Source organism: Bos taurus, chromosome 6 (genome assembly GCF_002263795.3).
Source record: "Bos taurus isolate L1 Dominette 01449 registration number 42190680 breed Hereford chromosome 6, ARS-UCD2.0, whole genome shotgun sequence".
NCBI lineage: Eukaryota > Metazoa > Chordata > Mammalia > Artiodactyla > Bovidae > Bos > Bos taurus.
This window is the reverse complement of record NC_037333.1, coordinates 45,364,791-45,425,738: the sequence shown is the minus strand read 5'-3', so window position 1 is coordinate 45,425,738 and position 60,948 is coordinate 45,364,791. Positions and strand designations below refer to the sequence as shown.

At 44.3% G+C, this 60,948-nt stretch overlaps 1 protein-coding gene and 3 long non-coding RNA genes across 5 annotated transcripts in view; 2 read left to right on the top strand and 2 right to left on the bottom strand.

The window, feature by feature from the left end:
* Positions 1–9,503: 9,503 nt before the first annotated feature.
* SMIM20 (small integral membrane protein 20) lies at positions 9,504–22,257 on the bottom strand. Of its 2 annotated transcripts, XR_009494799.1 has the most exons (4): positions 22,041–22,257; positions 14,547–14,630; positions 14,279–14,465; positions 10,923–10,980 (listed from the first exon to the last, which is right to left on the bottom strand). XR_009494799.1 is itself a non-coding variant. In NM_001145428.1 (3 exons), the coding sequence occupies exons 1-3, from the start codon at positions 22,147–22,149 to the stop codon at positions 10,134–10,136; spliced, it is 204 nt and encodes a 67-aa protein (NP_001138900.1). In that variant the 5' UTR covers positions 22,150–22,257; the 3' UTR covers positions 9,504–10,133. The 2 variants fall into 2 exon arrangements, 1 of the variants encoding a protein (NP_001138900.1); NM_001145428.1 differs by lacking the exons at positions 14,279–14,465; positions 14,547–14,630 and adding an exon at positions 9,504–10,171 and having other exon boundaries at positions 10,924–10,980.
* A 74-nt stretch (positions 22,258–22,331) lies between these two features.
* On the top strand, positions 22,332–24,685 carry LOC112447060 (uncharacterized). The gene is made up of 2 exons (XR_003035118.2): positions 22,332–22,460; positions 24,379–24,685. It is a non-coding gene; the product is annotated as an uncharacterized lncRNA (long non-coding RNA).
* Positions 24,686–32,687: 8,002 nt separating this feature from the next.
* Positions 32,688–35,451, bottom strand: LOC132345579 (uncharacterized). The gene is made up of 2 exons (XR_009495031.1): positions 35,229–35,451; positions 32,688–33,069 (listed from the first exon to the last, which is right to left on the bottom strand). It is a non-coding gene; the product is annotated as an uncharacterized lncRNA (long non-coding RNA).
* A 21,852-nt stretch (positions 35,452–57,303) lies between these two features.
* LOC112447153 (uncharacterized) overlaps positions 57,304–60,948 on the top strand; it is a 3,854-nt gene continuing 209 nt past the window's right edge. Inside the window, exons 1-3 of the long non-coding RNA XR_003035263.2 lie at positions 57,304–57,405; positions 60,015–60,174; positions 60,941–60,948. The exon at positions 60,941–60,948 is cut by the window's right edge and continues 209 nt beyond it. This is a non-coding gene — a long non-coding RNA (uncharacterized lncRNA). The remainder of the gene's footprint in view (positions 57,406–60,014; positions 60,175–60,940) is intronic.

Sequence of the window (60,948 nt, the reverse complement as noted above, 5' to 3'; positions counted from 1 at the left end):
AAGCACTGCTGCACTCAGTGCCCTCAACCCTACACAGGCCACCACCGACCCACACCTCCACCAGAGACTCCTGGACACTCATGGGCAAGTCTGGGTCAGCTTCTTGTGGGGTCACTGCTCCTTTCTCCTGGGTCCAAGGTTGTGTTTGTGCCCTCCAAGAGTCTGTTAATCCAGTCCTGTGTAAGTTCTAGTGGCTTTATGGTGGGGTTAATGGCGACCTCCTCCAAGAGGGCTTATGCCATACCCAGGTATACTGCACCCAGAGCCCCTGCCCCTATAGCAGTCCATTGCTGACCTGTACCTCCACAGGAGACACTCGAGCACAGTTCTGTTTCAGTCTCTGTGGGGTCACTGGGTCCTGGTGCACAAGGTTTGTTTGAGCCCTCTAAACATCTCTGGTGGGTATGGAGAGATCAGTGGAAAAATAACTCCAGAATGAATAAAGAGATGGAGCCAAAGAAAAACAACACCCAGTTGTGGATGCGACTGGTGATGGAAGTAAAGTCTGATGCTAAAGAGCAATATTGCATAGGAATCTGGACTGTTAGGTCCATGAATCAAGGAAATTGGAAGTGGTCAAACAGGAGATGGCAACGGTGAACACTGACATTATAGGAATCAGCAAACAAAAATGGACTGGAATAGGTGAATTTAACTCAGATGACCATTATATCTACTACAGTGGGCAAGAATCCCTTAGAAGAATTGGAGTAGCCATCATAGTCAACAAAAGAGTCTGAAATGCAATACTTGGATGCAATCTCAAAAATGATAGAATGATCTCTGATCATTTCCAAGGCAAACCATCCAATATCACATAATCCAAGTCTATGGCCCGACCAGTAATGCTGAAGAAGTTGAAGTTGAATGGGTTTATGAAAACCTACAAGGCCTTCTAGAACTAACACCCAAAAAGATGTCCTTTTCATTACAGGGGACTGGAATGCAAAAGTAGGAAGTCAAGAAATACCTGGAGTAACAGGCAAATTTGGACTTGGAGTACAGAATGAAGCAGGGAAAAATCTAATAGAGTTTTGCCAAGAGGACACACTGGTCATAGCAAACACCCTCTTCCAACAACGCAAGAGAAGACTCTACACGTGGACATCACCAGATGGTCAATACCGAAATCAGACTGGTTATATTCTTTGCACCAAAGATGGAGAAACTCTATACAGTCAGTAAAAACAAGACTGGGAGCTGACTGTGGCTCAGATCATGAACTCCTTATTGCAAAATTCAGACTTAAATCAAAGAAAGTAGGGAAAACCGCTAGACCATTCAGGTATGACCTAAATCAAGTCCCTTAGGAGTATACAGTGGAAGTGACAAATAGATTCAAGGGATTAGGTCTGATAGACAGAGTGCCTGAAGAACTATGAATGGAGGTTCCTGACATTGTACAGGAGGCAGTAATCAAGACCATCCCCAAGAAAAAGAAATGCAAAAAGGAAAAATGGTTGTCTGAGGAGACCTTACAAATAACTGAGAAAAGAAGAGAAGTGAAAGGCAAAGGAGAAAAGGAAAGATATACCCATTTGAATGCAGAGTTCCAAAGAATAGCAAGGAGAGATAAGAAAGCCTTCCTCAGTGATCAATGCAAAGAAATAGATGAAAACAATAGAATGGGAAAGACTAGAGATCTCTTCAAGAAAATTAGAGATACTAAGGGAACTTTTCATGCAAAAATGGGCACAATAAAGGACAGAAATGGTATGGACGTAACAGAAGCAGAAGATATTAAGAAGAGGTGACAAGAATAAACAGAAGAGCTATACAAAAAAATCTTCACGACCCAGATAATCACGATGGTGTGATCAATTACCTAGAGCCAGACATTCTGGAGTACAAAGTCAAGTGGGCTTTAGGAAGTATCACTATGAACAAAGCTAGTGGAGGTGATGGAATTCCAGTTGAGCTATTTCAAATCCTAAAAAATGATGCCATGAAAGTGTTGCACTCAATATGCCAGCAAATTTGGAAAACTCAGCAGTGGCCACAGGACTGGAAAAGGTCAGTTTTCATTCCAATCCCAAAGAAAGGCAATGCCAAAGAATGCTCAAACTACCACACAATTGCACTCATCTCACACACTAGCAAAGTAATGTTCAAAATTCTCCAAGCCAGGCTTCAACAGTATGTGAACCATGAACTTACAGATGTTCAAGCTGGATTTAGAAAAGGCAGAGGAACCAGAGGTCAAATTGCCAACATCTTCTGGACCATTGAAAAAGGAGGAGAGTTTCAGAAAAACACCTACTTCTGCTTTATTGACTATGCCAAAGCCTTTGACCATGCCAAAGCCTTTGGCTGTGTGGATCACAACAAACTGTGGAAAATTCTTAAAGAGATGGGAATACCAGAACATCTGACTTGCCTCTTAAGAAATCTGTATGCAGGCCAGAAGCAACAGTTAGAATGGGTCGTGGAAAAACAGACTGGTTCCAAATCGGGAAAGAAGTACGTCAAGGGTGTATATTGTCACCTTACTTATTTATCTTATATGCAGAATACATCATGAAAAATGTTGGACTGGATGAAGCACAAGCTGGAATCAAGATTGCCAGGAGAAATATGAATAACCTCAGATAAGCAGATGATACCACACTTACAGAAAGCAAAGAAGAACTAAAGACCCTGGAGGCCAGGGCCTTGGGGACTGGCTATGCCGCATCCTCTGACACTCACTCCCTGCAGTGTCTCTCATCATCACTGAAAATGACTGTGTTTCGCACGAGCTGGTGCAAATATTAATGGGGAGCCCCAACAGACCGAGGAATCACATGTTGAGTCAGTGAAGGACAGGAGTCACCCTCTGGGATTCTCAAGCTGCTGCCTAACAACAAATTGTTCTCCAAAGCCGCAGACCAGACATTCGAAAGGCAGGAACCGGCAAAAACCAAGTGAACCGGCAAAAACCAAGTCCTTCTCTCTTCATTACGAAAACCAAATAATGGTTTTGTGCTTGGGCATTTTATGTCTGTAATGTGAGTCCACATCAAATGGGAGCACAAATAAAAATAAAAAGTAGCCATTTTAGAAAGCAGATTTTGCTTATTCCACAAGATAAATCACCAGAGCTGCTGTTTTCCTAGTAATTTCAAAACCAGACATGGGTTATATTTTTTCTGAAAACAATTGTCTTCATTTGAACTTCTCTGAGGGAGTGTGTCCCTTTGGTTTTTCACTCAACTTAGCAAGGGCAGTGAGCTCCGTGCCCCCTACACGTGTTTATCCTGTATTCCAGCTCCACATTTATGGGGCTTAAGTGGCTCCGATGTATTCCAGGGCACATGTACTTAGCAGGGAAGTTCAGAATTGGCAACTCACAGTTGCCCAAATTGATTGCACTTCTGCCTTAAGTAAACCTGCTCCCTCTGATGCAAACATGTTTTGTTTTTTTTTTTCTCCTCCCCTTGCAAGTCAGTGTATGCTATTAGAGGTTGAAAATAAAAGGGCTATTTTAGAAAAGAAGAAAAACAAGTTAAAAATCAGCCGGAGGTTCAGAATACTGCTGTGGGTTACTGTGCCTTCTTTGAAGAAACTAAATAACTTTGCTAAATTATAAGACATTTCAGCCCTACCTAATTTGCTCACATGGCACAATTTTTAATGTGAAAATTTTGTTATGGTAAAATTCTCAGCCAGCAGGAACATCTAGAAAACTCATCTATCCAGAACAACGCAGAAACAGAAATCAAATACCATTTTAAAAAAAGAAGAAAGGAAGAAAAGAAAAACAAAAACACTTCAGGGAGCCAAAATGTCACAAAGCCCTTGCACTTTATCCTCACCAGTGCTTCTAAATCCACATTAAAGGCGTTTACTTTCATTCAATGCCAAATTCCAGAATTTTGGCTAATGCTTCCCAACCTCACTGCACACTAGAAGCAGTAAATCCGAGATGAAGCCAGAGCCTGCTCCTTGTAACTATGAGGCAGGGCAGAGATAAGAAAAAGAGTAAAGCCAGAAATCTCACAAGCACAGCAGGTAAACGTCTAACCCACCCCAAATAGTCCCTTAGGGACAACTGTATAATAATAATAAGCCCAAGTCATGAAGGAGGGCTGAATTATGTTCAACATCTTTTATGTAAGGTGAAAATAACATGTGGAATACATTTTAGAAAAAAAATGATTAAAATAAAAAGTTGAGATGCCTTGTCAAGACTCTCTTGGTTGCATGTGACAAAACCCAATCTAAATTGGTGCAGAAAGGAAATTTATTAACACTATTTATTAATCCAGAGATAGCCTTGCTTCAGACACAAACGAACCCAAGAGATGTGAACAACATTATCAAAACCTGGCTTCCATCTCCTGTTGTTTTGTTTAAAAACAATTTTTTTTTTTTTTTTTAATTTTTGGGCTGTGCTGTGTAGCATGTGGGGTCTTAGTTCCCTGACCAGGATCAAACCCAAGCCCCCTGCACTGGAAGGTCGGGATCTTAACCACTGGACCACTGGGAGGTCCCTTCTGTTATTTCCTTCCAGGATGTGTTAGTCTTAGACCAGCTCTACCCTAATGGTGGCAAGATGGCTGCAAAATCTGGTGAGTAAGAGATTCTCCTCTAGTTTGACCACACAAGCCAACAGGCAAGACTAACTCTAGCTAGACCTGCCTTACCTGGTTTGTGCTCCACGTTCATCCCAGATCCAATTTCTGCTGGCCAGGAGTTTGCACAGAGGTTCTGACTGGCCAAATTTGTGCCATATGCCTGCTCCTGTGCATGGGGTGAAGTCAACTCTACCCAAAGCAGGGAGACAGAGTGGGAGAAAGATGAACAAAAGACTTAGAGGTGGGAGTAGATGACCCCAAGAGAGAGAGAGAGAGTAAGATGTTGGGCAAAGAGAGTAAGAGCACCTATGTCAACCAGGAGAGAAAACTTGTACCCACTTAGGATATCCAGCATGGCTCTTTCTTGAGGATGCTGGATATAATTACTCTTTACATTCATAAATGATTGTCAGTTACTGATTTTTATAGTTCAAGATATGATCATGACAGTAGGAAATGACTGTGACTCTGGAGTTTTCAATTATATGACCAAATTATCTTTTTTGCACTATTTGGAGTTTGATTTTCTGTCACTTGCCACGAAAAAGCTCTGGACAAACATCCCCCCCTCCCTTTTTTTTTTTTTGCATTTATTTTAATCATGTTTGGTTAGATAGAGAAACCCAGGCAGATACGGTGCACGGTGTCCTGACTCTTGTAAGAAGCCGTGACAGTTCATTTCTCTGCATCGTATTCAGAAGATCAGAGTTTGGGAAATACCACTTAGCCCACTTAGCGGAAGCATAAGAGTGAAACCCCGCCCCGCTTCCGCTGCTGCCAATCTGCTGGGGGATTTTAGGGGAGGGCGACCTCCCGTCACTGCCTGGCTTACCTACTCCAGGAAAGAGCGCGGTGGAGTCAATGTTCCCCTTCAGACCACATTCAGTGGAGCAGTGCAGCAGGGCCCTCAGTGCTCCTGCTTCCTTCCCCGACACGGGGGCTGCCAATGAGCTGTGTATTTTGTTATCAACAGGCAGAATAAACTGCAGAGGGCATGCTACACTCAGCAGGTGCGAGGGAAGTCTGGGAGAATGAATTCACTGTCCGCGGAGACCCGCTCAGGGCTAAGAAACCTGGATGTTTCATCTGCTGATGCTTGGGAACCCCGGGTCACCAGCAGCTGAGCCCAGGAACCCAGACCTGAGAGCATATCAGATCCATCCTCCTGTCAGTGCTTTTCAGACTGCTGCTGCTGCTGCTAAGTCACTTCAGTCGTGTCCGACTCTGTGCGACCCCATAGACGGCAGCCCACCAGGCTCCCCCGTCCCTAGGATTCTCCAGGCAAGAACACTGGAGTGGGTTGCCATTTCCTTCTCCAATGCATGAAAGGGAAAAGTGAAAGTGAAATCGCTCAGTCGCCGAACACCTATAACATATAATAAATTTAATTTTATTAAAAAATTTTAAAAAGCAAAAAAGTACAAAAAGAAAGCCCAACCTTTTAGAAAATTGAAGTATAGTTGATTTACAATATTGTGTTAGTTTCAGGTGTACAGCAAAGTGATCCAGTTATACACACACATATATTTTATATATATACTCTTTTCTTTGAATTTTTATCCATTGTAGGATATAAGACACAGTAAATCCTTGTTAAGGAAAGCCCAGTTTTTAAAAATTGGATTCAAAAGATAAAAACTGCGATTGACGCTTCTCACTGTTTGTTCTTTGTTTCTGCGCTTTGTTCACATGGACGGGTAACCTTCTCACAGTGCTCTGGGGAAAGCACTCTCTCCCTTTGTTTGAAAGTTTTCAGACCACTTCCTGCTTCCAGTAGGTGTCTGAAAATTAAGTAAAGCTTGTCAGTGGACATTGGAGAGTGTTCACCACATGGTTGTAAACACCATTCCCTTCATTTGTTTCCTCACTCATTCTTTCCATTTCTCATTCTATCCATCCGAAATCCTGACGAGTTCCCACTGGATGTCAAGCCCAGGCTGCTGGGGTGGGCTCCGCCCACAGCCCTGCATCCCAGTCAGACCATCTCTCAAATGTATGCTCAGCTTTGCTGACTCTGCACCTGTGTCTGAATCCCAGGCATTTTTCACAGCTCTCTTGAAATGTCAGCTATTCCATCAATGAAAGTTGTCATTATTCTGACCTCTGCCAGTTTCCGGCATTCACTAGGTACCTCGCATACTGTATTCCTATCCTCCCCAACAACAACAAAGGGAAGTTTTATCATCCTTCCTGAAACCTGTGCTCCTCCTCCTGGACAGTGTGGTTCTCTGGAAAGTTTCCTGCACAGCATACGTTTAGGAAAGTATGTGAAATTGTGCAGCTCAAGGAAGTATTAAAAATCTCACTACACCCATGTAACTTGCACCCCCCCCCCAAAAAAAATATATATATATAGAACATAGCTCCTTGAAGACCTCCTGTATCTCTTTCCCGTCACTACCCCACTGCTTCTTCCTAAGAGCAGTCTCTACCCTGAATCCTGATTCCATGGCTTAATTTACCCTGTTTCTATTCATCTAAATGGAATCTCAAAGTACTCTTGCAGCTTGCTTTTGTTCATTCTGCATCGCTTGCGAGATCATTGCATTGTTGTTCATTCTCACTGCTGTATTGTATTCTATTGTGTGAATGTATCAGTTTACTCTTTGTACTGTGGATGGGCATTTGGGGAGTTTCCAGAGCTGCTGCGTTTTAGTCCATGCCTCTTGGTGGCTTTACAGATTCATTTCTACTGCATAAATAGTAGAAATGCAGGGACACGGGGTTTACATGTACCCAGTGTCAGTAGATACCCTGAACCTTGTTTAAGGCCCTTTTAATATTCCACATTATTTTATCTGTGAATTTACATCATTTTTCCTTAATAGATTATACATGTGTTTTCAATTAAATAAACCCTATGCTCCGGCTCATTTTAAAATGACCGATCTAACATACAATATAAAATGGAAAACTAAGTGAGAAAGAAGAAATGAAAATAATTTCAAAGGAAAAAAGAATAAAGGGAATGTAATGGCTCGAATACATTCCACAAGGTACTTTTCAAAAAGTTGGACCATAAATGTGGTGGAGCCTCCTATTAGCCAATACAAAGAGAGAAACAAGTTACACAAATCAATGTTCACAGGATAAATGTACCAACTGTTCAGCAGTGTGGCTATTTCTGGTGCTGAAATTTTGAAAAAGTCAACCAGAGTCTTCCTCAAGAGGATACTGTCTGGCATTGAAAATGAAGGATCCAACAACTTCAATCGGCAACAACAAAGGAAATTTTATGTTACTCCCCTCCGGTTATAATCTCCCTCAACAGGCAACTCTGAAAGAACTAATGCAATCAGATACATATTTCTCCAAAAGTATAAGACCAAGAGAAAGAATAAACTAGACTCAAAGTGTGGTTCAGGTACCTGGAGGGGTCTCTAGGATCTTTCTAGGGGTACTGCATGATCAAAAATATTTTTACAATCCTACCAAAGGCTTTTTGCCTTTTTTACTTTCATCTTATGAGGGTGTAGTTTTCCAGAGGTCACATGCAATAGATCAGATGCAGAAGTAGACATGAGAATCTGAAATCTCCTATTAAGCCAGGCATTAAAGATATTTGCAAATTATTTTGGAAAATAAAATTTTCCAAAAATGTCATATACTTTAGGTCTCCTATGGATATTTTTAAATATTAAAAAAATTGTTTTAATTTCTAATACATTAAGCATCTATAGATACAATCCAGTTAAGAAAAAACACTTGGGAGTTCTCAAAAATTTTTGAGTGATAAAGGGTCATGAGACTATTTGGCGAATTCCCCAGAAGTCCCAAGGCCCAGAAGATAACTGGTAAAAAATGTTCTCTGATCAAATACACTTGGGAAATGTTATGTCTGTCTTGGAAATTGTGAAATGAGAAGCAAATGAACTTAATGACTCTGCTTCCTAACTGTATGTGACTGTGACTAAGATCCCCTCTTTCGAGTGCTTTCCTTGTTACCCTGAAGGCACACCTGGGAGTGGCACGGGTGCACTACCAGGCCCCATTCAACCCGCATTAAGCAGCATCTCTAACAACCTGGGCTTCTGTCAAGTGTGGGCAGCACAGTCTGACACTACACCTCTGATAACATCAAGAGCGATCCTTTTATAAACATCAAGGCAGCTGAGCAGGACAGAAAGCCTCTTTATCTCTGCAAAGAGGTAGACCAAGGGCAGGGTCAAGGCCAGGACAAAGAGCCCATTCAGACTAAACCGAGTCTGTTGCAGCCAACCAACAGGCCATTGAGGCCCCTCTCATCTATGATGCTCAGACGCAGTCATTTCAGCTGGATGTCTTCCAAACCAGATGGTACAGGCACTGGCCTCGGTCACAGAGAAATCTCAATTAAGCACCCACAGGATGTGTGACTCTTAAGTCACACCTCCTGGTGCCCCCTCCAAGGAAAAGAGTGGTTAAATGTACCCCGAATGAGTCAACTTCTTTTACTGGGTTGTTAACTATGAGTCAATTAAATGTTAAGGAATACTGACCAGAAACGATGACTTTGGAACTATCAACCTTATTTCTTTCTGACAGTAATTAACATAATTATGCTAGTTTTCTATTAGGCCTACTCCCAGTTCACAATAATAAAATTATGTCATCAGGCAGCTCATCTAAAAGAGAGCATACAGCAATGTGCAAGACACTCTGGGGAATCAAAAAATGAAAAAGATGTGTCTTTTTGAAAGCACACAATCTAGGTAACAGGTCAGACAGAGACCAGAGAAGGAAACAAGTATTCTCATGCTCATCTCTGCAGCACCTGGCGAGGTATCTGGTAGAGAATTGCATTCAATAAACATTTGTCTCAACATATTTGCTATTTACCTCTAAGATTTTTACTTGACAAATACCACACAGTCAAATGTCTGGTCAAATATAATTCAGTCAAACAGTACTTCTTGGTATAATTAATGAGCCTTAATAAAGGATTTACAAAAAAAACTTAAACCATTATAAAGTAAGAGAAATCATTTTAATATATATATTTTCATTTCAGTCAATTCAACAATGATTTCTAATAGGCATGCAGACCCATTTAGTTTGCTTCAAATTTGTTTATATCCCAACATGCAGCAACCTTCCTAATGAGAGAGTTGAGTTGAACTATTTATTCTTAAAGAGTACAATGTACCTTGTCCTCAAAGAGTTTTATCAACTTTAACATTTTCAAAGAGCCCTATGAGGCTGCTCAATATGGTAGTTTCCCCCTGAAATTTCCTATTTGGAGGATGGCAAAACAGTCTAGAATCTTCCCCAGGCTACTAGTTGTTTGTATTCATATCACAGCTTGGCTGGCTAAGAGGTAGAGACTGAATAATATGTAGATAGCCTTCAAGTCCAGCTGAGTGAGACAGCTTCATTTTTAGAAAGGAAACCAAATCATGAAAACCCTCCTACAGTATGATTTGTTCCAGGGTCCTTTTAAGGAGGGACGTACTCCTCATGCATAGGACTTTTTATGGCTTTCTAGAGTTTTCTGCTCCAGCCAGCGTTCTCTAGCCAGGTGACTTATTGAACTTGCTGCAGAACTGAAAGCATGAAGTCTCTTGTCTACTTTCATAATTAGAGGTGGTGTTAGTCTTCTCATTTCCGGCCAAATGGATCCGACCACACTTTCAACCCTATAGAAAGAAACATGAATTAAAAACAGGATTCATTTTTAAATTTCCTATCACTTCCCTCAACCCCAAACAAAGAAGATGACATCAGAATGGAGCTGTGCGATTTCCACGGAGTTTGAGGTAGTCCGGGCAAGCTGCCGGAACCCTGGTATGGAACGGCTGGGCAGCCGTGGCAGCCAAGAAAGATTTTTAAATGGCTCAGAAACTACCCCACAGTAGGGAGATATGTATCTGGCCTAGTTAAAAAATAAATTAAAAAAAGACCACTGCCACAAGAGTTTTGGCTAATAAGCTAGAAACCTCTCATTCTCAGCCAACTTGGATTGTCTCAAAGTAACTAACCATTCAGCCATAAAGGGAACTTCTGAGCTTCTGTACAAAGCAGAATCCTGCATCAATTAAAATAGCTCACAAGTAAACAGTATTTTCCCATGAGGGTAGTGTTTAAATAGGTGCTTGGTAAATAAGTCTGCAAAACAGCTATTTATGCTTCATAGTTAATTGCACACTTGTTACATCTTTATGCCCACTTATCAAACTCAAAAGTAACATGCAAACTTGCAAAAACTATTCCGGAGTGAAATATTAAGAGGAAGTCTTAGGGTGGCAACCTCTAAAATGGCAACTGCTGAAAAATAATAACACAATCACAATCTAGCCTCAAAGTGGAAAAGATTTCTCTGCAAAGCACATACCTCCCCCCAACAATGAAGCATTTCACATGAGATTTTTGTCTTGATTTTTAAGTTTACCTGGTGGCTGCACGTCTTCTTGAACAATACCAGCTCGATTTATGGCTTGTTCCTTCTCTGAGAAACATAACAGAAAAATTACTCTTTAGAGAGGGGGTCGGGGGCAGAGTGGTGGAACTCTTTGTATCTACATGGGACAATAAGAGAACAATATATCTGAGTGCTATTAAATTCAGAGCTGCCACTGCCCAGAGCTTTTAGGTAATGGAAGTTGGATCCTATCAAGCAAAAAGACTGGATATTTTCAGTGAAAGAAAGCAAGCCATACTTCAGAAGAAAAACTCCCAATGAACATCTTTTCTCGGTGATATCAGCAGTTTGGAAAGGCAACAAAAACAACAGAAAAAGAACAATTTTGAAAGAACTAGTGGGTGTGATGCGATGAGAGCAGGGCTGTTGAATTGATGGAACAAGTACAATTAACAAGAAAACGATGCAGTTTGTGCCTAAAATGTACTCCACTGAAGGCCTAGACCCAGAGCTAAATATGCTATGTTTTTGATAGGAAATAGAGCAGAAAATTAATCTTTGGGTGGGTGGCTTTGGTTTGGATAATTGAAGCTTCCCTAATTGACTGCAGGTGCTGCACCAATTAGTAAGCACGTTCTAGTGACAGCAGCTTAGCTGATCTCTTCAGAGATGTCCAACAGGCGAGGGCCAAGAGAAATTGGGCATTTTATGTCTGTGGGCTTCAAGCACTCTGACACATCTTTCTAAGTGGTTTCAAATAAACCCAAGGGCTGTAAAAACAAAGACTTATTATTTTAAGTATCTTGACAAACAAATCGTGGCTTTTCAGCAGAAAGACTTGGAGCCAAAGGATGTTTACTAGTATATTATAGTAATTAAGTGCTGTAATCAAACTTTTGTTTTAATCAGGCTAAAAGTGTTTCTTTTAAATCCATATTTAACTCTTCTTTAATATTAGGCCATTTTCTTTATTCTGGCCTCTGGATTCTCATAAAGTTAAAAGAAACAGGGCTTTGCCAAATCGAATATTCATCGAACTTGCTTCTCTGGTGATACGACGGAAAGTCAATCCTGAGTGACCTATCTGAGGTTTTATCAATGCTAAGTTTTGCTTTGGCAACTAAAACACTGGGCAGTAGGGATCATCTGAATCTTGACATCCAATTCTAAGTGAGACAGAGAAGATACAGCCCTAAGAAGCCTCTTATAGATAATGGTGAGTTTCACTGGGCCTCTCTGAAATAGCAGATAAATGACAACCAAGTCCCTACGGACCAAGAGATGCCAAAGGATGTCTTCCATCTAGAGCAGGTGATAATGGAGCCTCTAAGGTGTCAGACTTTCTAAAATAACTCAACACAAAAGACGATCTTATTTCCTAAGAAGTTGAATTCCTATAGGATTGAGCCCCACCATGCTGTCACCATGTAAGTCTCCAAGTATAGATGTGTCTCAAACATGCTCTTAGAAAATGCCAACTAGTAGAAGACTACACTGTCATCAGTAGTGCCAGGAACAAAAATAGGTATCATTTTTCATACCTAAAAGGTCCATTCTCCAGTATTACGGAAGAAGGAAGAGATGAGTTTTTTAAAAAACACTTGATTGCCTGAAAGCGTTCTAGATGTCCAGATTTAAGAGAATCAGATAGCCTGGTGTACCAGAACGCGTTCTACAAGAGGCAGGTTGTACAAAGCCAAAGAAACTGGCAGTCTGCCAAGCATCAAAGGAAGTTGACTTCCTGTGACAACAGAATACCTAATTGTGTTCTCACCTCTTAAAATGCAATAGAGAACCAAGAGAAGAGAAAGGAATCCCTGTCTTTACACTTCCTTGCTAATTGCTAATGAGGTTGGAGAGAGGCTGAGGATTTATTTTAAATAGACCATAATCTCTTTATAATCCTTGTCCTTATGCAACCACCTCTTTTTTTGGCTTGGATGGGCAATTTAAACTGATTTGCAGAACTAGTTCTTACTGAGTGATAACTGGTATTAGCATCCTATCTACATCCCCTGGTTCTTTTATCCATTAATGTTCCATAGTGCTTGAAGACCAAAACAGTCTTATAAATTCACAGTGTGACACAAAGACACTTTATTTGTGAATGTGGAATATGCTTAAAGGCAAACAAACTGGCCCCTCGGGACTCAGCAAATACGTCTTGATGAAGCTGACAGTAGGTGTCTATTTCGCTGTCATGAGAGAAATAGCAGATGTCTCTGGGCCTCGGGAAAAGGGCAACACGGAAGTCAGGGGTTTAACTATGTGGGCAAATCAGGATAAGCTAATTACTGACTTTTCGGTAGTGAGCATATTTCTATCAGGAGTGAAATGATTAAAATGCAAATACGCAACACTGGGCTGGGAGCTTTGCAATGTCAGTTAGACAAGTCCCCTCTCCAGTGTCTCAGCAAGCCCAACTCTGCCCCCTGGTGCTAAGGCAGCGAGCTGATTTGCAGTTTTAATCGAGGATCCTTAGGTATATTATTCAAAACTTAGTAATACACGCAGATGGGCTCATTTTTGTACGGTAGCAAAAGAGTCTTAAACCCATTTTTTAAGACTTTTTTAAGTTTTAAAGTTTAAGACTTTTAAAGTCTTAAACCCATCCTTATATTAAATGCCCATACTGTGAAATCTGTGTGACTTATTACTTTATTCAACGTTCACAGCAAACGGAGGCTGCACACCCACGCACCCGCCCCTCAGCGGTCTCATTAGGGACGGTGTTCTTGGGGAGCACTAGCAGACAAAAACCTAAAAGCAGGTGCAGCATCTCACCTCGGGACCCTCTGCAGTGAGACCACCACCTCAAGAATACCCCCTCCATCTCCTCCTGCCAATGAACCAGTTAAAATACAAGCAACTCACCACCTGAGGTAATTGGCCAGATGTCAGCATCTGAATATGGACTGTATATTACATAATAGCATTGTGTCAATATTAAATTTCCTGGATTGGATAACTGTGATTATGTAAGAGAATGTCCCTGTGCTCAGGAAATACATGCTGATGTTTTAGGTATCAAAGCTCACAAGGCCTGCTACCTAACTCTCAAATGGTTCAGCAAAATAATAGTAACAGTAATATGTGTATAATCTGTGAACATACACATATCTCTATGTATGTATGTGTGTATAGACATGTCACATACATATCAGGAGAGAAAGCAAATGTGGCAAAATGTTAACAACTGCTAAATCTAGGTGAAGGACATAAAGGGATTCATTCTACTATTCTCAGATTTTCTCTGTCAGTTGCCTTTTTTTAACAACAAAAAAACACAACTGCGAAACAAGTATAAGGAAGTCCAACAACACTATTTCATGATGATTAATTCAAAGTCTCTTTTAAAAATAGCAAATATAAAATGAAAAAGTACTTTTCTAGTGCTCCCAGTTTGCTGCAGCCTGCGGAGTTACCCAGGATGGATGTGTGCCATGGGAGGGAGTGTGAGCCAGTGGCTGAGGGCACCAAGGGGCCACCAGAAGTACGGGCTCCTCCCAACGCTGGGAACACCTCTGTTTCTCACCAAGGTGTGTGATGAAACCCATGCAGCTTTGTAAGGCCTGTTAGAAAAAAAGACTTTAGTCTGTGCAATTCATTTTACTCAAGGTGAAAGGAATAAAAAGCATATTCTGAGCACTTGCCATGAAATAGGGAAAACGCCCTTTTAAGGTGAGAGGTATTCCTCATCAAGTGACTTCTCACAGGCCTGCTCCAACTATCACACACTGTGGATGGGGGCACAAGGAAAGAGGAAAAATTGAGGGGTCATGGTTCTTCCACCTTGGCTTTGCTGGCAGGTGAAATGCAGCAAATGCAGGTGAAACTGGGCTTCATTAAGCAGCAGACAAGGCTGAGGAGTTCGGGTCTAGTATTTACCCAGCAATAAATGTGCTGCTGCTGCTGCTGCTAAGTCACTTCAGTCGTGTCCGACTCTGTGAGACCCCATAGATGGCAGCCCACCAGGCTCCCCCGTCCCTGGGATTCTCCAGGCAAGAACACTGGAGTGGGTTGCCATTTCCTTCTCCAATGCATGAAAGTGAAAAGTGAAAGTGAAGTTGCTCAGTCGTGTCCAACTCTTAGCGACCCCATGGACTGCAGACTACAAGGCTCCTCCATCCATGGGATTTTCCGGGCAAGAGTACCGGAGTGGGTTGCATTGCCTTCTCTGAATGAATGTGCTAAGTGACCCTGATCGAGTCACCTAAACGTGGGGGCTGAATAAGCACAAGTTTCCTGGCAAAACCCTATGGTTTTATGCTTCTCCACATCTAACTAAAGTTAGTTAAAAATGTACAGGATCACAGGAAATGATCTTATTTTGTCTCATTTCATAGGTTGCCTTGAAATGCTGGTATTTTTAAAAGGCTACATTCAGGATCCCTGACTGGTTCTAAGACAAAAGGCAATCAGGCTTTAAGCTGTATCACTTGCGCGCTTCCCTAAACATGGGCTCTTCCCACAAACCAGGTTGGGCCGACAGGCTGAAAGCTAGAAAGTAACATCCGGACTCCCCTGCAGAAGGACTGCAGAACTAACTGAATACTCTGGTTTTGGACTGACAATTGCCATCTTCCCGGGGCTCATTTCAGTATCAGGTATCACGAGTCGAACTGACCTTGTATGCTACCTAACACTTGGTAAAGTCTGGCTGAGTTAGTGAAAGAGCTGAAGATCACACTGAATGTCAAGATGAAATTCAAGATGGCAGTCTTGCAATAGTGGTCTGTCTGCTTTTAAATCACAGAAGATCTTGGATTTATTTTACATAAGGGGCCTTCTGCCTCTTTTCTACTGCCTTGAGGCTTATTTCACCAGGGGCTCGGGAACCTACCTACCCCTATCCAGGCCAGCCAGCATCAGTCAAGCTGGCCCAGCTGAAAGGTCCCGCAGTGACTCGGCTCTTGGGCCCTACATGGCCTGGATTCCTTGCCAGCCTCTGGCTCCCCTTGTCAAGGACTGGGTGTCTGCCCAGGCCTTCCAAGGACTGTGGGCTTCCCCTTGGTCTGCCCAGAATTCTGGGGACCACAGAGGTATGAAGGAAGCTCAGAAGAAAAACAGCCAACAAGAGAGGCTAAGAAGGAGTGGATGAAAGGCAGGAACAAAAGAGCAAAGCCAGGAGTGCTGGTGGAGGTAGGCCACCAAGCCCGAGGAAGAATGCGTCCCGAGGAGGGAGTCTGCCTGGGGGTCATGCCTCTCACGTGTAGTCACCCAACCTCCTGAGTCACAAAGAGAGCAGAAGCCAAGGTGACCAAGTCACACCGCCGTCTAGCTGTATCCATGCCCACCCTTCCTCCTCAGCTGGTAGAAGAAGTGTCCCACCTTGGGTCCAAGGCTCCTCCTCCATCTGATGTCGAGATTCCCCCACCTCCTCCAGCAGCCTTCTTTATCCAGAGACCCTCTTGGCTCCCTGATGCTCCCAGACGAAACAGAACCACCACCCCCCTAGCCTCCTTGACCAGCTGCAAATACAATTCCTCATTCTCTTCTTCAGATAGCCCAACATCTTTATATAGTCAACCTAATATCCCATTTACTCTTCATCTGCTGCAATCTGCCTTCTGCCCACTGTCAAACCACTGAAAGCACTCTTAACAAAATAGCCACTGAGCTTCACCTTCTTTTTGCTAAATCCAATGGATATTTTCAGTTTTTATCTTCCTTACTGTCTCTAAGCAGCCAAGCCCTGCTGATCACACCCTTTGCCATGAAGAGCTATCTTCCTGGGGCTTATGACTGCAGCCTCTTCCGGTTTTAATGCCCTCACTCTGGCCATCCTTGTCAGTCTCCTTAGAAGGTCCCTCCTCCTCTGACCGCTTGCTCTTCAGACCTTCAAGTGCCAGTGTTCACCTGCATTCTGTCCTGGACCAGCATGTCGCTTTCAATCTCGGAATGCTGCCTGGAGCCCCACCTGCTGCAGTGACTCCGCTTCCCATCTGATGCTGAAGATGGGCCATCTCTAGCTCCAGCTCAGATCCTGTGGCTTGGCTCCAGATTGGCACATCCCACCACCTAGGGGAAATCTCCAGGAGCACATCCAGGTACCTAACACTCAATACATCCCAAACTGAACCAGCCTGTCCCCTCATCCCCCAAACAGACTCCATGTATTCCTTAAAGCCTAGTACCACATCTCTTCAACTGCTGGAGCCAAAAAGCTGGGGGCCAGTCTCCTTCCTCTCCCTTGCTTGCCCTTGAGCTAATCAGTCACAAATCCCTGTAGAGGATTTATTTCTTAAACCTGGCTCCTGAATTCAGTCCTTCTGCCCTGTCCCATAACCACCGGCACTCTGGTGCAGGCTATTGTCATCTCTCCTGGAAGCACAGCCTGCCTGGGTCTTGGCCTTCTTACCTTCAACCGTGGCCCTTCCGGCCCCTCCGTCAGATACAGTCAGAGATGCCTGGAAAGGCTGAATCTGATCACCTTGCTCTCCTGATTAAAACATTTCAATGATTTTCCACCCTCTGAGGACAGCAGAGAGTTATTCAAGTGTTTTAAAATAAGCAAATGAGATGATCAAATTCCAAGTGCAAACGGCACAACGATAGGCTTTTCAACAGGCACAGTGGAAAACCTGGAGTTCTATACATTTTCTGACACACACACATGTATTTTCCCAGTTACAAATTCTCACCAAAGAGACACAAAGATGTATTTCAGAATGAAGACAACTGAAACTAGAAAGGTGTGAGACAGACAGATCAGTGAATAAAGAACCTGAGTCAAGAGAGACAATCAGTGACTGTAAAACGTTGATGGTCCTAACCATCAACCTAACCTAATTGGTTAGGTTGGTCCAACCTAACCAACGTTAGGTCCCAACCTAACGTTGATGGTTCTTGCTCCTGGGGAGCAAGAAACACAAGGCAGGAGGGGTGGGGAGTGTGGGACAAGAGCTAAGGCCTTCTAAGGTCTTTGTTTATTTCATAGGAGGTAAAGATATTGACTAGCTCTCAGTTGTCAAAACAAAAGAAGAAAAACAGAATGTAAAACTTTCAAACTAGTAGAGGGCAAGAAAATTAAATAAAGAAGCCTTGAAGCAGAAAAGGAGAGAAAAAAAAAAAGAGACAGGATTAAATAGAAAACATAAGATAGGGAAAATAATTCAACATTTTAAAGATTATCAGACTGGACTTTAAAAAAAAAAAATCCCAGTTTGGGTTGCTTATAAGACTTAAGGACAAATAAAGGCTAAATATAAGAGAATATATATACCAGGAGAACACTAACCCAAAGAAAGCTGGTAACTATGATGATATTAGACAAAACAGAATTGGGGAGGAATGTTAGGGGGTAAAGAGGACTCTTACATGATGATAATTGAAAAAAAAAATTCTTCAGAACATTCTAGATTGGGAGCAACAACTAATATGGCCTCAAGATATATAAGTAAGAGAATTAAGAATGATTTGGAACCATCATACACAGAACTCTGTACCCCCAAAGAAGAGAACATACCTCATTCCAAGCATGCAGGGAACATTCACAAAAACTGACCTGTATCAAGTCACGAAGCAAATCCTGACCAGCATCAGAGAATCAAAATCACATGGTCTGAATTCTTTGACCACAAATGCAAAGAAGGTAGATAAGCAACAATAACGTAACCAGAAAGACCAGAGTGGCTGCAGGGTAGAGAACGGGGTGGTTGTGGTGCTGGTGGAGCAGGGAGACCAACTCAGAGCACAAGGAGTGGGTGGCGGGAGAGGGGCTGGACATGCGTGGGGCAGTGACATGAGAGAAGAGCTCTGACTTGTCCAGCCACATATATCCAGCACCTAATACAGTGCCAGGCACACTGCTGTTAGAACAGCAGGTTTTTAAAAAATAAAAAGAAGGCTAAATAAATGTTAGCTGAATGTGCTGAAATGAATCGAAGCTCCGTCCTCACAGTGCATCTCCATGACCTGGTCACTAACGCCTCACCTGGGTCTGAGCATCTGCTTAAATCTCCTTGTTTCACTTCCCTGCCTCTGTAGCTCCTTATTTTTGAAATGTTTTTATGGGATTCCTAATGTAAAAATATGAGCTTCCCTGGTGGCTCAGCGGCAAAGAATCCATCTGTGAATGCAGGAGACACAGTTTTGATCCCTGGGTCAGGAAGATCCCCTGGAGAAGGAAACGGAAACCCACTCCAGTATTCTTGCCTGGCAAATTGCATGGACAGAGGAGCCTGGAGGGCTACAGTCCATGGGTTGCAAAGAGTTGGACACAACTGAGCAACCAAACGGAGAAGGCCCTGGCACCCCACTCCAGTACTCTTGCCTGGAAACTCCCATGGACGGAGGAGCCTGGTGGGCTACAGTCCATGGGGTCGCTGGGAGTCGGACACAACTGAGCGACTTCACTTTCACTTTTCACTTTCATGCATTGGAGAAGGAAATGGCAACCCACTCCAGTGTTCTTGCCTGGAGAATCCCAGGGATGGCGGAGCCTAGTGGGCTGCTGTCTATGGGGTCGCAGAGTCGGACACGACTGAAGTGACTTAGCAGCAGCAGAGCAACCAAAACAAAAACAAAAAATCAGTATTTCTATACCTTTTATCTCATTTAATTCACTCCAAAACATGTAAATTCAGTCCTACAAACTTCACTGTTTACAGATGAGGAAACAGGCCAGGCTCAGAGAGGTTAAGTAGCTCATCTTAAAATCCTCTTCTAGGAAGGGACTTAGACCCTCATCTGACTGACTCCCTCTATCCTCTTAGGCAGTATGGTGCCCTGGTGTAATAGTGAACGGCACTGGTTCAAATCTGGGACTCACTGGTTGTGGGTTCTCGAACAAGTTAACTGTTTTACACCCCAGTTTGTCCATGTATAAAATGGGGATGATGATCACATAGCAACTACCATAAAAGGTTACTTTTGCACCAAATGGGTTACTATATTAAAAGTGCTTGGAAGAGTGTCAGACATATAAACCGTTTTCAATACATATTACCTATACAGTATCATTTACCTGTTTAAGGACTCAGTTATAACTCAGATAACAGTGTCCAAATTAATTAAAAGTGAACCAGAAACGTGGGCAGGTGTTGACTGCCTTACATTTAAAAATGCTGATATTGTAGCCACACACTCAGTGTTCACATAAAAGGCCTAATTTGTCTGTCTTAAAGTGACTCAGATAACCATAGACTATGGACCTGTAAGATTGTTGTTGGGAGACACAGCACAAACCCACACCCTGAACCAGAGGCCGGTTTCTCAATCTCGGCACCATTGGCATGTTGGGCTGGGTATTTCTTTGTTATGGGTGGCTGTCCTACGTGTTGCACAAACTTTAGGAGCCTGGCCTCTATGCGCTAAATGCGAGTGGCACACTCACCCACCCCACCCTACCCCATGGCACCCATTTTGTGACAAGCAAAAATGTCTCCATAGAGAACCCCAGGGAGACAAAAATCACCCCTAGTTGAAAAACCACTGCTAGTCTTCCTAGACTGAAACTTTGCTAGGGGGATCCAAAGCAGACCCTCTTGACCCAAGTTCAACTCTAGAGGCTATCATAAAATAGAGTGAAGCAAGGATTCTGTAAGGAGGGATGACACAGATTATGCAAGGCCTCACTCAACCCCATTTTTATTTACCCCGCACATGGGCGCACAGAGACAGGCTGGAAGGCAGAATGCAGAGACCATTTCAATCCCAGGTGATAAAAAAGAAGCTGCAAGGAAATCTGAGTGTGTGCTTAAAACGCTCTGTCACAGAAACCAAATGTTGTAGCATTTGTAATGGGCAGAGCATTTACACGGAGCTTTCGGCTTTAGATCGCCAAGCTTTCAGCCTCCGCTAATATTCTCAAGGGGCAGGGCTGGCCCTCTTCCATCTTCAACATGATTCAGGTTTCCTGGAGAACAAAATGAGCCTCTAATGCCTGATATTTTCTCTCTGACAGATGGTTTCAGATGTATCAAAGTGCTAATCCTTGCTGAGGTATAGGTCTCAAGGAAGGAGAGTTTGGCTTTTAGAATGATAGGACTTGAACGATTAAGGAAGAAAATTACTCCCAGGATATTCGCCATTGTCATGTGAGCAGCCGGCTTAAAACGAAGGAAGACAGCAGAATGTGAAAAAAAAGATTTGAGAAAGGAGAGGAAAAACTCAAAAATCCAGGTTAACTGTTCAGGTTCAAAACATGTCCGCTCAATGACATCTTTGGGAGCGGAAATGAAGTGCCATAAAAACACCTTCAAGCTCAGGATAATGAGGGGCCATCCCTCCCCACAACATCACCATTCCCAGCTTCAGGGTGTGGAAGAAGGCCCGGAAAGGAAGGCGGAAGTTGGAATATTAGTCTTGCCACTTACTAGCTGTGTGTCCTTGGGCGTGTAATACAACCTCTCTGAGACTTCCCATCCATAAAACACTTAATAATAACCTGCCTCAAAATGAGGTTAAATAAATTAAGTGATCCAGTATTAGTTGCTCAGTCGTGTCCGACTCTTTGTGACCCCATGGACTGGGGCTCCCCAGACCCTTCTGTACCTGGGATTCTCAAGACAAATACTGAAGCAGGTTGCCATTTCCTTCTCCAGGAGATCTTGGCAACGGGCTTAATGAAGACACATCAAAAAGCCTCCAGTGAATACCAGTATGAACTAGGATTTAGTGTTGACCTACTATGTCAATTGCTTTTATTACCACCTCTAAGTCTCACCAGATGCCAGGCAGTTTTAAAGATATACAGACACAAGAGACGCAGGTTCGATGCCTGGATTGGGAAGACCCCAGTAGGAAATGGCAACCCACTCCAATATTCTTGCTTGGAAAATTCCATGGTCAGGGTGGCCTGACGAGCTAAAGTCCATGGGATCGCAAAGATTTGGATACGACTGAGCGACCCAGCACACACGCAGGCACGCGCGCACACACACACACACACACACACACACACAGATAACTACTGCTGAGGATGGTGAAGGTCTCAGAGGTTGAGTCACTTGACCTCGGTCACCAAAGTGCACACAGCCAGAGTCGAACCTGGATCTCGCTGACTCGTGAACCAACCTCTGTCCATGGCCCCACGTGGGGATGATGAGGGAAAGCTGGGGAGTTACTAGGGCCAGTCGGCCGCGTGGGGTCAGAGATCACTGTCACCGGGGCCGGGACGCCGCGTGGGGTCAGAGGTCACTCACTGTACTCCTCCAGCCGCATTAAGGGCCGGAAGTAGATGGGGTAGAAGGCGGCGCCGATCAGGGAGATGAAGCCGCCGAAAATGAGAGCAGTGCGCAGGTTCCGGGACATGGCTCCAGCCGGGGCTACCCGGATTCTCCGAGTGCCCGGGACTCTCCAAACCCGGCTCCCGCCGGCTGGGCCTTGACCCCGCTCGGAAGAGGAGGAACAGCTTTCGCTTCCGGGCCTTGGGGGCGGGGCTAGAAGTTGGGGCTGGGCCGAGGCAGAGCGAGGTGGGAGCAGGGGTGGAATCAGAGGCGGGGCCTAGGGGTGGGTGGGGCTAGGGCGAGGTGGGGCGGGGCCTCAGGCCCGGCGCACCGCCTCCCCGGTTGTCCCGGAATCGCTTAGCGCCCAGCAGGAGCCAGCCGCCGTTAAGAGTGGAGGTTTAATTGCTCGTTGCTCTCGGTTCCCAGTCCCTCTCCCAGCTGCTACCCGCCCAGCCTAGTTTTTCTCTCAGCTGCCCCACCCACCACTCTTCTGACCTCGTCTACCACTCCCTCCTTTACTAACCACGTTTCTTGGTTCTTTCCCCGCAACTGATTTGTTTTTCCTGACTACACTAGGAGGTGGAGGATCTCTATAGCTCGTTGATTTAATCCTCATGTCTTTTACTAAGTCACTTAAGTCGTGTCTGACTCCGTGCGACCCTATGGACTGTAACCTGCCAGGTTCCTCTGTCCATGGGATTCTCCAGACAAGAATACTGGAGTGGATTGCCGTTTCCTTCTCCATATCTTTTACAGGTGAGGGAATCTTGGCTTGGTTGAGCGGATTTGGACAAGTCACTTGGCCTAAAGGGCGATTTGAGGGGATTAGAGACAAAAGTGCAAAATGCCTGGCCAAGAAGGCCTGCAAGGGATTCTGAAATCGGAGCCACAGGAGCTTCAGAACCAAGATTAACCCGGGAGGAATGTTATTTCAACATCCAAGCTACAAGCAAATCTTTTCCGACTGATTTTCCATGTCCTCCTCTCTCCTTCCCCTTGCTGGATGTCAGGGTTATGGATGAGGATAGAAATTGAATAGAGATCAGCACAGGGCAGGGAGCCAGCAGCCAGTCCCACTGAAGGGACCTTGGGGCTCTGCCTTGTTGCCTGAGGTGGGAGCCACTGAGGACAGACATCTGCTTCCTCTTCCTATGATTGCCATCCTCCAGGCTTCTATGTCTGCTCTGCTGGCACAGGACCCACCCAGGGGTACTGGCAGCTGAGACTAAGATTCCTTGGGCCTTCACTCAATCCTTTATTTGAAAAAAGAAAGATACCAGCTACTGGGGGCTGCGGAGCAAAGAAGATCCCAGCAAATATTGACCCTAGCATCATTATTAGTTCAGGAAATAATTTACGATCCTTCAGAAATGGTGTAGAGGGCACAGGTTTCCTCTGTTTTGGTACTTTTGCAGTTGAATCAAGCTACTATTTATTTCCATACTTCCAGAAGCATGTAAATCAGGTGTTTGATATTTCAGCAGGTTTATGGACAGTCTTCTATGCCCCGAGCATCAGGCAAAGTGCTTTGGGAGGCACAAAGATGAATAAGATGTGACCCTTGTTCTCCAGGATCCTGCCAAGTGGATGAAGAGAAAGGACATATACATAACAAGATAACTGATGACCCAACTCAGCCTGTTGCTGGTGAGTGATAAGGTCCTGTGGGCTACAGGAGTTCAGAGGAGGAAGACAGATGACTGTAGGGTGAGACAGCTGGTCCTCGGGCGCTTGCAAGAGCTTTTTCGGATGAAGACAGAAAACTTCATGGCAAAGAGGAAAGCTGCAATGCATGCTTTATATCACATGATATAAAAATCCCAGGTATAGGACTTCCTTGGTGGTCCAGTGATTAAAGAATCTGCCTGCCAGTGCAGGGGACACAGGTTTGATCCCTGGTCCTGGGAGATCCCACATGCTGCGGAGCAACTATGCCTGTGCACCACGACTACTGAAACCCGTGCTGTAGAGTTTGTGTTCTGCAACAAGAGAAACCAGCACAATGACAAGCCAGGGCACCACAATGAAGAGTAGCCCCCCGCTTGCTGCAACTAGAGAAAGTCTGCAGGCAGCAAAGAAGACCCAGTGAACCAAAAAAAGAAAATCCCAGTTATCGCGTACATTTTAGCCTCCCAGCATCCACTTCTCTTTCTGTTAATAATACCCCAAATATCTTTTGGCAGACCACTTTTCTCCCATTCTCAATCTATGAGGTAAACTAGACCTTCTCCCCCTAACTCCAACCCTTACTCTTTCCCAGCTCTGAATGTTAACCATACAACCAAGCCTGACCAAGCTCTCTTGCTCATCACAGGGATTGATTGGCACTAGACTCAGGTCTGATTGTCCAATGTGACTGTATCCTCCAAGCCAAATGACGCACATAGAGCCAACCATAGTTTATCCCAGCTGCTGGGAGGCTGGATTTGAACTTGAAGGCATGAGACCCTGGAACTGCTGGGGACCACTGTTTGGAGACTGAGAATGAGGACAGTACAGCAGAGGAGCTGAGAGTTGGGGAGAAATCAGATGCTGACACTACATTTGAACACCCGAAGCCAATTGTGCCCCCAAACAGATTTCTCAGTAACATGAGCCAATAAAGTCCCCTCTTCAATGAAGCCAGTTTGAGTTGGCTTCTGTCTTTTAAAACAGAAGGAGTTGCAGATGAAATCACCATGGGTGTGATTTCATTTGCTCAACACCTCCACAAGCTCCAAATCAAGGATTACCCTATTATTTAGATCACAATACTGAGAACCAGAGACCTCACACCATTGACTGAGCCAGGGCCAGGGCTGAACTCTCAAGATTCCTAATCGGATAGGCTCTTCCATGACATCCTACTGTCTTTGTGAGCAGACTTGGCAAATGGCTGATGGAGTCCTATCCACGGTGTGTGTTAAAGCCAGTGCAGAGGGTGCCAGGATGTCCTTGTGAGGTACCAGTGGCGCCTCCAAGGCAGGAACAGGACTAACATGGGACAGATGAGCCACCCCTCTCCCCAAGGCAGTGTGGCAAGTAACTGGTGGTTCTGCTGCCCCCTCTTGTTGAACCGGAGGTATCAGCCTGGTGAACAGCCAACCTATAATCTATACAAATGTCATGTACAGATTGACATGTACAAATGACAAGATAAGTGATATATTAGCATCATTATATTGTCACTTGCCTGCCATTGACTCCTACCAGATACAACTCTGATCCCAAAGTTCTTCCCCTTTCTGAGAATCCCATTGATCTACAGATTCAATCAGCAAATACTTATTTTGAGCCTACTCCAGGCAAAGCCCTGTGCTGGTTGATCAGGAACACAAAAAGGAAGCAGTCAGATCAGTATTTGCATATCTGATCGAGGTTCACAGAGCCAGGTGCTGGTGGATGCAACAGTGAATTGAGAGGAGATTCTGTTGTCCACGTGGTGGCTACAGTCTGGCAGAGGTATTGGCTGTGGATAGTAATTACTTTTTGGACACTCAGCCTCTCCTAATGATACCTCCTGGTTCTTTTCTGAGGATGACCTTTCATCTTGGCATTCTTGATTGGACTATAAATCCAGGGGCCCTGTGCGTTCCTAGTAGTACTGACACCAAGGCTGTAGAACACTTCCCCTGTGCCAGTCACTGTGACAGGTTTACACCATCAGTACTCACCAACACCTGTAGATAGGTATCCCCATTGCAGGGGCCGAATCTGGAGCAATGGAGAAAGGACTAGCTCAAGGTCACATGGCTGGTAAGTGGCAGAACCTGGATACAAATCCATGCTGTCTAGCTGCAGAGACCAGCCCTTACCACCCCTCTAAACTGACTTGCAAAGTTAGTGAGCTCATGTTGTCTGAGTATGGGTTGCTCCAACCAGGCCCAGTTGTTCTTTTTCTCCTAGAAATAAGAATCATGAGGATGATGACACAAGGACAGACAGCACTGTTGCAGTGGATTTCTTCCATTGCTAATGTTCTGGTAGGATTATGGCATATCTCCCACTTGCCTGAGGTCCTAGGTGTGCACTTGCCTCGTCCCATCTTGCAGCCTGATTCTCAATTGTTTGTTGTATTCTACAGGTCACCCCATATGCTTCTGATAAACTCCCTTTGGATTTCAGTTAGTCAGAGTCAGTTTCAGTTGCATGCCACTAGGAGCCCTAATAGATAAAGAAATGCCCACAAATTACCTCCAACACACAGCAGAGATGAAGGGCTTGGAGCTTCATAGCTGTGCTAATGTTTGTGAATGCTAAAGGAGGTTTGGGCCTGGGAAGGTATTCACACAAAGGGAGAGAGAGCTCAAGGGATGAAGGGAGAAGGGATGCAAATCAAATATGTCAGAAGTCCTAGGGTGCATATTTTCATCTCAATCACCGAGCGAAAATAAAAGTAGGTTTGGGCTCCTATGCGGTACTTCCTCCTTCTTGCCTTGCATGTGAAGATTGAATGCTTGAAGGAAGCAGACCACCAGTGGTGTCTCTCGCGGAGTTCAGACAGACATCAAAGTTAATCCGCTCTCTGATCTGAGCAAAATGTGACGAGGGTTTCCTGGGACAGCAGCTCTACTAATTGTGGCACTGCAGCCCAGCTGCTGTATTTTTAGACTATTGTGGATTCCCAAGAAGTAGCATCACCTTCTGCTGGAAAACAGTCAGACTAGAAGCCTGGGGTTTGGAGAGGAGTGAGATCTAACACAGGACCCTCTAGACTTGTTCTTTTGAGAATACGAGAGGAAGCCAGGGAAATGCTTCCCTGTTTTTCTTGAGCTCTGTGGCTCTCTCAGTCCCTACCTGTCTGTATAAATATTTCCAATTTAGATCACTTGTCAAGTTTTTCTGCTTTGATGTGTTCTTTATATCTAAGAATTGAACTGAATTGAAAGTCGCTCAGTCGTGTCAAACTCTTTGTGACCCCACGGACTATACAGTCCATGGAATTCTCCAGTCCAGAATACTGGAGTGGGTAGCCTTTCCCTTCTTCAGGGGATCTTCCCAACCCAGGGATCAAGCCCAGGTCTCCAGCATTGCAGGTGGATTCTATACCAGCTGAGCCACAAGGGAAGCCCTTATATCTAAGAGATTTCCCCCAAATATCCACCTTGGCTTCTCTCTTGCCACGCTATCCACCTTACAGTTATAACTAGTGTCTTTATGACTTCTGGGTGTCTAGACCCAGCCTCATGTGCCTGATGGCCAGCTTCAGGTTCAAGACCCACTCACTCCTGCTTCCCTTGCCCATCACTTTCATGGCACTGGCTTGATTTGAGGCCTTGCCTGCTGACCTTGGCTTTGGCTGTCCAACTTGTCTTGCATGTGTCACCCTCTTCAGCCACCAACTGTCTCATTTGTGGGACAGCCAAAATCATCTTCTGAAACCATAGATCTGGTCAATCAGTTCTGCTCTTCTCAGAAGCCTTCAGTGTCTCTGTAAAGGATCAGGACCTATCATCCAGGACCCCAGGCTCTGGTCAACAGGCCATTAAAGCACTTCTGCCTCCATGTGTTTCCGCTGCATGAGAGAATAGTGCTCTTCCTCTTGGCTGCCTGGCTCTGTGCCCGTGGCCATGGTTGATTGAATCAGCAGGGTTGAAAAACCCAGACCATAGTCAAAGACCCCAAATCTCTGTCTAAATGGGGAATGGGCTTACCCAGTCAGACTCTCTGCCCCTGGAATTTCAGCTGGTAGATCAGGGCGCATTGGAGCTCAGCAGAGGGAGTAGAAGTTGGACAGATGAACAGGAGGAGGTGGTAGCAGCACGAGGGGAGCTCTGAGTAAGCCAGGGTGATGAGCTAGTAGAAGCTGTCAGAGAAAAGCTGGGTTGAGTAGATGGGGGAGGAATTGCCTGGGAGTAACAGGAAGCAGGGCATGATGGAGGAGAGTGAAAACCAAGATTTACAAATCCTGCCGCTGAGAAGTAACGAGATACCTTAAGCTAGAGGACTGCCTGGGATTCATGTATTCATTCATTGATTTCTACCTGTTTTATGGAGCACGTGTTATATGCCAGACACTATTCTAAGAGGATGAGATGGTTGGATGGCATCAGCGACTCAATGGATATGAGTTTGAGCAAGTTCTGGGAGATGGTAAAGGACAGGGGAGCCTGGTGTGCTGCAGTACATGGGGTCGCAAAGAGACATGACTGAGCGACTGAACAGCAACATTTTTAAGTGTTAGACAAAGTCCTTGCCTTCGTGGTGCTTGTATTCTAGTTGGGGAGGTAAATAATAAATAGACAAAAATAAATGGGGACAGTTTGGCAATTTCTGACAAAACTAAACATACTCTTCCCATACAACACCAAAGGAGCTGAAAACATCGGTCCTCTTAAAAGCCTGCATGTGGATGTCTGTAGCAGCTTTGTTCAAAATTGCTGAAATGTGGAAGCAACTGTTGCAGGAAAGGGGACCCCTTCCAGGGCCTGAAACTGGGCTCTTGTCTAACACTTGGAAAAGAATTGTCTGAGGAGACACGTGCTGACAAAGCAAGAGATTTTATTGGGAAAGGGTGCCCAGGTGGAGAGCAGTAGGGTAAATGAACCCAGGAAAACTGCTGTGCTGCGTGGCTGGCAGTCTCAGGTTTTATGGTGATGGGATTAGTTTCCGGATGGTCTTTGGCCAATCGTTCTAATTCAGAGTCTTTCCTGGTGGTGCACACATCGCTCACCCAAGATGGATGCTAGCGAGAGGGATTCTGGGAAGTGGACAGACACGTGGTATCTCCTTTTGACCTTTCCCAAACTCTTCCGGTTGGTGGTGGCTTATTAGTTCTGTATTCCTTACCAGGATCTCCTGTCATAAAACAACTCGTGCAAATGGTTACTATGGTGCTTGGCCAGGGTGGGCGGTTTCAGTCAGTGTGCTTCCCCTAACACAACCACTATGTCCTTCAGTAGGTAAATGGATAAATTGTCTGTGGTACAGACAATGGAATACTATTCAGCACTAAAAAGAATTAGCTATGAAGGAAAAGACTTGGAGCAGCCTTAAATGCATATCACTAAGTGAAAGAAGCCACTCTGAAGTCTACATACTATGTGACTTTCTAGAAAAGGCAAAACTATGGAGATGATAAAAAGATCAGTGTTTGCCAGGGTTAGGGAACAGGGAGAGATGAATAAGCAGAGCCCAGAGGATTTTAAGGGCAGTGAAAATACCTTTATGCTTCTGTAATAATGGATTCCTGCAATTATACATTTGTCCAAATGCATAGCGTACACAACGCCAAGAGTGAATCATAACAGTAAGCTATGGATTTTGGATGATAATTATGTGTCAGTGTAGGTTTACGGTTTGTAACACACATTCCACTCTGGATGGTGATGGTGGGGGAGGCTGTGTGTCATATGAGAGTAGAGGGCATACGGGAACTGTCTGTACTCTGCCCAGTTTTGCTGGGAACCTAAAACTGCTCTGGAAAAATAAAGTCTATTTTAAAAAACCCTCCCCCCACCATTAGAAGAGGTTTAGTAAGCTGTTTTAATTTCTCCAGAAGCTATAGAGAAAAGAAACGGACTTTGAAGGGGGAAAAAAATCCATGTTATAATAAAAAACTGGGGGTGGGGGAGGGATTACTCCAGATGAAAAGAAAATAAAGAGATATTTGATAGATAGATAGACAAAATAAGAAGTGCTGGAAAGAAAAACTGAGCCAGCAAGGGGCTGGGGTTTGGGGTTGGAGTGGGGGATGGGAGGGCAACTATTGTTACTTAGGTGTTAAGAAAGGCCTCTCTGAGACAGCGGCAGACATCTGAGTGAAGGGAAGGGAGGGGAGCCCTGTGAATATCTGGAGGAGGAACCATCCAAGTGGAGGGTCCTGGGTGCAAAAGTGGTGAGTGCACGGTATGCTTGCTATTCTAAGAACAGAAAGGAGGTCTGTGTGGCTGGAGCGGAGTGAACAGAGGGGACATGGAGGCGGCGCAGGCAGGAGCATGGTGCCCAGGGGCATCAGAGGCCTCGCGGAGGACTCGGGATGTTAATGTGTGTGTGATGCGGTGAGCCACGCGGGATCCCCAGCAACCTTCCAATGCTGCCATCTCTTGGGGAAGTCCAGTTGCTCTATGGTTTTCATTCTTTGCACGGACGCCTTCCTTACCCACGGGACCCCCTTGTTTCCCACAAAGCCCTTTTACTCAGAAGAGCAGAAATCAGTTTTCCTTCCTGGCAGCAAAGTGATTCCCTCCCCATTATTTGACCGCAATGACCTTCTGGGTTTCTTTTTCCTGTCTCTCCCAGCACCTACCTCTGGCAGCCTTATCTGTTTGCCAGATGCTAAATGCCGCTGCCTTTGCCTGCCTGGCGCCTTTGCTCTCACTCTTCCCTGTGTCCGGGTGGCTTTCTCCCCAGAGCTTCTTGTCACAGTCCTTCTCTCCCAGGACATTCTCAGACCCCTCTTCTTCTAGGAAAGCTTCTAGATCACTTGACTTTAAATGAACTGGTCTCTCCAAAACTCCCATTTGAATTATTTTTGGCTGCATAACTAGCTACCCCAAACTTAGCATTTAAATATTAAAATGATGTTTTACCATCTCTTGAAATGCTGTGGCTTTACTAAGCCTTTTTCTGCATCTCAGGGGTGTCTGGACGCTGGTACAACTGAAGTCGGCCAGGGGCCTAGCTGGGCTGGACCATCTAAGATGGCTCACTCCCATGGCTGACAGCTGATGCTCAGTGAGTGCCAATGAGAGCACCCATAGGTGGCATTTCCCAGCATGGAGATTCTGTCCTGAGAGGGATTATCCCAAGGAAGTCAGGAGGGAGCCACAGACTTCTGATGGTTTAAGACTTGGAAGGCACATTTGGAATCATTTTAGCAAAGGTCATGGATGGACTAGATTCAAGGGGCAGGAGACTGGAGCATGCGATGGGGGCTAGACCTCAGTTCTGCAGTTAACTTTAATCCACCACAGCTCTCTTGGTTCTTTACCCACATACTGATTAGAATGTTTATCTCCTTTTGTCTGTATTATAATACACATTATAATACACATCATTTGTGTTTTTATCTCACATACTAGATTTTAAGTTTCTAATGAAAAAGGCAGAGGAACCAGAGATCAAGTTGCCAACATCTGTTGGATCATAAAAAAAGCAAGAGAATTCCAGAAAAACATCTCAGTTCAGTTCAGTCGCTCAGTCGTGTCCAACTCTTTGCGACCCTATGAACCACAGCAAGCCAGGCCTCCCTGTCCATCACCAACTCCCGGAGTTTACCGAAACTCATGTCCATTGAGTCGGTGATGCCATCTAACCATCTCATCCTCTGTCGTCCCCTTCTCCTCCTGCCTTCAATCTTTCCCAACATCAGGGTCTTTTCAAATGAGTCAGCTCTTCGCATCAGGTGGCCAAAATATTGAAGTTTCTACTACTTTATTAACTATGCCTAAGCCTTTGACTGTGTGGATCTCAACAAACTGTGGAACATTCTTAAACAGATGAGAATATCAGACCACCTTACCTGCCTCCTTAGAAATCTGTATGCAGGTCAAGAAGCAACAGTTAGAACTGGACATGGAACAACAGACTGGTTCCAAATTGGGAAAGGAGTATGTCAAGGCTGCTTGTTTATTTTACTTATATGCAGAGTACATCATGTGAAATGCCCAGCTGGATGAAGCATAAGCAGGAATCAAGATTGCCAGGAGAAATATCAGTAACCTCATATGCAGATGATACCACCCTTATGGCAGAGAGCAAAGAAGAACTAAAGAGCCTCTTGATGAAAGTGAAAGAGGAGAGTGAAAAGTTGGCTAAAAATTCAACCTTCAGAAAACTAAGATCATGGCATCCGGTCCCATCACTTCATGGGAAATAGATGGAGAAACAATGGAAACAGTGAGAGACTATTTTCTTGGGCTCCAAAATCACTGCAATGGTGACTGCAGCCATGAAATTAAAAGACACTTGTTCCTTGGAAGAAAAGCCATGACCAACCTAGACAGCATATTAAAAAGCAGAGACATTACTTTGCCAATAAAGATCCATCGAGTCAAAGCTTTGGTTTTTCTAGTAGTCATGTATGGATGTGAGAGTTGGACCATAAAGAAAACTGAGTGCCGAAGAATGGACTTTTGAACTGTGGTGTTGGAGAAGACTCTTGAGAGTCCCTTGGATAGCAAGGAGACGCAACCAGTCAATCCTAAAGGAAATCAGTCCTGAATATTCATTGGAAGGACTGATGCTGAAGCTGAAACTCCAATACTTTGGCCACGTGATGTGAAGAACTGACTCATTTGAAAAGACCCTGATACTGGAAAAGATTGAAGGCGGGAGAAGAAGGGGACGACAGGGGATAAAATGGTTGGATGGTATCACCGACTCAATGGACATGAGTTTAAGCAAACTCCAGGAGCTGGTGATGGACAGAGAAGCCTGGTGTACTGCAATCCATGGGGTGGCAGAGAGTCAGACATGACTGACTGAACTGAATGAAAGATTATATCTTCTCTAAAAAATTTATTTATTTGTGCCAAGTCTTAGTTGCGGCATGTGGGATCTAGTTTCCTGGTAAGGGATAGAACTTGGGCCCCCTGCATTGGGAGTGTGGCGTCTTAGTCACTGGACCAGCAGGAAAGTCCTGAGATTACATCCCATTTAACTCAGTTTTGTCAGTGTAATAACCACAGTAGCAACAACAAACATTTAGTGCCTGCTTGCTATATACTTGAGCTCATCTAATCTCCAGCCAGACTTTATCCCCATTTTAAAGATGGGGAAACTGAGGCATAGAGAAATTCAGTCTTGCCCAAACCTACATAACTGGCAAGTGGCTGAGTCAGGATTTGAAGCCACTAAAGAATCTGTGTTCCCATTCTTTCTTCTATTGTCATCTTACAATCTTGGTACCAACAGAATGTATTCAAGTCAATCCCCGTTGGCATAACCAGTGTCACTGGGCAGAAGAACAACCATGAAGAAGAAGAAACAGCAATACAGAAAGTGAATGGTGGCATGGAATTGTCATCAAGTGCTCCAAGTGGCTCCAGGGGTCCAGTGCTGAGCATCCTTTCCAGTCTGCTAGCTGGAATACAGAGTGTATGGGAGTTCCGCAGTTAGTAGAGTAGTTATTTGGTCTGAGTGCCTGATGCAACTTTCCTCCCAAATCCCAATTTTCTATCTGCCAAGATAGGTGATGGAGGTTTATGGTTCATGTTCTAGCACATCTGCCCTGGCCAGGGACCTACAACTCTGAATTTCTGGCCTGCTCCCTTCCAGCCAAAAGTGAATCTAGATTTACTTCCCTTCAGCAACAAGCACCATCTCTATGCCCTGTGAGATCCTAGTTTTAGAAGATTCAGCTTTTATCCTGGGGATATCAATCTATGTGTAGAAGTCCTTATTCTGTGGAAGAAGAGAGACTGAAACAAAAAATAAGTGAAAACTTCTTATCCAGGCAGATGACAAATAAAATTTCAGTATTTCTTATATTAAGCCACCTCTTATACCTCTGTTCTTTTATGAATATAAGAGCATGGGTGGGCGAAAAGTCAAACAAACAGACTTAGTTCCTGTCTTGGTGCATTCAGGCTGCTCTAGCAAAATGCCATAGACCAGGTAGTTCGTAAACAATGTTTATTTTTCACATGTCTGGAGACTAGGATCATCACCTAAGATCATGGTGCCAGCATGGCTGATATGGGTCCTAATTCTGTGTAAGTTGGGTCCTTCTCACCATGTGGTGGAAGGGAGGGCGGAAATCTCTCTGAACCTCCCCCCCCCCCCCCCCCCCCGCCTTTTAAGGCACTAATCCCATTCACGAAGGCTGCATTCTCATGTCATAAGCACGTCTCAAAAGCCTCACCTCCTTAGTCACTAGAAAGATAAAAGTGTAGATCAGCTTATAAAAATACTTGTTCAGACCCTAGAAAGTCTTAACTGAAATGATGGAACTCTGTCAAACCACAGAGAAAATTCATTCTGAAAATACCAACAGGTTGTGTAGTCAAGTCAATCAAAAATTGGCTCTATCAGAGGCAATATGCTCTAACATGGACTGCTGGTCCTACTGAATATTTTTGTTCCCTTGACCCCTGCCACTCATCCCCATAACCATTCTTCACCTATCAGGCAGGGTTAACTGAGAAATTGCAATCAGATTGTATAAAAGTGAAAGTCTCTCAGTCGTGTCCGACTCTTTGTGACCCCATGAAATGTAGCCCACCAGACTCCTCCTCTGTCCATGGAATTCTCCAGGCAAGAATACTGGAGTGGGTAGCCATTCTCTTCTCCAGGGGATCTTCCTGACCCAGGGGTTGAACCCAGGTCTCCCGCATTGCAGGCAGATTCTTTACCGTCTGAGCCACCAGGAAAGCCCAGATTGTATGACCTCTTGCTGAAATACCCCCAAGTCTTCCTAATCACTTAGAATAATAGCCAAACATCTTACTATGTCCTTAGAAGATTCTCGATCACTTGTCCCTGCCCACCTCTTCCAACCTCATCTCCCTCCATTCACTTTCCATTCATCTCCTTGCTCTCTTTTCTACAGTGCCCTCAACCCACCTGTTAATACATTCCCCACAGCCCCTTACTCTAGAATGTAAGCACCATGAGGACAGAGATGTTACCTACCTTCCCACTGCATCTCTAGCACCTTTCAGAATACTTGGCACATAGTAGTTGCTCAATAAGTAATTGTTGAATGACTTAAGATACCTGTTTTCTTATATTCTCCAGCCTTTTTAGAGAAACTATTATACAGGGAAGATACTTGGGAAGTTTAATCTGTCTTGGGGAAGCAGGGAAAGCTTTGCTTCTCATTAATTATTTAATTACCTTCAAAGCTTGGGATTTCAGGAAGATTAAAAATCTTCCCTATTCCGCTTGTCACAGCTACATGCTCTCAAGCCTAATCACAGCACCTGTGACTCTTACACTGCTTGCTGGTGTCTGGTCTCCCCAAAGGATTAGTACAGCAAGAAAGTATCTGCAGACTGTTACTATTGGCATCTTTTGAGAGTTTAATTAATGGAGTATTTTTTTCCTTTCCTATTCATGGTCAGGATTTTGATTAACTTGTAAGTGGGAGCTTTGTCATGTAGAGGAGCCCAGAGGAGAATGCTCAGGGCTGATGAGAGATGCTAAGGCTGCCCTTAATAGCTGGTAAAGGAATCAGTGTGTTCCAGCAACCTCCCCCATATCCGTGTGGTCCACACCCCATATGGGAAGATGGGCACGTACTGCGATTGTTGGCTGCAGCGGGTGGTTGGACTCGCTGGGACTTCTCTGCTGACCAGGCATTTCTTTCTGTCTACAGCATCTTGGTGGACATGGGGGTCCCCACGTTTTCAGCGATTGAGGCCAGCAGGCAGCAGCTCACTCTGTTGCTTTGTCATGGGCAACTTCGTCTCAGGGTTTGGGCCTCCATCCAGGCTGCCTCAGCACTTCTGACTAGCAAGTTCTGGAAATAGTTCATCCACAGAGCTGGCTGGCAGGCGAAGGCTTCTCCTTGGAGCGTGGGGGTAAATCTGACCACTCCCGCTCTGGCTCTAGGCACACCCATTGCTTCTACTTCTCCCTAATCTGAAGCTTTCACAGTCAACTGAGATCTTGGAAAAGTTCTGCATTTAGGTGCATCTTTGTAGAGAGATGGAGCTGGGTTTCAATCTTACCAATGTATTTAAATCTTCTAAGCCTCAATTTCTTTATCTGCCAAATGGAGATGATAACTCTATCCTGCCTCACAATTTTTTTGAGCACTTTAAATGAGACACTGCATGCAACTGTTTAGAACAGTAAATGTCAGCTAATATTATTTGCATTCAAGCCTGTGGGTGAGGGCTTCCTTGGTGGCTCAGTTGGTACTTGAGCATAGCTGGCAAGGCAGGAGACAAAAGAAACGTGGGTTTGATCTCTGGGTTGGGAAAATCCCCTGGAGAAGGAAATGGCAATCTGCTTCAGTATTTTTGACTGGAAAATTCCATGGACAGAGGAGCCTGGAAGGTTACAGTCCATGGGGTTGCAAAGAGTTGGACATGAATGAGGGTTCAGGCACACCCCCTGGCACCCACCCCCCTCCACACACACACGGTGTGTGGCACCTTTACAAGTTAATTCAACTCTTTGGGCCTCAGTTTCCTTATCTATAAAATGAGGCCAGTGCGATTGTGTGATGGTGGAATGAGAATGAAAGATAAAATGTCAATTTATGGATAAATTGCTAAACTGGACAAATCCTAGTAAATTTCATCAGTGACTTATCTGCATCTACCCTGGCCATTAAGTTGACTTTCTCAACAAAGCCCTAAACATGGACATCCTGTCTGTCTTATTCATTAAAAAGAATGTATCAGTAGGAATATAAAATGGGGAGGGCTGTATGCAAACACTGCTGAGAAGTGAAAAAAAAAAAGAAAAGAAAAAAGCAAATAACATTTAAATGATTATTGAATGAGTGACCAGACTATCGTCCCTCAGGGGAAAATATTTTCCACTTTGCTTAGAGCAGCAAAAAGAGGAGAAAAACGTTTGATGGTTATTTCAAATTTGTCTCCCCAAGGGAAATTAAACCTGAGTTATGGGGTATTTTTCATAAAGCAAAGTCTAGTATAAAATTAACAAGCTTAAAAAAAAAATCATCAGGCAAACTTAAGTGGATTTGGACAGATTGTCCTGATGGCTGTTTGGGTGCACCGGCACGCCTGCCACAGAATATCCTCTTACTCCATCCTCATCCTGGGGGGACCTGAGTATATCCACTGGAGTTGCCTCACCTGCCCGCGGTCCTGTCTCCCTTGCAGGGACATCCAGTGCTAATAGCTGATGTGTTGATAGACCCTCCCAGGCTATGCCACTCTCAGCAGCCCTCCTCATCCCCAGCAGTAACTGATGTGCTATGAGGACTACAAAGGCAGTATTTTTATTTTATTATTTTATATTTTGGGATTGAGTTCTTAGGATGAACTAACATATATGCAACTTTTAATTATCTTCAAATCCCTAAATGATAATGCTTGATTTTATTAAAAAGTTTTTGTTTTTGTCTCATCATGAGGTATGTGGTATCTTAGTTCCCTGATCAGAGATTGAACCCATCCCCTCTGCAATGGAAGCACTGACTTCTAACTGGATCACCAGGGAAATCTCAAAGGCAGTATTTCTATATTGAAGCTGCAAGTTATTATATATAAGCTATGGTTTCTGTTTTTTTTTTTTTTTTTCAAAAACTACGCTGGGTCCTTTTCCAGAAGCCTGATGGCTTTTACCCTCATTTAAAATGTTCTGTTCTAAGGGCTATAAGGATCAGGGACATTTCTTATTTAAATCTTTCCAGCACCTCTTTCTATAACAGAACCTCCTTTTCTGTAGGGAATCCACTTCAGCTGCCCAGTCCGGGTACCCCACGCCTTTGGCCATAATGACTGGTTTGGACAGGTACGTGATCTAAGTCAAGAAAATTGGGATCTTCTTTGGATCTTTTCTGATGCTGCCATCAGGAAAGCTGTGTCTTTCCCTGAGGGTTAGGTTCTGAGGATTTCAGTCTGAGGCTCTGGTACCCACAGGATGAGGGCCAGTTGGAGAAACAGGAGATCCCTGATAGCATTATTTGCAGTCTGGATCAAGCCTTGCCTGAAGCCAGAATGGTAGGGCATTATGTGAGCTAATAAACACCTTCCATGATGCTTTTTTTTTTTTTTTAAATAGTCACTTTATTTTTTAATATTTATTTATTTGGGTCTTAGTCGTAGCATGTGGGATCTTAGTTCCCCATTAGGAGTCGAACCCAGGCCCCCTGCATTGGAAGCTCAAAGTCTTAGCCACTGGACCATGAGGGAAGTCCCCATTGTCCCTTTTGAATGGAGTTTCTGCCAATCCAATTTCTGAAAGTGTTTTTTTTTTTTTTTTTTTTTAAATTTTCAAAGCATCCTGAAAGTTACAGTTAGATTAGTCTGTATATTGGGCTTTTTAAATATCTTGAAGAATTGCTATAATGGAATGAATGTATTGTAAAGAAATGTGAACTAGAGGGTAGCATGTAGGGCTAAGTTTTGGATTTCCTCTAAAAATAGTGTCTCCTATTTACTGAACACTTACAATGTACCAGCTGTTTCATATACTCTATGTCTTGGCTTCTTACCACTTTCTTGCATGTTATACTCATTTTAGAAAGGAGAAAATCGAGACTTAGAGGAACTGAGAGACATGCCAAAGACCATCCAGGTAGAATGTAATGGAGCCAGGATTTTACACTCAGAGTTTGGGCCAGATTACCCATATCATACAGATCAAGCAAAGATTAATGCTGATTTGCTCCTTCAGCACTTATCAGACATTAGCTATTTTCTGGGAGGTCCTAGGCACTGGGGCTATGAAATCAATGAGATAGTGTATGTCCTTCAACTATTCACAGTCCAGTGTGGGGAACTTCATTAGGGTCTTCATTGATTTGAACTGTATCCTCCCAAAAGATATTTTGAAGCTCTAACTCCCCAGTATTTGTGAATGTGACCCTCTTTGGGAATAGGGTCTGTGCAGATGTAATCAAGTTAAAATGAGTTCATTATTAAGGGCAGGCCCTCATCTGTTATGACTGGTGTCCTTAAAAGAGGGAAATTTAGACTCGGAGCCACAAAAGGAGAAGGCCATGTGAAGTTAGAGGCAGAGGTTGGAGTGATGCCTCTATAAGCTGAGGAACAGTAAGGATTGCCTGCAGTCACTAGGAGCCAGGAAAGAGGCTTGGAAGAGATTGACCCTGCAAACTCTCAGAAGGAACCAACATTGCCAACATCTTGGTTTAGGATTTCTAGCTTCCAGAATAGGCTTCTCTCATAGCTCGGTTGGTAAAGAATTTGCCTGCAGAGCAAGAGATCTGGGTTCGATTCCTGAGTTGGGAAGATCCCCTGGAGAAGGAAATGGCAACCCACTCCAGTATTCTTACCTGGAGAATCCCATGGATGGAGGAACCTGGCAGGCTACCATCCATGGGGTCCCAAGAGTCAGACACGACTTAGCAACTAAACCACCACCACCAGCAGCCTCCATAAGGCTGAGACAAGAATTTTCCGTTGTTTCAAACCACTCAGGTTTTAGTTTTTGGTACTTTGTTACAGTGGTCATAAGAAACAAATACAGTTATCAGGGTCCTCCTCCGGCAACCTACATTGATCTGAATCTTGCCTGAGATTGCTCCCAGGTGGTGGAGTGATAAAGAACACGCCTGCCAATGCAGGAGACACAGGAGACGTAGGTTCGATCTCTGGGTCAGAAAGATCCCCTGGAGGAGGAAATGGCAACCAACTCTAGTATTCTTGCCTATAAAGTCCCATGGACAGAGGAGCCTGGCGGGTCGAAAGGAGTTGAACATGGCTGAGCGACCGAGTGAGCACATACATACACGTTCACACAATATTGCTCTGCCCATGCCTCCCACCCCAGTGGCCCTCCAGGAACAAGCCTCTGCAGACAGGTGTCTCACCCCCTCCTTCCATCACATCTTGAAGGTGAGCTCCTCTTAGCCATAGCTCCCCGCCCTCTTTGCCACCACTGTGTGAAGCCACCGGGTCCTGGAGTTCCCAGCATGAGGGCCCACCCTATATGAGAGCCCTTCCCTCCACTGCCCTCTGAACACACTCTGAACTCAATGGCTGCCCGGGGCCCACTGTTTGCTCTGGACGGGCAGGAGCCTGGAGGCAGTGGACAGCTAATACCAGGGCGTTGCCCTTCCTTTATATTCCAAGGCTGTTCCGTTTCCAGGATACGGGTTTCATGATTTCTCCTTTGTGATTAATGTTGAAGCCATTTCTTGATGTACTGTCTTAATAACTTGGTGAAGGCGCACAGCCTTTGGTTGGCAAATGTGACGGTGCTTTTATCTGACCAGCCCTCACCCCCGCCCATTCCTGCAAGTCAGGTAGGCAGCACCAATGTGAAAGAAGACAAAAGACAAGGGGAAATAAAGTCTAAATTAATCAGTGATTTGCCTAGGGTAGTGATGAGCTACAATTTGGACTTGCTGCCTAGAATTTTAAACAATGATCCAACTTCCTCGAGTTGCCAACTCTCTCTCAATGCCCACAGAACTCTTCTAATAAGACACATTCACCCGCTGATGTGTATAGCAGGCCAAATGCCAACTCATTAAAAATGGTGATGCTCCTAGTAGCTAGAGCTTTCCCTGTGGGTGAACTTAAACTGTCCATCCTCCCGAAGAAGGGGGCACAAGCCAGTCACAAGTCCTCCCAAATGGGTGTTCTGTCACTAGACCTTTAACACCTCGAGGCCAAGGCCCTATCTTGCTTTTTTTTTTTTTTTGTACCTTTAAAAACGTCTAACAGAGTGCATGCTTCTGACCTGCTGGTAGGCTCAGTACAGAGATTTAATCTGGGCCATGGTATGTTTTTGAGGGAGTATGGTGGTTAACAATTTGGATTCTGGGGTTTGGGAGTCAGATTGCCTGTATTAGATTGTTAGCTGGCTGTGTGATTTTGGAAAGGTTTATTAACCTCTCTGAACTCCAGCCTCTCATCTGTTAAATAAGCTGTTAGAATGTGTCAGTGAGATATGTACCTAAAGTACTTAGCATTCAAGAAAATGACAGCCATTATTGCTATCATTAACTGGCGATTGGCAGAGCTGAGACTCACCCAGGCTTGTCTGGTCCCGTGTCCCAATGGTTGCCCATCTGGGGAACTCAATGTGACTTCTACTGGATTGCTCGTCACCAAAGGGTGAGTGGTCACACAGACGGGGAGCTAGCATCATTGCTTATTTCCCTCCACAGATGGCCAGGCACCCTATGCCTCCCAACTCACAGCCAAGGACCCCCATATTACCATTCCAGTTGGTGATCCAGAAATCAAGGGAATATTTTTGCCTTTTGGGGGGAAAGTAGAATCTTTCCAGCCTCCTTTTAGGTCTCTGTCTCCCTCGTGTGTGCTCAGTCGCTTCAGTCATGTCTGAATCTTTGTGATCCTATGGATGGTAGCCCACCAGGCTCCTCTGTCCATGGGATTCTCTAGGTGATAATACTGGAGTGGGTTGCCATACCCTCCTCCAAGGGATCTTCCTGACCCAGGGATTGAACCCATGTCTCCTTTCCTGCATTGCTGGCAGATTCTTTACCGCTGAGTAACTGGGGAAGCCCCTCTATCCCCCAAAGCTTGTCAAAGGTCCATGGGGAAGAGACACGAGCTCACGAAGAAGGGACTGTTTTAAGGTTTTGCTCAGCCTCCTGCCTGCCCCAGACGTGCTTGAGGTCTCTCAGATCTGGAAGCAAGGTTCCCAGTTATCCATCAGTATTAATCTTTTGGGACTTCCATAACAAAGTACCCAAAGCTAGATGGCTTAAAATAGAAATGTATTGTCTCACAGTTCTGAAGGCTGGAGTCCAACATCAGGGTGTTGGCAGAGCCATGCTCTCTGTGATGGCTGCAGGGCAAACTCCTTCCTCTCACCTCTTATATCTCCTGACCTTTGCCAGCACTCCTTGGCCTCTCTTGCCTTATAAATGCATCACCTCAGTCATGTGACATCTTTTTCCTGGGTGTCCTCACGTGATCTTTCCTCTGTGCATATCTGACCATCTGTCCAAATTTCCCTTTATACAAGGACATCAGTTATATTGGATCAAGGTGCACCTCAATGACATATTTGAACTAAATTACCTCTGTCAAGCCCCTGTTCCAAATAATATCTCATTCCTCAGGATTGGGGGTTAGGACTTCAGTGTATCTTTTCTGGGGAGATGCAATTCAATTCCTAACACTATCTGTGATGGTTAATTTTATGTGTCAACTTGGTTAGGCCACGGTACCCAGATATTTGATCCAACGTTATTGTAGATGTTTCTGTGAAGTTGTTTTTCCAGATGAGATTAACACATAGATCAGGAGATTTCTAGTAAAACAGATTATCCTCCATCTGATCAGTTGAAGCCTTAATAGAAAAAGACTGATCTCTCTGGAAGAAGAGGGTATTCTGCCAGCAGACCACCTTTGGACTCCAGCTGAAATCCTCCCAGATCTCTAGCCTTCCAGCCCACCCTGAAAATTTAGGACTGGCTGAGCCTCCATGATCATGTGAGTGAATTCCTTAAGACAAATTCTCTCTCTTGCCACCCCACCCCCCATATAGATATAAATACAGTTATGCATGGTCTGTTTCTTTGAAGAGCCCTGACTAACCCACCATCCTAGGGTCCCTGTCCCTGACACCCTCCTCCTCAGGCCGCAGCGTCTTGGCAGGGCTGGCAACGCCTCACCTAGAGAGAGCTGAATGCCCGAGGCTGCCTTTCAACCCACTTCACTGTAAACAAACTATCACTGAACCACTGAACAAGCATTTCTGAGCCTTCAACTTGTATTATTCCCTCGGCAAAGGAAGGTTGAACGTTCAGTCTCAGTGTGAATTGCTGTAGGAGATGATGGGGAAGAAATGAGAAGAAATTCCTTTGCTTCCAAGTTAATACAGTTCTGGAAGCTACTGTTCTGTATGAGGAGTCAGAGCGGAACTGCTCTTTTAGAACAATGCACGAAATGTTAAAGACATGGTTCATGGTCTGGTGACCTACTGTTGTCTAGCAAACTATTTCACAACTGAGTGGCTTAAAATTGTACCTATTTTATTTGTTCAGGACTCTGAGGGTCAGCAGTGCATGCTGGCCTCAACTAGCTGGTTCTTCTGCTCCATCTCTTCTGGAGTCACTGAGGCAGCTTCTGTCACCTGGCAGCATGACTAGGTTCAGGCTGCTGTAACAAAAATATCATAGACTTTGTGGCTTACACAACCACTGGGAAACTGAGGACCAAGGGGCCAGCTGATTCAGTTCCTGGTGAGACCTCTCTTCCTGGTTTGTAGGGGATGTCATATCCCTGTGTTCTCTCACGATTGAGACAGAGACCATCTCTCCCATGTCTCTTCTTATAAGGGATGAATGAGTGTTCAGTCATGTCACACTCTTTGGGCCCCATGGACTGTAGCCTGCCAGGTTCCTCTGTCCATGGGATTTTCCAGGCAAGAATACTGGAGCAGTTTGCCATTTCCTACTCCAAGGGATCTTCCCTATCCAGGGATTGAACATGCATCTATTGTATCTCCTGCATTGGCAGGCAGATTCTTTACCACTGTGCCACAGGGGAAGCCCTCTTATAACAGTGCTAAAACCATTCATGAGGGCTCCACCCTCATGACCTAATTACTTTTCAAAGGTCCCACCTGCAAATACCATCACACTGGGGATTAGGGCTTCAACCTGTGAATTTGGAGGGACATAACCTTATTCACTCCACAGCACTGGAACTAGATGGTTCAAGATGACCTCACTCACACATCTGACAATTGGTACTGGTTGTTGACTGCATACTCAGAGTTCTCATCTTCAAGATGGCTAGGTGGGGCTTCCTTACCTGGTGACACCCTGTGTTTTAAGAAGGTGAAAGCAGAAACTGCAAGGCCCTTTAAGACTTAGGCTCAGGAGTCACCAAAACATCACTTCCATTGTATTCCTTTGGTCAAAGCAAGTTAAAAAGCTTTCCTATGTTTAAGGCAAGGAGGAATAGACCCCACCTTAATAAAATAGACAGGAAGCGGTTCAAAGTGACATTATAAAGGAATGTGTGTGCAGTGATATGAGGATTTATTGTGACAGTTTTGCAGATGATCTACCACACTCACTGAGCGAATTAAACTAGTGAATATACAGGACGAGTTCTGCCTGGATACATCAGTGGAGGTGACAGCATGATCCCAATCAGAGCCAGAGATCAGAGGGGCATCTCAGATGTGTGAGGTATGGCTGTTTATTACGCCCTTTGACTGAGAACCTGGCAGGGAAGGGTTTTGGACTCCGTCTGATTCCAAGACTACTCTATAAATTTTTTCCTGTGAAATTAGATATTTGCCTCATCTCTGTTACAGCACAGCCAGAGGCATCTGGTAGGGCCAGCTAACGTATGTTCTTAGATTTTCCTTGGCAGAAATTAATTTTTTTTCCCCCTTAGGAATTTTTTTTTTCTTTCCCCAAGGCTGAATCTTTGGGTTAATACCAGGGATCCACAATTCATAAATTTGTTCCTCGTGGTTCATTGTTTCAAAATGAGACTTTTAATAGATTCCAAAGACTTAATAAGAGTGCTGCCTAGTCACATAATGAAGTTACTGTGCACGTGGCTGACAGGTAGTAATTTATTATTATCCTTGTCCCTGATAAGAGTCATACCATGCATGGTGGGTGCCTAATAAATATTAGCTGTAACAACAAAAGCAACGGAGGAAAGTTTGTCTCTTTGTGTTTCAACCAACTATTCACAACACATTCTCCTTTTACCACCGTGTCTATTTTCAGTAAATTTTATCTGTTCTATATAGAGGGGAGCCAGAGCTGTGTGTCTTTATTACTGTTAGTTTAAATGTCCTAATTTACCCTGTCATCGTGTTTCACTTAGCACGGCAAGTCACAATATTTTTCTGTCCCTGCAGTGAAAGACTGCAGTAAGTTGATCTTGCTAACAAGAGATAATTATTAGCTTCCTTGGGAATGTTACTGTATATGCATTGCTAAGCATTCCAGGAGGATTAATATTTCTGTGAATTTTGGACAAGACAAGGTAGCGGCCCAGAGAGACAGGACTGTTTGAATATTTGTCCTTTCTCCATTTGCCTCTCCATCACTGGTAATTTGTTAATGCTGCTTGTGTTCCATCTGAGGTCACGTGGAGAATTAATGCACCTCAACTGACTAATACACCCAATTCCAAAGAGAGAACAAGGTAAGACAGAACCCTGGATGATCCTGGCAGTCACAAGGTTTGCATTCAAGAGCAACTTCTTCGCAGGGTGATGCTTTTCTGAAAAGTCGGCAGTGAAATGGCAGTTTGAAATCACGGTTCATTGATGTTCAAGGGTTTCTTCCTCAGATGAGCAGAGCTGTTCTGGCACTCGGAATTGCAAAGGTTTTTTTTTTTTTTTCCCCTTTGCTTATTTGTTTATTTTTGTTATTATTGGGAGCAGACAGGGAAGGCAAGGGGATTTAAAATTCAGCAGAGGATCACTGAGAGTCAGAGGCTGGTAGGGCTGGGAAATCTTTGATTGTCAAGCTCAGGGTCTGAAAGAAACAGAAACCTTCTGAAACATCTGGGCCTAGTCATACCTCAGTTAGACTAGATTAAGAGGAACACCCTAACCAGACTGCATATACCTGTAAGTATTGAAGGCATTGAATTCTTTTAATATGTTTCCAGTGAATTCTTCTGTTTAGGAAAACTTTAGAAAAACCACAAGGAGGCAAATGCTGACATATTAACTCGAAGTGGGAATTTAGCTGTCATTAGTAACCTTTAGGCAGTATCTAGTTTATTCATTCATCAGTTCATTTCATCAACCTACAAACATTAATAATTATTCAAAGTCTCATGTGGGCCAGATGCATGGTGGGCTTTGGGAATACCGGAGGAGGTTGTGGTCTAGAGGGGGAGAATGACAAGGAGGCAGGTAGTCTCAATACAGCCGGATTTATGGGATGGGTCAGCCCAGAGGGCTGTGTGGACATGCACAAATGCCTCAGGCCTAACAGAAGGGAGTCTGGGTGAGTCCCTCTGGAGGAAGTGACTTCTCAGGTGAGGCAGAAGGTGTAATGAGAGATGAGGCAGGAGGGTTAAACAGCACCAGGTCTGTGGGATATAGACCCATGAGATGGAGTTTGGCCAATGGGAGTCGTGGCCGATTTTAAGAAAGGAAATGACAAGATCAGGCTGAGGTTCTAAAGACTACTCTGCTTGCAGTGGGGAGGGTGGCATAGAGAGGTGTCCTAGGCTGGGATGCCAAGAAGATGAGCCTGAGACTGGCTTCCTGGGCAAGCAGTTTCTGGAAGAAGTGGGAAGTGTGTGTGTGGGAAGCACGAACAGGGCGGGCAGAGATTTGGTCTAGCCCCAGCCTGATCCTATGTGGAGCTCTGGGTGTGGGGGCCCTGTGCCTTGTTATCAGGCTGTCCCCAGAAAAGAGGCAAAACCTCTAGACATTTCCCACAAAAATGCCCAGTGCTTTTCTCCCAGGGCAAGTCTCTGAGAAGGGAGCAGCTGTGAGCTCTTAGCAGCCCCTGGTCAGGGGGACATGGGTGGGGTACCAAAAGCATCTACTCCCAGAGGGAAGGAAGAGCCATGTAGGTGGTCTTGACCTCTTCCAAGGGGGGCAGATTGCAGCTTGTCGTTGCTGGAAACGAAAGGGCAAATCGGATTCTCTAATGGAAAATGCATTAGGCTGTCTAGAAAGAGCAGCTAAGCAAAGGGTGAGAACAACGGGAGATTACCAGCGGTTTGGCTGAGGGTGAGACCAAAGAGGTGGGTCATCAACCACGAAGAAAAGAGGCTCACCGTCCAGAATTAATCAGAGATAAAGGGAGTGGGGTTGGAGTAGCATTGCAGCAAGCGTCAGGCAAGGCAGGGACCGGGCTATGCCAACATCTTAAAAATAAATAATTCTCCCCCGTTTCTATCCGAGGTGCTCAAGGTAATTTGCAAATATTTGCAGGCAAGTTTTCACTAGGCTGAACTGCAGGCAGAGCTCCCACTGACTTCACAGAGCGCTCCCAGGGGACAGGCAGTAAGGTGAGGCTTCGGTTCTGGGTAATTAAGACTTACGGCACCCTCGTTAGTGAAGAAATCCCGGTGCACATCATTGAAATGCAGCGGGCTCTGCAGCCCTACGGCCCCTCGGCGGCCTTGGCCGTCAGAAGCCCACTGAAGCCATCATTAATTTTGCTATCCTTCACTTTCTGAAATCAAAGGATGACATCACTTTGATTAAGAGGAACAAGCACGTTACAGGCAATCAGTGGAGTCAGTTTGCATTGGTCAGTGTCCTTAGAGTCGCTTACTGATGGTGGCCTTGGGGCTCCCGCAGGGATTATGAATTCTGTGATAGGCTGAAAGCCCACAGTCACCTTCTGAGCAGGCGAAATTCTCTCCAGAACCCACCTGCACTACTTCCTTAGTTGCAGTATTCTTTTCTGCTTCCCTTCCTAACACCGTCTCTGAGACACAAAGGTGCTCATTGGTGGTCAATCCCAGACAGTAAGAAATGTCTCTAGAACACTCTGATCCCTCCTCTGGATCAGGGTGGAGGAGAGATGGGTAAATGAATGAGCAGGTGTCTATGGAGCTTCATCTCATGCAAGATGCTGTGCTGGCAGCTAGGAAAGGTACAAAGAATTCTGGAACACATTCCTGACCCTCAAAGAGCCGACGATCTTGCCGAAGAGGTACATCTCTTCCAGCCAGGGTTAGCAGCACAACTTTGAAGGCAGACAGCCTGGGTTTGCATCCTGGCTCTATCACACTGGCTATGTAACCTTAGGCAAATTACACAACCTCTAAAACCTCAAGTTTTTGAATCTGTAAGATGGGGATAACAACAGTACCTACCTCATAGGGTCATTGTGAGGAGTAAACATATTAACAAAAGGGCTTAAACCATGATCATTACTCAATAAATGTGACCGAGTAACAATCATTTGTAGAGTATTCACTGTGCTAAGTGTTTTATATGCTCTATTTCCTCTAATCCTCAAACAACATGTGAGGTGGGCACCAACGTTATCCTTGTTTTATCAATAAGGAAGTGGAGTCTCAGAGAAGTTAAGTGATTTTTTTATACAAAGCCACAAAGCTAGGAAGTGATGGAACTGGGGTTTGTACCCAGAGCCCAGGTTCCCTATAAGAAAATCCACGAGGGCTTTAGGTATGCAGAGAACAAAGAGCTCCCAGGGAGCTGGGGCAGTCAAGGAAGTTTTCTTCTGAGTCTTCAATTCGCGGGAGGAGCTCCTTTTATTTCTTCAGCCAATATTTGTTGAACACATACTATGATTGGGCACAGAACTGGGGACCTTATGAGTAATGCATGGCTTCTATTAGCACTTTGAAGTGGAGGAAGTAAACAGTTGAATGCTACGTGGCAGGGAGGGACCTCTGTAAAGAGTCACTCTGAGCAGGACTTGAGGGAGAAGTTGGATGAAAAGATATGGAAAAAGGGAGAGAAACAGGATGAGCAAAGTTCAGAGGGATGAAACAGCTCCAGGAAACCCCAAGTATTTACATGTCTGAAGCCAAGGGTGAACGTGGATAGGAAGATAAGAAATAATTATCATAACCAACATCCTCTGAATACCCACTGCTATCTCTTATTCTTTCCCTAAAGTAGGCAAGTAAGTGTTAGTCGCTCAGTCGTGCCCGACTCTTTGCAATCCCATGGACTGCTGCCTACTGGGCTCCTGTGTCCATGAGATTTTCCAAGCAAGAATACTGGAGTGGGTTGCCATTTCTTTCTCCAGGGGATCTTCCCTGACCCAGGGATCGAACCCAGGTCTCCTGCACTGCAGGCAGATTCTTAACCAACTGAGCTACAAGTAGGCAAACTGCAGGCCAAATCTAGTCCGCTACCTGTTTTTGTTTTTAGCCTAAGAGCTAAGCTAAGCATGATTTTTCACAGACGAACATTTGCAAAAGATTTTGATGATAGGAAAATACTAAGACTGAACCTAATTAAGCAAAGTATTATCTTTTCCCCCAAAAGAATTTCACTGTTCTCATTAGCAGACCTGTATTATTATTTAAAAAAAGTCTTCATTCTTCAATTATTATTATATTTTGAAATTTATCAGTAAAATATGTTGTGCAAATTTATTCTCTCTCTAGTTATGTATCATAGCCTTAATTTTGCATCTTGACCTACAAACTGACCTACAAAACTGGAAATGCTACCTGGCCCTTTATGGGAAAAGCCTGCCAACCCTTGTCCTTTCCAAATGCCCATGAGGCATCATTCTAATTTATGGAGGTCTAGGGAAGAAGTTGAGGACCTGAGCCATAGCAACCTGACAAGGAATCAAGAGGATAAAACTGCCCAGACTCGGAGACAAGCAGGAAGGGAGAGGCTCCCCTGGCTGTCCTGACGTGTGTGGACCTGGGCTCGGGTCTGGGGCACAATGAGAGTAAGACTTGTTTCCCAGAAAAGAATTCCTGGCCAGGGGCAGTGTGTTTCTCCCTTGGATAACCAGGTATATTCCCAGTACTGCAGGAAATGCCAGAGGAAGTGCAGGTCTGGTGGACTAAAGGTGGGACAGACAGGTGGAGCTGGAGACGGCACGGGGGATAAATATGTGGAGATATCCAGGAGGAAGGTGGGTCTCCAGAGCCAAAGATAGAGTTTAGAGTCATTAGGAATGGAGGCTGAAACCTCGGAGAATCAGAATTCATGTACCAAGGGAAGAAATGATTCCCTCTGTCAACAGGAGTTGGACAGTTCACCTTTTCAGATTGAGAGCAGGGATAAAACACTTACTCATCTTTGAAGCTCTTGGGGGGTGGGAAGGAGGGGAGTGGGACCAAGATGAATTCAGTAGATCTGGAAAAAGGAATCAGAGCTATTTTTGGAAAGGGTTATTCATGTCAGTATATGATATTTCTTCACACACACACACACACGCACGCACTCCAAAGGATCATGAAGGATATATTTTTAAAACTCCAGTGTGTGCATTAATTCACACAGAATTATCTGATTAGCTTCAGAGGCTGCTGACTTGAAGATCTCCAAGTAAAAGCGCAGGGGAAAACACTCGTTGTGATTGAGAACAAAAGAGGAATTTCCTTCAAGAGAAGTTTCAGGAAAACAAAGTTAGAAGCCGCTCCTGGTTACATAATTCCAACCTGGGAAAGTGAAAATCTTTGATTATCTATTTATGCCCTGCCAAACTCAGAGCCCAGAGGATATCAGACAAGCCTAAAAGAAACTGATTTCCAGCACTTCTCCTTTTCCTTGTTCTTGTTCGTGGTCTCTCTAACCTTGAGGAACTAGCCTGCATGGGCTTCCTGCTGGTGTGGGGCTCCAGGCAGGGCCGCTTCTTTATGGGAAAGGGAGGTGCTAGTGAGGGAGAGACTGGGAGGAAGGGAGAGAGGTGACCATGCCGCCACCTAACTGGGGGGCAGGACCGAGTCAACTTGCCAGCTCGATTCTCTTAGACCTACTGTTTCCCCAAGAATTCTCAGGGAAAATAAGGGGGAAAACGTGAGGCTGTCCAAAACTTTACAGGGACTAAGAGCAAGGGTTTTTGGGTGTGCCTAGTCTTTGAAATTTTTGCCTTGGTTTTCCTTGGGGCCAGTCCTAGACCGTAAGGTTCTTGTGTGTAAGTTATAAAAATATGACCCATTGTCCCTGGCCCTCTTCTCCCCCCTACTCTGGGCAGCCTGAGGCTAGGACTAATGGCAGAGCAGAGTGGGCAGCCTCCCTCTTGCCCCCTTCGGGGAGCCTAGGGGCAGAGCACACCTGCATATCTGACCCCGCCTCCATACCCCCACCCCCGACCCCAGTCATGTGCACCCTGTTTGTTGTTGTTTTTGCTTAGTCACTAAGTCGTGTCCAGCTCTTTCTGCAGCCCCATGGATGTAGCTCCTCTGTCCATGGGTTTCCCAGGCAAGAATACAGGAGTAGGTAGCCATCTCCTTCTCCAGTGGTTCTTCCATACCCAGGGATCAAACCTGGGTCTCCTGTATAGTGGGCAGATTTTTTTTTTTTAACCACTGAGCCACCTGGGAAGCCTGCCCTATACATTAATTTGCAGAAAAAGCAGCATCTGGAAAATGGCAGATGGCATTGGGGGGGGGGTGTTAAATTAAGTACTTAATGTATGTCCATCTCAAATACTGATCTTTTCTTTGGACAAATAATGTAACAGTAGGCCCAGGGAAACCTGGCTTTTCATGGACTCTATTCTCCCCTGGATTTAATTCTGCGAGAGATCATCCAGGAGGCACTCTGAAAAACTGCAGCCACACTTTTGAGTTGCTAGGGTTTGACTGAAGAAGTGATCATTCTATTGTTCTAAGTGGAACCCGAGAGCAAGACAACAAGATCCGGGAAAGCCATTAATAAAAGAAAAGGCAACACATTCCCATATCTAATACAGGAATGAGATTTTCGTGAGCTATCTTCCAAAAAGAAAAATGCATGTGCAGAAATAACATGGATAAACCCAAACCATTATCCCTCCTGATTTGAAGGGAACATATAGTGTTGGGAAGATTTCTGTATTTACCTCTGAACCTGATTTTCAGGTCATTTTGTCATTGATGAACAGTTCCCAAGTGCCTTGTCAAAAAGAGTTGCTTATTAAGTCACTGAAAGTATAAAAATAACAGACAATGTAAACTGTAAATCATTCCATGAATCCCTGGTGGCCCAGACTGGATTTGGCACTGAGTTAAGCAGTTGCACAAACATGAACTCAGCCCTTTTCCATGGCAGATCCAGTGCTAACTCCAGGTAAAGGATGATTCACAAGGCACTGCCGTGTCTGAGCGTGTTCACAACCCAGCGGGGAAGGAGCAAACAGATTTTTTAAATACCGTACAAGATGAGGTTAAACCATTAGACATCAATTGGAAGGATCACTCTGAAGCTGCACTGAAGTATAGATTATATACAGAGTGTGCTGGGGACACAGATGAGGTGAAAATTAACCCAACCCAGGGGTGCCAGGGAAACATCAAGACAGAGACATTTGAACGGTGTCTTGAAAGATGAATAAGAGTCTGAAAACAGCATGGGGAGTCTTCTCTGCTGAGTGACAGCATGGGCAAAGTTTTGGAGACATGACTCTGCACAGCTAATGAGGGAACAGGAAGAGATTTGCATGGCTGATGGTGTGCGTAAAGCTGGAAAAGAGGGCAGGGTGGCTGGGCCGGCTCTGTGTGGATATGAACCCTGGAGATTTTTCAGGCTGAGAAGGGCACAAGCAGATTGGTGTTTTAAACAGTCTTTGATCTGCAGAGCAGAGCCTCCCAGTGAGATCCACCTTAAGGGTGATACATGGTGCTGTTTTGTGTGTGTGTGTGTGTGTGTCTTTTACTGATTCAGAAAGTTAATCCACTTCCTAAAGTTCTTTGCTTATCCTCAGGAAGTGTTTACCCTAGAACAGAGGTCTTCAAACTATGACCCACTGGCCATATCTGGTCTCCCACCTGTTTTATCAATAAAGAACACAGTTTCGTCATTTCTTTGTGCTCTCCACTGTGGCTGATCTCAAAGTGGAGTTGAGTAGTAGCAATATAGACTGTATGACTTGCAAGGTGTGAGATATTCATGATTTGATGCTTTACAGAAAAACTGTGCTGACCCTTGCCCTTTGATTCTCTGAAGTTTATGCCAATTTTCCCATCAGACTAGAAACTTTGGAGATCATCTTGAAGGTTCGCCTCATTACCTTGTGTACGGCTCACCTCTGCCTTTAACAAGTGGCCAAATTCAATCGTGCTGTTTAAGTCAGTAGCAGGAAAAAGAGTGAAGAGTCATGTACAAAGGAGGTTGAACACCAGGAACTAGGCAAGTCTGGTCAAACCACTCCATTTCTTCTCGGCAGGAGTCCGCGAGCATGAGATGAGCAGCCTGCCAAGCGTATTGATTGCATCACAGTTCTAAAACCTTCCACCATATAGGTAGGATGGAACTGATTGGGTGGTTGTGTTGATGGCCAAATAATGGCCTACATAATGTACAGATGAATGGGCTGACATCAATCTTGGAGATCTCTAACAAGTTCTCACAAGACTCCGGACTTAACTCCTGCCCTGCTCAGCATTTTTATTGGCACAAATAATTCAGAAGCCACGTTATCAGTGTGACGTTTGCCCATAGCTGGGGGATAGGGGATAGCTAGTAATGGGCATTGATTTGTCAGCATCGCTGTTTCAGAAAATTCTTGATAAGCTAGAGCGGCGCTTTCCTAAGGGATAAATGTGAGACTCCTGAACATCCACCCCTAACGTTCCTGGGCCCCGGGGCGAAAGTACAAATGAAGACCAGCATTCCATACAACCAAAGACTTTGAAGTTATAAATCAGACTAACAAACTTTTAGACAAAGTGTATTCTTTCTTCCTACCTTGACACCACCTGGAAGCCTAGATTCAAATTCAGATTCTCTGAGTCCTCAGAGTGTTAATGCTGAAAGACAGGCAGCATGGGAAAGAGTCCTAGTCCCCTGGGTTTCAGCTTTCTGGAAGATGAATCCATCTTTCTATTTTCTGGCCTTACTCGGACTCCTCAGCAACTTCTTTCCAGTTGTTTCCTCTTTACGGTCTCATCCCTTGTATCTGTCATTTGGTACCATTTATCTGGCTCTATCCTGTGACTTTTATACTTAAACTCAATTCCTCTTGCATTGTGGGTTAATTTGTTTCCAGTCTCTTCAGGTAACCCTGGTCTAGTGCTTACATTTGGCAATCCCCAGGAAATAGTGTCCCTGATGGACTCCCCACCAGAGCTGGCCAACAACCTGGCCAACTCCCATCCACTTCCTAGCTCCCAGGTCTTCCATGATAGCCTCTCTGTCTTGCCAATACCTCTTGAACTTAATCACCAAGGATGAACACATACTGCAGCCAATTTGGGGTAGTGAGGGTGGGAGGTAGTCCCACCCACAAGCAACATACTTCTCTGAAAGCTAGTGTTTTTATTTTCAAAGGGTCACATGTTTTAAGAAAAAAATTAATCTTCAGAATATGATTAAATATGTATAACATACATTTTAGAAAGGACACAAAGCATAAACAGCGTAATGAATTAGCACAAGGCTTCTGACCACCAGGTAAACAAATGCCCCATAAGACCTCACCCTTTTGTACCTCGCTCTCTTCTCCCTGAAGGAAACCAGCTACTATTGTCCATTTTGCCTATTTTGAGATTTTATGTAAATGGAATCATGCACTATTTATTTCTTTGTGCATGGCTTCTTTCACTCAATATGTTTGTGAGATTCGCCTGTGATGCCGCGTGTGGGTGTAGTTCACCCATTTTCATTGCCATGTGCGCATTATGTGAGGACTCCATGATCTACTTATGGGCTTCCCTGGTGGCTCAGATGGCAAAGAATCTGCAGGAGACCTGGGTTCAATCCCCTGGTTTTCCAGAGTGACTGAACCCATGGAGAAGGGAATGGCAACCCACTAAAATATTCTTGCCTGGAGAATTTCATGGCCAGAGGAGCCTGGTGGGCTACAGTCCATGGACATGGCTGAGTGACTAAAACTTTCACTTTCACTTTTCATGATCTACTTATACATCTCATCGTTGATGGGCATTGAGACTGTATCCAGTTGTTGATTATTATGAACGTTCTTATAAATATCTCTTGGTACACCTGAGCATGAAATTGGGATTATATATATCTAGAAGTGGGCTTCCCTGGTGGCTCAGATGGTAAAGCGTGTGTCTGCAATGCTGGAGACCTGGGTTTGATCCCTGGGTCAGGAAGATCCCCTGGAGAAGGAAATGGCAACCTGCTCCGGTACTCTTGCCTGGAAAATCCCATGGACAGAGGAGCCTGGTAAGCTATGGTCCATGGGGTCGCAAAGAGTCGGACACAACTGAGCGACTTCACTTGCACTTTTCACTTTCATATCTAGAAGTAGACCTCTAGATCATGGGTTTTGCATATTTCAGATGAACTGAAACTCCCTAATAGTTTTCCAGAGTGACTGAACCCATTTGTGCACCCACCTTCAGTCTGTGAAAGTTCTTGTGGTACCACATTTTCTTAGGTTTTTTAAAAAATTATCCCCCCATGATAATAGCCACGTTTGTTTCCATGTTGAAAAATATTATACATTTTTTGCCAGAAAGGGAAAATTGACCTTTCTGGAAAATGTACCAAGTTTATCCTGTGGCTTCACCCATCCCAAAGTGGAGGAGCTCAACCAAACTGACCTCTTAGAAGTTCTTTAGCCAGAGTTATTACCTTCTAGCGGAGAAGGCAATGGCGCCCCACTCCAGTACTCTTGCCTGGAGAATCCCATGGATGGAGGAGCCTGGTAGGCTGCAGTCCATGGGGTCACGAAGAGTCGGACACGACTGAGCAACTTCCCTTTCACTTTTCACTTTCATGCATTGGAGAAGGAAATGGCAAGCCACTCTGGTGTTCTTCCCTGGAGAATCCCAGGGACAGTGGGGCCTGGTGGGCTGCCGCCTATGGGGTCGCACAGACTCGGACACGACTGAAGTGACTTAGCAGCAGCAGCAGCAGCATAACCTTCTAGCCTTTCACCAACTTTTTTATTCAGAGCCCAGCTTCCCTCCTCTGTCTGTGAGGAGGACCCACTGCTGACCTTCAATTTATTTTTCCAAGACAGTTCTTATCTGAATAATCTTATTTTGATCACACATTCATCTCTCTGTCACTTAGATTTGCCTCCAAGTCCTTTCAAGGAAACGGACCGTATACTCCTTTAATATATACCTCCATCACCTGCAGGAATTCTTGGGACTCCATGGGGAGCCATAAGTATTTGCTAATGGACTGCCCTGCTTAGTGTAGCTTAAATTCCATCTTTATATGATAGTTTAAGTGATTTAATGAGTGGCTGTCACTGACAAGGCACTTGGGGACTGTGCATAAAATGACACAATAGTATAAAAATAAAGCTTTGCTCAGAGACTAATACACAGAACTGCTTTCCATGTACACATCACTCTATCCTAGAGGAAATCGTTCTTTCTTTGGTCAAGTGCAGTCTGTTTTCATTGATAAAACTAAGCAAATCCTCATTCCCTTCTCGCCTGGTTTGAATGCTTACAAAGTCAGGAATCATATATAATATTCATTTCAGCAATGAATATGCAGAAAATGCTGCAACTCTTTATTTAGGGATTTTAAACATTGCAGTCATGTTCATCATGGTGACTGTGGGCTTTTATATCTAAGTCAGAATCATTTCTCAAATTCATATTTAAATATCTCAAATGAAATAGATAAATAAATATCTCAAATGGTGCTCTTGGCTTCTTGGGTACTTCACAACATACAACTAAAGAAGGAAGGTTAGCCACGCCAAAAAAAGAGAAAAAAAGTAAAGGAATGGTGCAGCTGTGACTATTTCACGTTTAGGAAGCAGCAGGATCAGGGAAGAGAAGAAGAGAATTCTAGGGGAGCCAAATTTGCGATGAGAATCTGGATGTTGGCTTCATCCTAAAGCACAGTGTGGGAGTTGTTCTCTAACTTAATGATGCTGTAAGTGAGGTATACAATTTTTTCTCAGTTGTTTTGTAGGCAAGGTTTCTCTTCTGCTCCTTTCAATAATCTAAATGCTGAATGCTGACAATCCAAATGGTTACCTAGACCTAAGCACACACACAGGTTCACACCTATATCTTGGCTGGTGATTTTACATTTTAGAATAGTTTCATTCATTCAATCATGTCGTTTCGTTCACTTTATGTTTAATGTCTAATTACATGGTCAAATAACAAATACTTACCCAGCATCTGTGATATGGCAAGTGTTGTGCTTGTTGTTCAGAGTATAATGATGTGTCCTGCTGCTGCTGCTGCTGAGTCGCTTCAGTTGTGTCCGACTCTGTGCAACCCCATAGACGGCAGCCCACCAGGCTCCCCCATCCCTGGGATTCTCCAGGCAAGAACACTGGAGTTAGTTGCCATTTCCTTCTCCAATGCATGAAAGTGAAAAGTGAAACTGAAGTCGCTCAGTCATGTCCGACTCTTAGCGACCCCATGGACTACAGCTCACCAGGCTCCTCCGTCCATGGGATTTTCCAGGCAAGAGTGCTGGAGTGGGGTGCCATTGCCTTCTCCAGATGTGTCCTAGCCAGACATTATTCAAATAATTACACAAATGATTGTAAATGTGCATCAGTGTGAATGCTCTGAAGGAAGAGCAAGATGGAGATGTGCATTCGAGGGCTTTGATTTAGGGAGGTCTGGGAAGTGTTCTTAAGGAAGTGATGGGCTGAGCTGATGTCTGTTAAACCAGCAAGTGAATTAACTAGGTAAGGTCGGGGGAGTGGAGGGGAGCTCGAGGAAATGGGAACAGCTTGTGCAAAGGCCCTGTGGTGGGACAGTGCCTTATGTGAGGATTAGATCAGTGTGGCAGGAGCAGCGAGAGTAAAGACAGTGGGTAGGACCTTGCAGGCACTAAAGGAGCTTTGTCTTTATCTTAAGAGCCAAGCTGGCACATGGGGAAGAATAGGTGGAGGACAGGAAGAGATCCAATTGCACAGTGTGAGTTGTGGGACTCAGAGATATGCAAGGAAGAGGGTTTTAGAACCTCTTGTTCTCGCCTTACACAGCCCCAGGGCGTTTACTTGACTCGATTGCAGATGTGCCCTGATAGCTGTCAGGCAGGCTTCTCTCCCAAGCCTGGGTGGGTAATGGGGAGGATGCTAAGGGGTGGTGGCCGGCCACGCTCCAGTGGTCCGGATCCGCTCTCTCCTCTGTGCACAAGGAGCCATTTGCCGGTCGCCTGTGCTTTCTGCTGGGAGACTAAAATGTATTGAGCTGTAAGAGTCTGACAGGGAAGCCTGGTTTCAACTTTAATAGAACACAGTGCACCCAACCGACTGACATAATCTCTCCCCAGAAAGGTAATGTGTGGCCTTTGTGTGCTGGAGCTTCCATTTACAACCTAGATTAAATATAGACAAATGCAGAATATAAACGTTCTTGACCCCATTTATAATGCAAATCATAAAGTACATTGCAAATGGCATTTTCAGACTCCAGGTATTCAACATTTGGAGATGCAAAAGATCTGAAAAATTATTTTTGGTTTAGGCTATTGTAATGTGGAGCCTGCTAAGACAACAGTAACAACAATAAGAATTCGAGCAGAATTCTGGGCGGGGATGGAAGGGAAGGGGCACCTATTTCCTGAATGTTGGATGTGATGGTCATAGTGCAGAGTTTCTCAGCCTTGGCACTGTTGGCATTTGGGGCTGGGTCATTCTTTGTTGCGGGGCTTGTCCTATGCATTGTGCCAATAGCATGTTTAACAGCATCCCTGCCCTCCCCTCATTCGATGCCAATAGCACGACATCCCCTCTCCTAGTTGTGATAAGCAAAAATGTCTCCAGACATTGCCAAATGTCCCCTGGAGGGAAAAGTTCACCACCCCCCCGACTTTTGAAAGCCTGTACTAGAGGATCCATAATTAATATGTATGATGTAGAGACTATTGTGAAATAAAAGTATGCATTGCCAATAATCTTAAGATTGTTCCATGTAAGAATGTTTGAATTTTGCAATGGAATGTGGCGAGAGGTTTTTCAACCTGAAATCACTTTTACTTCTCAAACTATTTAGACACATAGCACATGTGTGAAAATGACTACTTGAAACTCCCAGCTAAGGGGCAAACCCCTTTCTATTCACTGAGGGAAGCTGAACTTTTGATTTTGCAAGTCCACTTTTTAATTTTAAGTTGGGAGTGCAAAGACGGTTTTGCCATTTCTTTCTTTGCAGAAGAATAGCAGCACCGAAAAATAACCGGTTGTTCATGTTCTGTGCTTTTAAGCCTTTAAATATTTCTCAGTTTGGGTGGGAAATGGGAGGATATTCAATGCTGTAATACAATCATTTGGATGCTTACCCATAGTCTGGAGGAATGGAAAAAGCCTTGTGAAATTTCCCAAGAGGGTGAAGTGCCTGTCTGGGGTGCAGTGCTCCCCGTCCTCTGCTGGGACAGGCATTGGTGTCCAGCGGGGGCCGCTGCAGCCAGGCAGACTGAAGATATTTGGCTTTTAGCTTCTTTACTGTGCTGTACGTGAGTGACCTTGAAAATTGGCTCAATCTCCTTGGACCTCTACTGTCTTTTTCCCTGAGAATAAAAATAAAAGCAGTGACTGAATCCTTCATCTTAGTGTGTTGAGGTTTAATGAGATCACAGTTGGGGGATCTGGCGTTATCATTTAAGGAGTGTTGCTTCTCACCTTGATGCTGCCAGGGCTTTTCCCCTTATTTTGCCTATTTTTGTTAAATTGGCTGGGTAGGCAGATGTTTCTTCTGTATAATTGGAGATGCAGGATTTAGAAATGTCAGGGAAGTACCTGTCAACCATCCTAACTTTAAATCTGGTGAGTTGAGGTTAGATATAGACAAATTTAAGTGAATTGTATGTATATATAAAATATATAGACTTATATATACAAAATAAGTTTAATCTTATTTTGTATAATAAGATTAAATAAGTTTAATCTTAATCTCTAATATATAGTTGTTTGCTTTCTATATGTAGTATATAAAATAGATTCAAACTATAGCTATAGCAAATATTCTTGAATAGAGTCCTTATGTAAATGATAATAAAATATTACCTAAAATATTAATAGTGCCTTAATAATATAGCTTGTGTGTGTGTACACTCAGTTACTTCAGTTGTGTCCAAATCTTTGCGATCCTATGGACTGTAGCCCAACAGTCTCCTCAGTCCATGAGGATTCTCCAGGCAAGAATACTGGAGTGGGTAGCTATTCCCTTCTCCAGGGGATCTTACCGGCCCAGGGATGGAACCCAGGTCTCCTGCATTGAAGGCAGATTCTTTGCTGACTGAACCACCAGGGAAGCCCAATAGGCAGCCTTTGTGTTTATCTGGGGAAAGGAGAATTTATCTACAGTCCCTGAAAGAATACAGGGACAGGGCTTGTTTGGTTTTGTTTTGTGGTCTGTGCTGCTGGAAGGAGGAGGGTTAGGTAGGAAGATGCTGGTCTATTTATGTGAAGGCTGAAAACTGCTCCCTGACTAAGGCTGAACTTCACTAGATAAACTGGGATGAGTCCAGGGGGAAAGCAAGCAATAAAAATGAGACCAACGTCTTTGAAACCGGAGCATGATGTTGGAATATTTCAGTGGTAGCAGCGTGGGATGTTGGTCTATGGGAAAAGGGGGGAGACAGAGACCTCTGAGGTTCTCGTTCCTGATGCTCAGAAGTGTGTGTCCTGAATAGTAAGACTTTGATCCCTATCCAAAATGATACAAATAACCCCTCATCTGTGTAGTTTGCAAAGCACTTCTCAGCCACCGTGTCCTTTAATCCTAGGAACAATCCTGAGAGTGGCTGGCATCATTTTCAATGGGTAAAGCCTGCTTAGGAGGGTGAAGGGACTTGCTCAAAGGTCCTTGATTGGGAGTTGGTAGAGAACCAATTCTATCCCACATACCAAGGAAGACAAATCCCTGTTTGTTTGTTTTTTTAAAGGTAAAATAAAAATTGAAAGCAGTCAAGATTCCAGATGGAGTTGGGGATCCATAGAATGATTTTTTTAAAAGTGTCTTCCCCTGCAACTCACCACCCTTTCCTTTTTATTTGAATTTCCTGCCAATGGACTTAGGGTAAGGTCATCTTTCATTTTAAGGAGGTAAGAAAACCTGTCTTCTTGTTCATTACCATCTCTCTCCCACACTGAGACTTCCTATGGGCTAATTGGCCAAATCTCAACATTAGCTGCTGGGCTGTGTGTCACTGGGTGATAGGTAAGTGAATGATTACATGTTGTGGTTTTAATCACTTTGATCTCTCCAAGGACCATGCCTGTTCTATGTGTGTGGATTCCGGTTTATCAACTGTAAGATGCAGTGAACTGAAGTCTCTTCCTGTAATTGACCAAGAGGTCTTAGCCTAGGGCGGCACATGGCTACCCTACTCATTCTGCAGCCACACTCACTACAGCCACATATCTGCCACTTTTCACTTCTCGGTTTTTTAATTTTTTTTCATTTCCTATGATTTTTGTTTGGTTTTGTCCTCTGATGATTTGGCAAATACATTTATACTTCCCACAGAGATATTTAAACCATTTGTGTTAAAGGTATGTTTGTTTTTTTTTTTAATATGTGTCTTGTCAACAGTGTAGTGAAGATACAATTTTAGAAACTGAAAATATGTTCAAACACAGCCTAGTAAATGTTATGGCTCATCATTGGGTGTTTGGCCTTTGCAGTTTCATTTTATTTAATGCCATATTTGATGTTCTTGATTTGAAATACTTCCTTTTATTTTTGTCTTGAAGGCAGTATTTTTTTAACGTTTCCCATTCGACTTTCTTCTAATAACAGCTTCTCTCAAAAATATACTGGATTTCTATAGTAATTCATCTCCATTTATGTGTTTGTCTGTCCTTCTAGCATCATTT

Excerpts from the sequence above, each read along its gene's own strand:
- SMIM20 (NM_001145428.1), bottom strand. The coding sequence starts at position 22,149 with ATGTCCCGGAACCTGCGCACTGCTCTCATTTTCGGCGGCTTCATCTCC. Across the intron at positions 10,981-22,040 it reads AATGCGGCTGGAGGAGTACA|AGAAGGAACAAGCCATAAAT; the intron begins GTGAGTGACCTC and ends TATGTTTCTCAG. Across the intron at positions 10,172-10,923 it reads AGAAGACGTGCAGCCACCAG|GGTTGAAAGTGTGGTCGGAT; the intron begins GTAAACTTAAAA and ends TTCTTTCTATAG.